This window comes from Medicago truncatula, chromosome 7 (assembly GCF_003473485.1).
Source record: "Medicago truncatula cultivar Jemalong A17 chromosome 7, MtrunA17r5.0-ANR, whole genome shotgun sequence".
NCBI classification, from domain to species: domain Eukaryota; kingdom Viridiplantae; phylum Streptophyta; class Magnoliopsida; order Fabales; family Fabaceae; genus Medicago; species Medicago truncatula.
In genome coordinates this window covers 14,748,201-14,820,289 of record NC_053048.1, presented here as the reverse complement: position 1 = coordinate 14,820,289, position 72,089 = coordinate 14,748,201, and the positions used below count along the sequence as shown (strand labels likewise).

General features: G+C 35.1%; 3 protein-coding genes across 4 annotated transcripts; 1 reads left to right on the top strand and 2 right to left on the bottom strand.

The window, feature by feature from the left end:
* Window positions 1-40,900: 40,900 nt before the first annotated feature.
* On the bottom strand, window positions 40,901-44,817 carry LOC25480352 (uncharacterized). 2 transcript variants are annotated; one of them, XM_013587196.3, is made up of 7 exons: window positions 44,577-44,817; window positions 43,439-43,870; window positions 42,766-43,002; window positions 42,597-42,655; window positions 41,852-41,927; window positions 41,474-41,584; window positions 40,901-41,354 (listed from the first exon to the last, which is right to left on the bottom strand). In XM_013587196.3, exons 1-7 carry the CDS (start codon window positions 44,661-44,663, stop codon window positions 41,217-41,219), a joined length of 1,140 nt encoding a protein of 379 aa, XP_013442650.1. In that variant the 5' UTR covers window positions 44,664-44,817; the 3' UTR covers window positions 40,901-41,216. The 2 variants fall into 2 exon arrangements, with proteins under 2 accessions (XP_013442650.1, XP_024630296.1); XM_024774528.2 differs by lacking the exon at window positions 44,577-44,817 and adding an exon at window positions 44,206-44,406.
* Window positions 44,818-45,276: 459 nt separating this feature from the next.
* On the bottom strand, window positions 45,277-45,974 carry LOC112418238 (uncharacterized). Its single transcript, XM_024774532.1, has 2 exons — window positions 45,963-45,974; window positions 45,277-45,711 (listed from the first exon to the last, which is right to left on the bottom strand). Exons 1-2 carry the CDS (start codon window positions 45,972-45,974, stop codon window positions 45,277-45,279), a joined length of 447 nt encoding a protein of 148 aa, XP_024630300.1.
* Window positions 45,975-53,130: 7,156 nt separating this feature from the next.
* Window positions 53,131-58,947, top strand: LOC25480351 (probable WRKY transcription factor 7). Its single transcript, XM_024774531.1, has 8 exons — window positions 53,131-53,217; window positions 56,002-56,130; window positions 56,230-56,321; window positions 56,962-57,133; window positions 57,224-57,348; window positions 57,447-57,576; window positions 58,200-58,371; window positions 58,465-58,947. The coding sequence occupies exons 1-7, from the start codon at window positions 53,131-53,133 to the stop codon at window positions 58,350-58,352; spliced, it is 888 nt and encodes a 295-aa protein (XP_024630299.1). The 3' UTR covers window positions 58,353-58,371; window positions 58,465-58,947.
* The last annotated feature ends 13,142 nt before the right edge of the window (window positions 58,948-72,089 follow it).

Here is a 72,089-nt window from a genome sequence, read left to right as displayed (position 1 = left end):
TCTTTCCATCGGCCTTTTCAATTCTTATCACAATTGAACGATGTGTTTGTATATATGGAGATGTTTCTTTGAACTTTTTACTTATGGCTCTATATATAGAGCTAAATTGCAAAACAAAATATATTTTTATATCAAATATCACAATATATAGAGAGTAAAATTGTAGTACAACATATATATTTACATCAAATCAAATATTATAAAAATAAGGAACGAATCCTAAATAATATAATTTTAAATATTATTAGTATAATTTCAAATATTATAGAACTTAGCGAAAAAATTCTAAATATAATTTCAAATAATTTTAAATATAAAATTATATTTTAAGGTATCTTATCTGGAATTTAAAATATATTTAAATAAATTTAAATTTATAATATTATGAAGATAATCAGACTTACTGTTCGATATATTACTCTATGAATAAATATATCTTGTTCACATAATTTAAATAGTTTTTTTTTATTTGGGTATTATTCTTTGTATTCTTTTTTTTGTTTCTCACTTTTCTTATTTTTCAATAGATGTGGTGGCGCAAATCGAGCAGCAAAATTTTGAGAAGGACAACCATCATCTATATCCTTATTTGTCATATCATCAAAATTCAGAGCATAGCTTGTTGAGTCATACATACATTGATTTCCTTCTTTTTTATTGGAGACAAATGATGTTTTAAAGCCATCCTTAATTTTGGCACATATCCTCTTTATCTTCTTCATTGGTTTCTTTCCTTCCATCGGCCTTTTCAATTCTTATCACAATTGAACGATGTGTTTGTATATATGGAGATGTTTCTTTGAAGTTTTTACTTATGACTCTATATATTGAGCTAAATAGCAATACAAAATATATTTTTATATCAAATATCATAATATAGAGAACAAAATTTCAATACAAAATATATTTTTATATCAAATATCACAATATATAGAGAGTAAAATTGCAGTACAACATATATATTTACATCAAATCAAATATTATAAAAATAAGGAACGAATCCTAAATAATATAATTTCAAATATTATTAGTATAATTTCAAATATTATAGAACTTAGCGAAAAATTCCAAAATATAATTTCAAATAATTTTAAATATAAAATTATATTTTAAGGATATCTTATCTGGAATTTAAAATATATTTAAATAAATTTAAATTTATAATATTATGAAGATAATCAGACTTACTGTTCGATATATTACTCTATGAATAAATATATCTTGTTCACATAATTTAAATTTTAAATTGGAAATTTAACTAGTTTTTTTTTTATTTGGTATTATTCTTTGTATTCTTTTTTTGTTTCTCAATTTTCTTATTTTTCAATGGATGTGGTGGCGCAAATCGAGCAGCAAAATTTTGAGAAGGACAACCATCATCTATATCCTTATTTGTCATATCATCAAAATTCAGAGCATAGCTTGTTGAGTCATACATACATTGATTTCCATCTTTTTTATTGGAGACAAATGATGTTTTAAAGCCATCCTTAATTTTGGCACATATCCTCTTTATCTTCTTTATTGGTTTCTTTCTTTCCATCGGCCTTTTCAATTCTTATCACAATTGAACGATGTGTTTGTATATATGGAGATGTTTCTTTGAAGTTTTTACTTATTGCTCTATATATAGAGCTAAATTGCAATACAAAATATATTTTTATATCAAATATCATAATATAGAGAACAAAATTTCAATACAAAATATATTTTATATCAAATATCACAATATATAGAGAGTAAAATTGCAGTACAACATATATATTTACATCAAATCAAATATTATAAAAATAAGGAACGAATCCTAAATAATATAATTTCAAATATTATTAGTATAATTTCAAATATTATAGAACTTAGCGAAAAATTCCAAAATATAATTTCAAATAATTTTAAATATAAAATTATATTTTAAGGATATCTTATCTGGAATTTAAAATATAATTAAATAAATTTAAATTTATAATATTCTGAAGATATTCAGACTTACTGTTCGATATAGTAAATATATCTTGTTCACATAATTTAAATTTTAAATTGGAAATTTAACTAGTTTTTTTTTATCTGGGTATTATTCTTTGTATTCTTTTTTTTGTTTGGAAATTTAACTAATTAAATTTTTAAAATGGCTTTCAAATCCTAATTGGTTGTTCCTTGGGAACTCAGAAACAGATGGGAAAATTGCTTGCAACTGACCTACAACATGAGGTTTTGCGCTTCACACATTTATAGAGAAGGAAATACTTGCGCTGACAGTCTTGCTAATTTTGGATTATTTCTCTCTTCTGTTGATATTTTTTGGTTTAATGTTATCCCTGATTTTGTCAGGGGAGAGTACATTAGGAATAGGTTGGGAATGCCCAACTTTAGATTTACCACCTTCTGAAAAGGTTTTGGTCTAATCCCCCTTTTCCATCTTGTACTTTATTTTTTTTCTTTTTCAATGAAATGAGCTGATGCTCTTTACCTTAAAAAAAAAAATTATTTAAAATGGCAAGGCTATGAAGGCATGCATAGCCTGATGGAAAAACATGTATTTCCTATTTTCTAGTAACTAAACATAAACGTGTTCTTCCTAACAAGTAACATAAAACTAAAAACAATTATAATAAAACTATGTTAGTAACTTTATAAAAAAAGATAAGTTTTTCCTAAACATATATACTTTTTTTTATAAGCAAGGAGAGTGGACAGGCATCAAGAGGCATCATCGACATCCCAACTAGGTTGGCACCCCGAGAGACCTCTATCGTATACCGCCACGCTCAAGAAAATTTTATTTAAAAAAAAGAGGAAAAATACAAAAGGAGGGGGGACTAGACCAAAACCCTCAAAAAACAGAAAAGAAATGAAACAGAAAAATAAACAGAAGAAACAACAAAAACCATCCAAAAAAACAAATCAGGGGAATCTGTAGTTTGGAAAACCACTTCTATCACGAAAGAAATCAAAGCTCAAAATGCTAGGAAGGGAATTTAGCCAAACCCCACCAACAATAGAATGACCCATAGAAGCCAATTTATCCGCGCAAGAGTTGCCTTCACGAAAAATAAGTGAAGAAATAACCTCTAACATTCCAATATAGGAAACTCATTTATTAGTGGATTGCTTGTCAACTCGTGCACGGGATTTAGAAGGTTGTTTTGCAAGGACGTGCTACACCTTAAGCTTCTGTTTTTGATTTCGTGTAAGAACAGGCATGAAGTCGTTAGTTGCTTCAGTTGCGGATCGTGCATCATATTCTCGGACTCTTACCCACAACTCTAATCCATGCTGAATATTTTTGCTAGGATGAACCCCTTGTCGTTGTAAGATAAACCCAGGCGATTGCAAAGTTGAACCAGCAAGTGTATCCTCATTACCATCCAGAGACCCATTAGAATTCTCAAGTGTAGCAAGGGCAGAATTCTCGTGGTGGTCCTGTGATTCAGCAAACACCTCATGCATGTCATCATGCGCAACAGGGGATGATCTTGAAACACTCTCACGAGCACCCTTGGGACTCTCCACTAGCTCCCGTGGGCTCACATGATCATGTTCCACATCATCCTAAAGCGGTGCATAAACATCATCGACCGTGGGGTTCTCCAACTCCTCCCGCGATGTCTGAGTTGTCTGCGCCACTCCGTCAGGTCGTATGTCCTCACGCCCAAGAGGGAATGAGTGTGCTACACGCTCAGTAGAATCCTTGGGACTATCCATCAGCTCACTCGGGCTCATCTGATTATGTTGCACATTATCCAGGGGCGAGTTAGTAACAACAGTCACCGTTGGGTTCTCCAACACCTCCCGCGATGTCTGCTGCGACCTCCCCACTCCTATGGGTTGCACATCATCGTGCTCTTCAAGGGAAACAACCTCCTCCAACACAGGTTGAGGCATAGCTAACTCACTAGTTGAGGTACGGTCAATTCGGTCAAAAACATTATGAAGCGGAAACTTGAATGAGTTTGATGAAAGGTCTGAAAACGGCACTACAGGTAAAAAAACCGGAATTGATTGAGTGAGTGTGTTGACATTAATCGGAATTGATGTAGCCTGTGTTGTCTCAGGAGCAGGTACCATAGTCCTAGTAGTGGTGGTGATTGTGGAATTGACAGAAATCGGAATCCACGACCCATTACCTCCAATGGCCGAAGTAGAGGCAACCCCATCCTTGTGTTTAGGGGGCACAATAGCATCTTCTTTAATTGGTTGTTTCCCACGATTCATATTCTCTTTGGCAGCTTCCGGATTTAACCATCTACAAGTAGTGATATTATGTCCAATGGAGTAACAATGATTGCAAAACAAAGGTCTCCGTTCGTATTGTATTTCCACTAGAACAAAGGTCTCACGTTCAACTAGAACCTCATCATATGCTTTCTTCGATAAATCCATGTCCACCAAAATTCTAGCATAATGACCAAATGCACGATTTCTAGTTGGTCCGTCGATATCTATAGGTGTTCCAATTGCACTTGCAATTTCCTTCAAGGTTCTCTCCCGCCAATATTCTTGCGGTAACTCCACCAAGCGAATCCAAAGCGAAACATGAGTTTGTTTTTGTGCCAAAAGCTTAAAGTCTTTTGTCCATTGAGAGAATTTCAACAAACCAGGCTTGAGATGTACCGTGCCTGCTGCGAAGGACATTGTTGGTGCTGAACCAGAAAGTACTGTTGTCGATGTTGGTGCTGAAACAAGTGGCAGCGTAGTTGCAGATTGCACCATAGCTGAAGAAGGTGCGGCTTCAGACATACACGGCCATTGGCACGTGTATGCCATGTACAGGCTGAATGTTAGCGTGCAGCAATGTTGTGTAACAATGGAGGAAAACAGCCGTACAAAGGGAAACAGGAAAAAGAGCAACCGACAACACTCTTTTTCTCCAAATAAATAATCAATTGGTGAATTCTATTGATGGAATGGAAGAAAAATAGCAATTGAATTATATATCAGAACGTGAAAGAGGATCCCACGTAACAGAGAGGACAACGTGAAACAACCAAAGAATGATATTATCTATCAACAATTTGATAATTTGAAGGATAGCTTACGTGATTGGAAAGAACACTATAGAGGTACAAGGATCAAATATTCCAAATAACATCAATTGAGCGATGAAGTACCATGATTTCAAGACGGCGGCTCTTCTCACTGTAGAGGTAAACATATATACTTTTACATTTAGTAAATTAATATATAAACAATAACATCATCTCTTTTTACTATCACGAATATGTTTACCGAAAAAGGCTAAACTCCACAACATGGCGAACAAAGGCTAGGAGTGGTATCCAAAAATAGTGTCATACAATACTCTAATACGATTACTTCCAATGGACGGAACCCATAAAAAAAGAATAATATTTAAAAATGGGAAAGGGAATTTATCATTAATAATAGGGATAATAATGCTTCAAAAAGAAAAGTGAATGGAAATTTATTATTAATAATAGGGATAATAAATTCTATTTTGCAATCTCTTTAGGGATTAAACTTTATAACTTGAAAAGAGTTTAAAATTTCAAACTCTTACTACTAAATAGACACCTAACTCACAAAAATACTTCAAACCATGAATCGTTCACAAAACTATTTAGCTTTCTTTGCTAACTTGTTTCTCACTTTTCTTATTACATGTCCATGCATCATAGTCGTGTGGAGATTTTATATGATGCTTTATTCATTATTGGGCTCCGGCCTAGCAGAGATCTTTTGAGATCTAGTTATTGTGCTCCGGCCTAGCAGAGATCTTTTGAGATCTAGTTTTTGGGTTTCGGCCTTGCAGATATCTTTTGAGATCGAGTTTGTGAACTTCGGTCTTGCAGAGACCCTTGGTGGTCTGGATATGGGTGACGACCTTGAGGTGATTTGGTACCACATGCATATATGTGTCAATAGGTGCATATCATGACATGAGTCTTATTGATAAATGTGGTTGGTGATTGTTCATGAAATGTGATTGTTGATTGTTCATGAAATGTGATTAATGATTGTTCATGGAATATGATTGATGATTGTTCATGATAAATGTGATTGATGATTGTTCATGAAATATGATTGATATTTGTTCACGATATATGTGATTGGTGATTGTGTATGAATAACTGTCAATTGATATTTGTTCATGACACATGTGATTGGTGATTATTAATGTGAGGTATTGGGATAATGATATAAGTATATATATGAGAATATTATTATTGATCAAGTACATGGTGTTTGAATTGAATTATTCATGTTAACTGTTATGTGGATTTTGATGATGTAATACTTACCCCCATTGGATCTGTGATGGACCGCCTACCTCTCTGTATGGATGGGTAGACGTTGTGCAGGATTAGATGTTTGGTGAGTTTTGTGCTTGGTGGATATCGGGAGCTACCTCCGGTATCGGTGTTTTTAGTGTCTAGGTTGGCTCTGATCTAGGCGTCGGTTATGTCTGTCTAGATTAGCTTTTGTTGGACTTTTGTTATGATTGGAGATTACCCGTATGTTGGGATTTTGAGATGCATCTATGTTGATGTAATTATTGATTCATGCCATGTATATTTGGATTACTCTGGTTTATATTCCGCTGCGACTGTTGAGATTATATATGCATGCATGTTTGAATCTTTGGTTTTGAATTTTGAATGATGGCGTAGCCTCTATTTCTTGAATAAATGTATTATTCGCATGTTTTATTACTTTAATAGAAATAGGAGTGTTACAGTAAGCATTACATTAATCATAATCAACATAAACAGTTAAACATGAATAAATCAATTCAAGTATCACATAATTAATCAGGAGTAATTAACTTCCATATACACATTCTTGCCATAATCCCAATTCTCATAAACATGTATTTGACAAACACACTTATCATCAACAATCATCAATCACATGCACAAATAAGACTCATGTCAATATGATATGTGTAATGCCCTATTTTAATATTTAATTATTTTATTGAGTTTAGAGTCTATTTTTATGACTTATGCGATTTATATGATTTTTGTGAGGTGTTGTTGATTTATTAAGAGGCTTATTTTATTATTTAATAGAATAAGATTAAGTTGTGGAGCTGTTTTGGAAACTAGAAGAGTTTAGTGGAATAAGTGAAAATATATGTAGAAATATATGTTATTTGTTGTTGAAATATATGTTATTTGGTGAAAAAATATTATGTTATTTGTTGTAGAAATATTATGCTATTTGTTGTAGAAATATTATGTTATTGTTGTAGAAATATGTGTTATTTGTTTTAGAAATATATGTTATTTTGTGTAGAAATATATGTTATCTGGTGTAGAAATATATTTCTTATTTGGTGTAGAAATATATATATGTTATAGAAATATATTTGTTATAGAGATATAATTGTTATTTGTTATAAAAATATTTTATATATTTATATATTAGAATAGAATATTGAGATTTTGGGGGGCAGATTTGAATATAAGAGAAAAATAAGTAGGTTAAGGATTTTTATAAAAGTGGAGAGCTAGAATGTTTTGCAACACAATCTGAAATATTTTGGTAGGCAATCTAATATATTTTAGTGCATGCTTTGAAATATATTTTGATACTCAATAATATATTTTTGTACTGAAGAATATATTTTTGTACTTAATATAATATATTTTGGTACTCAATTGAGATATTTAAGTACTAAATCTAATAGGTGCATTATTTGTTTCCAAAGTTTCTCGCTTATTAGTTGTAAACTATCTCTATAAATAGAGAACTCACACAGTGCATTCTACACACAGAAATTCACAATTTATGCTTCCTGTGATTTTCTTCTCTTCTCCCTCTTTTGACTTGTGTTGACGAGTCTTTCTTCTTTTTATACTCCCTTTTGTCCCTTCGGAATTAAGAGTGTTCTTAAGACCATAATCTCTCTTCTGTTTAATGTCCTTTTAGAGAAGAGAAAGCGGTAGAGTCCTTCGTCGATCAATCCAAGGTAAGGGTGGGACTAGCCTTCAATAATTCTAAGTGTTTTAATTCTGAAAAATGTATTTAACATGTTGTAAGTTTAGTTTTGAGGATTTGGGAATTAGGTTAAAAGTGATAAATTGTTGATTATATGATTCAAACCTTGGGTAATATTAACCATGGAGCTTGAAGTGAACTTTTGTTGTTCTTGAGAACTTTTATGAAAAATGTGATTTTTGTAAAATAATGTTTTGGGTCATCTTTTATGTGGTTTTGAGTGCCTTAACATGTATAGAAATGGTTAGACAAGTTTTTGGATCAAATTTGGGCATAGAGAAGTTAAAATTGGGATTTTGAGGTGAAAAATAGGTTTTTCCCGAGTTGCTCTCTGACAACATGTCCTTTTTCATGTTCTTGCGTCTTTTTCACACGTTTCTGTTTTGAATTGGCCTTTGGTGTAAACATGAAAGTTGTAGATAATTGAGTTAGCTCTCCAGTGGCTTTGGTTTGACGTAAAAATGATTTTTGGTTCTTGATATATGATGAAAATACTCCAAGTAGGTCTTAGTGAAATTTTATGAAAATTCAGCATAACCGTTTCTAAGTTAATCCAAAACTTATGGAATAATTCCAAACCTCAAAACTAGAAGTACTAAGAGTTTAATTAAGGGGTTTAAGAGTATTTAACATGTGTTGTGATGGATCTAATTTGGTTGGACGTGAATATCTTTGTTGAATAATTTGAGATACATATATTATGTGAATATTGTATGATATAGAAATAATGTTGTTCATGATTGATAATTTATTATATGAATGTATATGTTGATGAATATGATTTGAGGTTGATGGTAATGTAATATATTTGTATATGTAGTATGTGAATTATATAAGATGTTTAAGTTGTTGTTGATTATCATTTGATATTGTTATATCTTGAGATGTTTACGTGCTGCCTATGTTGTTGTTGTTGGTTATGTGAAATATTTATATGCCTTATGTGAAAATGTATGATGTTTAAGTTGTTGATGCTTCTCATTAATATTGTTATGTTGTGAATTGTTTGTGTTGTTTCTGTTGTTGTTGAATATTGATCAAGTTGCAGGTGTTGGTTTAAGTTGTAAAGTTGTAATTTGTCGTTCCAAAGTATTCCAAAGTATTGGAGTCTTAAGTTGTTGATGTTGTCTAAGTTGTCGTTCCAAAGTATTGGAGTCTTAAGTTGTTGATGTTGTCTAAGTTGTAATTTGTCGTTCCAAAGTATTGGAGTCTTAAGTTGTCGATGTTGTCCAAAGTTGTAAGTTGTTGAGTCCATGCATACTGATGAGATAAAACCGCAAGTGCACGGTCTTACCGAAGTAGTATGAAAAGAGTATCGTTCCGACAGGGAGTAGTTTAATTTAATTAACCTTTGGAAATGATTAGAGGAGAAAAGAATTGTAAGTTTGGCGTTTTCAAACGGTTGAAAATTAATATAATAAAAAGAGCCTTGGGATCGTTGGTTTCATCTAAATAACAAGTCCTTCTCAAACCAAAACTATAAGCTTATAATGTTATGTTAGACCTAATTTCTCAAGACAGTTTCTCTTATGTTCCTCTAGCAACCAAGCCTATTTCGCTGACTTGATTACTATTAGATTTTGGTTCCTCTAACAACCAAGCCTATTTCGCTGACTTGATTGTTATTAGTTCCCTTGAAGATCGAAACTATATGTCTCAAAGATTGCAAAGCCTATTTCGCTGACTTTGCAATCCTTGTCTAAATCCACTTGTTCGAATATCAAAACTCCACTTTCGTTTTATGAATTGATATTTGGAATAATGGATAAACAATTATCAAACCCTCCACTTTCGTTTCCACAGTTTGATAATGGTTGATCCATGTTAAAACGGTGAATTTAGATAAGAAATTAGGGTTACATAAGATTAAGGCTTAGAGCTTGGTTTGATTAGGATTATGTCATTTAGACTTATCCAACAATCCCAAGACAAGGAGAAGTCTACTCACTCATGTTCATCGTAGACATGGGGGAGAAGAGAGAAAGCATAAAGGTAAATGACAAGAAAATAAAGGAAAAGAAAAGAACTTTAATTAGAAAAGCAATTGTCACTTATTGAATTCCAAGTAAAGATGAATATTTGTGATGGATGGCTACTCTATTTATAGCATTCACTCGACTTAAAATCTAAGCTATTACATTCGGGCTAAAAATATAGTAGCTTAAAATCTAAGCAAAAGCAGCAAAAGACACTCTCGATGATGGCACGGCCGTGACAAGGCTAGCACGGGTCGTGCCAAGCTTCTGACTGTGGGGAGACATATTTTTGTCTCTCAATCTTCATATTTTTGCATCCAATCGGCTCCAAGTCCCTTTCTTTTGCTCCAAGACTCAATCCATCTAATATTCATTCCTGAAATAAAATAAAATGCAATTTGTAGTAAACTATCCTAAAAAGGAAATAATACTAATATAAAATAAAATAAAATCTAATTAAAACTAAACTAAAAAGCATATAAAAGTAAGCAATAATGACTCATCACATACTCATTTAAGTTGGGGACTTGATGCCCTGGAGCCTTTGCTCAACACGTTGGGGGCTTGATGCCCTGGAGCCTTTACTCAATAAGTTGAGGGCTTGATGCCCTGGGAGTGTATTTATGCTCAAATAAGTTGGGGGCTTGATGCCCTGGATTGGTACCACATGCATGATTAAGAAGTCGAAGTTGCATTGTCGAGTCAAAATCATTGTTGATGAGTTGTCATCCATGAGTTGTTAAGTTGTTGATGAGTTGTCATCCATGAGTTGTTAAGTTGTTGATGAGTTGTCATCCATGAGTCGTTAAGTTGTCTTCTACCCATGTGTTGTTAATGAAGTGCTTATGAAGATTATATGATGTTATGAAGCTATATGATGTTGATTATGATGTTGTATGTTGTTATGATGTTGTTTATGATAATGATTATAATGTTATGATGTTGTTTACGATGTTGATTATATGATGTTATTATGATGCTATATGATGTTGATTATGATGTTGTTATGTTGTTATGATGCTATATGATGTTGATTATGATGTTGTTATGATGTTGTTTATGATATTGATTATGATATTGATTATGATATTGTTAAGCGATGATTTTTATGAAGTGATGATCCTCGCCACGGCGAGTGATGAACTTCATCGCTCGCCTCGCGAGCAACCTTTCCCTGCCTCGCGAGTTGCACGTCGCAGCTCGCCACAGCGAGCTTGACCAGAGAGCATGCAAGATTTCGTGATTTTGACTTTTGAGTTGATCTTTAGATGCTTTTGAGTGTCTGAACATGTCTAATAATGATTAGGAAAGAATGTAGGATGAGATTGAACCTGGAATGATTGTAGAATCAAACTTGTGGGATTCTGACCTGAACTCGCCACGGCGAGCAGAGGCTCTCGCCTCGCGAGTGACCCAAAAACAGAGTGAGTTGTTAGGTTTTGCGACCTTTGTTGCACGAGTTGTTGAGAATTGAACTTTGGGGTAGTATTAAGACTTAATGAGGATGTTAATTATAATCTATGAAGCTGTTTAAGATGTGTTGATGTTGATTATGATGTGATATAATGTTATATGCAATACTTGAAGAATATTTGAATATTTAAGATGTTGATGAATTGCAATTGATATTATTATGTCATGCTGTTTTTGTATACTGCCTATGTTGCTTTAGTTATTTAACTAAGCTACATGAGTCGGTCTAAGTTGATGAAGATGATGATGTTCCAAATTATTGGATTATATAAGAGGTTGTTGAATTAAGATGTCTAAGAGGTCGAGTCCATGCATTAGCATTTCATTTTTGGGGGCTAGATGCCCTAGAGATTTGTACTCAACACGTTGGAGCTTTAGCTCAATTAGCGATGGGGGCTTGATGCCCTGGACGTATATTAATACTCAAATAGCGATGGGGGCTTGATGCCCTGTATTGGTACCACATGCATATAAGAGGTCTAAGTTGCATAGTTGCATTGTTGAGTCGAAAATGATAAGTTGTGAAGTTGTGATTATTATGAGTGAAGTGATGAGTGATATATTATTATCTATGATGAATAATAAGATGTTTTTATGTTGTTAAATATAATTGTTGAATTATATGCTTAATATTATTGTTTTGTGAAATCTCACCCCTTCTGCTTGGAAATGTTGCACTTTGTATGAGTAACTTGCAGGTGATCCAGAGTAGGTTGTTGTTTATGCTGTCGTGAGTGGCCTATTACTCACTGAGTCTTAGGTTGCTCTAATACGTAACGGGAGGGGATCTTTAGTGGCTATTTCTCTTTCCTTTGCGTATATGCTATGTTTTCATGTGGTTTAACTTAATTTATGAGATGACTTTTATGAGGCCTGCGTGCTAAGACTTTATTAATGATGATGAACTTATCCGCTGCGAGTTTTGAAATAACTATGTTGAAAGATAATTTGTTAATTATCTCATTTACGATTTTAAGAAGTGTGATATCCTGTTTCATGATGTTTTACTCTGATATTTGAAATGAAATTTTTATGTTGGGAAAATGGGGTGTTAGAACTACCACCTGAATTGAGCTACCAACAAAAGAAGAAGTTCTTCAATGATCTCAAGCACTACTATTGGGATGAACCTTACCGTTTCAAAAGAGGCTCGGATGGAATTTTTCGAAGATGCATTCCTGAAAACGAGGTAAGTAGTATTCTAAACCATTGCCATTCCTCTTTTTATGGTGCCCACGCAGTACTCAAAAGACTTCTTTCAAAATCCTTCAATCTGGTTTCTGGTGGCTATCACTTTCAAAGATGTGCATCTCTTTGTTTCTAAATGTGACAAATGTCAACTCACTAGTAATATTAATAAAAGAAATGAAATGTCGTTGAACAACATCCTTGAAGTAGAAATTTTTGATGTATGGGGTGTTGACTTTATGGGACCTTTCCCTTCTTCTTTTGGAAACCAATACATATTGGTGGCAGTTGACTATGTGTCCAAATGGGTTTAGGTCATTTCTTCCCCTACTAATGATGCTCAAGTCGTTATAAAGTTATTTAAAAAAATCATTTTTCCAAGGTTTGTGATGGGATAAAACCGCAAGTGCACGGTCTTACCGAAGTAGTAATAAAAGTATCGTTCCGACAGGGAGTTATGAATTCAATTATCTTTTAACAATGATTAGAATTAAAGTTTAAAAGATTTAAAGTTGTATTTTTGTATAATTAAAAGAAAGTAACAATAATAAAATAAAAGATGTGCCTTGGGATTATTGGTTCATCTAATTGACAAGTCCTTCACAAACCAAACTATTAAACTTATAACCTTATGTTAGACCTAACTTCTAAAGACAGTTTCTCTTTTGTTCCTCTAGCAACCAAGCCTATTTCGCTGACTTGATTACTATTAGATTTTGGTCCTAAGTTGCAACCAAGCTTATTTCGCTGACTTGATCACAATTTAGAATCCTTGAAATTCGAAACTATATGTCTCAAAGATTGTAAAGACTATTTCGCTGCCTTTACAATCTTTGTCTAAATTCACTTGTTCGAATATCAAAGCTCCACTTTCGTTTTATGAATTGATATTTGAGATGATGGATTAACAATTATCAAACCCTCCACTTTCGTTTCCACAGTTTGATAATGGTTAATTCATGTTAAAGCGGTGAATTTAGATTAGAGATTAGGGTTACATAAGATTAAGGTTTAAAGCTTGGTTTGATTAGGATTATATCATTTAGACTTATCCAACAATCCCAAGACAAGAAGAAGTTTACTCACTAACGTTCATTGTAGACATGGAGAGGAAGAGAGAAAGCATAAAAGTAAATGACAAGAAAGTAAAGGTGAACTTTTATTCAAAGAAACAATTGTCACTTATTATTTCCGAGAACAAAAGATGAATATTTGTGATGGCTAGCTACTCTATTTATAGTTTACATTCGACTTAAAATCTAAGCAATCACTAGAATGTTCCACAAGTAAACTAAAATAGAGTAGCTTAAAATCTAAGCAAAAGCAGCAAAAGTAGTTCTGAGGGTGGCACGGCCGTGCCAAGCCTAGCACGGGCCGTGCCAAGTTTCTGACTTGAGGGAGATATATTTTTATCTCCGAATCTTCATATTTTCGTACAGAATCAACTCCAAAACCCCTTTCTTTTGCTCCAAGACTCAATCCATCAAATATTCGTTCTTGAAATATAAGAATATGCAATTGTAGTAAAATAGCTCAAAAAGGAAATAATATTAAAATAAAATAAACTTAAATCTTAATAAAACGAAACTAAATAACATATAAAAATAGATGATAATTGACTCATCAGTTTGGAGTGCCAAGGGTTTTGATAAGCGATGGAGGGTCTCACTTCATTTCAAAACATTTTGAAAAACTTTTGCAAAAGCTTGGCGTGAGGCACAAAATTGCAACACCCTATCACCCACAAACTAGTGGGCAAGTTGAGGTCTCAAATAGACAAATCAAGGCTATTCTTCAAAAAACCGTTTCAACCTCTATGAAAGATTGGTCAAGTAAGCTCGACGATTGTAACGCCCGTTTCGAATTATTTAATTGAGTCTAGAAGTTATTTAGATGAGTTTATATTATATTTATATAATATATGTGTGATTTATATGATTTATATGATTGAGGTGATGTTATGTGATTTTATGAGGAGTTGTGACTTATTTTATTGTTTAATAAAATAAGATTTGAAAATAAAATAAATATTGAGTTTAGGGGTTGTTTTGAGATTTTAGAGAGTTTTGGGGGAGAAAGAGAAATAAGATAAGATAGATGGAGGATATATAAATAGGGAAACCTAGTTTAGAGAAAAACATAACGTACGATCAATTTTGGAGAAAAGGGAGAAAAAGCCAAGAGAAGAGCAAGAGAGACCTAGGGCTGCGATTTTTATCCTATAAGGTAAGGGTGAGACTAACTTTGCAATTCTATTAAGTCAGTGATTCAATGGTTAGGTTTAACATGATGTAGGATGAGTTTAAGAGGAATTGGAAAGTAGGTCCAAATTGTAGAATTGATGATTAAACGGGGAAAAGTTGTTAGATTGTTGTAGGAATTGTCCCTAGACCTTAGATAATGTGTAGGATGAATTCTGGAATCAAAGTTAGACTTAAAACCATGAGAATTGATGATTTTTATGAAAAACTGCACTTCTGCCCGTAGCGACATTCATCACTCGCCTCCCGAGCTATGATCCTCGCCACGACGATTGGTGAACTTCATCGCTCGCCTCGCGAGCAACCTTTCCCCGCCTCGCGAGTTGCACGTCGCAGCTCGCCATAGCGAGCAGATGAACTCGCCTAGCGAGCTTGACCAGAGAGCATGCAAGATTTCGTGATTTTGACTTTTGAGTTGATCCTTAGATGCTTTTGAGTGCCTGAACATGTCTAATAATGATTAGAAAAGAATGTAGAATGAGATTGAACCTAGAAAGAATTTAGAATGAAACTTTTGGAATCTGAACTGAACTCGCCGCGGCGAGTAGAGGCTCTCGCCTCGCGAGTGACCCAGAAACAGAGTGTCTTGTTAGGTTTTTGCAACCTTTGTTGCATGAGTTGTTGAGAGTTGAACCTTGGGGTAGTATTGAGACTTAATGAGGATGTTAATTATAATATATGAAGCTGTTTAAGATGTGTTGATGTTGATTATGATGTGATATAATGTTATGTGCATTACTTGAAGTATAATCGAATATTTAAGATGTTGTTGACTTCCAATTGATATTATTACGTCATGCTATTTTGTATACTGCCTATGTTATTGTTGTTATTTAACTAAGCTGCATGAGTCGGTCTAAGTCGATAAAGATGATGATGTTCCAAATTATTAGACTATATAAGAGGTGTCGAATTAAGATGTTTAAGAGGTCGAGTCCATGCATTAGCATTTCCTTGTTGGGGGCTTGATGCCCTGGAGCTTTGCACTCAACACGATGGAGCTTTAGCTCAAATAGCGATGGGGGCTTGATGCGCTGGAATTATATTAATACTCAAATAGTGATGGGGGCTTGATGCCCTATAGTGATGAGTCGAAGATGATAAGTTGTGAAGATGTGATTACTTATATGAATTGTTAATGAAGTGATTTATGATATATTATTATCTATGATGAATAATAAGATGTTTTTATGTTGTTAAATATAATTGTTGAATTATATGCTTAATATTATTGTTTTGTGAAATCTCACCCCTTCTGCTTGGAAATGTTGCTCTTCGTATGAGTAACTTACAGGTGATCCAGAGTAGTTGTTCTGTTTGCTGTCGTGAGTGGTCTTTCCTCGCTGAGTCTTAAGTTGCTCTGATATGTAACGGGATGGGGTGTTTGATTGCATGCTTCTATTCCTTTATGTAACGCCCACTTTCGTTTAATCGTTATTTAATCGAGTTTAGGCCATTATATTATAATTATATAGTATATGCATGATTTTGATATGTTTTGATGATTTGTGGTGAATTTAGTGATTTGATTGATGACGTGATAAGTTATGAGTTTTGGAGGATTTGATTATGATATGAGAATTATTTTATTGATGAATAGAATAAAGATTTGAAAATAATGTAAAATATTTAGTTGAGGGCTGTTTTGATATTTTAGATAGTTTTGGGGGAGAAAGTGAGATAAGATAAGTATTTTAAGGGGAGATATAAAAGAATAGACCTAGGTTTAGAAAAAACACTTTGTACGTGAAAACTTTTGGAAAAGGGAGAAAAAGCTTAGAGAGGAGCAAGAGACCTAAGAGGGCTGCGATTTCTTCATAACCAGGTAAGGGTGGGACTAATAACTCAGTAACATTAATCTCTGTAATTCTGATGATTAGTTGACAAAGTTAGGATTGATTTAGAGAAGTTTTGGAATTAGGTCAAAACCCTAAAATTTGAGAATAAACGGTAAAACTTGTTTAGATTGATGAAAGAACCGTCCTTTAACCTTAGAATATGTTTAGGATGAATTCTGGAATCAAAACCAAGCTTAGAACCATGTGAATCGACGGATTTTTGTGTTTTTAGGAAGCCTGGCCGTAGCAACGTTCATCGCTCGTCACGGCGAGCTATGATCCTCGCCTCGCGAGCGATGAAGTTCATCGCTCGCCACGCGAGCCTTTTCCCTTCGCCTCGCGAGTTGTTTGGTGCAACTCGCCATGGCGAGCAACCCTTCCTCGCCTCGCGAGCTTAGGCAGAGTGCATGTCATATTTTGTAGTTTCGACTTTTTAGTTGGACCTTGAGTGCCTTTAAGTGCCTAAACATACCTAGAGATGATTAGGAATGATTTTAGGACAGGATTGAACCCAAAACAACATTAGTTGGGAATTTGAGTGGTACTCGCCATGGCGAGTGAGAACTCTCACCTCGCGAGCAAGTCCAGAATGTAGCTGTTTGAGTGGTTGTGCGATCTGTGTCGCACCTTTTGATTAGGAGTGAACCCCTAATTGGTAAAGAAACCTTATGATAACGTTTAATGCAGTCTGTAAAGCTATTAAGATATGTTGATATTAATTGAGCATGATTAATGTATTATGCAATATGTGAGATATAATGAAACGATTATGATTCTATTGAATTGCTGTTGATATATTGATATCTCCCTGCTGATATGTGACTTGACTATGCTGCTGCTGTTATTTAACTGAGTATGCAATGTTTATTTATGAATATAATGAAAATGATGACGTTTCGCTTCAAGTTATTGAATGCACATGATTACGATGTTTTGTTGTTAAGAGTCCATGCATAGCATATCATTGAGCTTAGTCCTCACCACGTTTTATTAGGAGCTTTGTCCTCCGCACGATTATTAGGAGCTTTGTCCTCCGCACGATTAAAGTATATTTATACTTATGATGACGATTGGTACCACATGCATATACGGAGTCTAGGAGCATTGTCACATTGTCATGTCTATTATGCTATGTTGATGATGTTTGATTATGTGATTACGTGATAACGTTATAATGTTGAAGATGATTAATTATGTGATTACGTGATAAATGCTTATTAAAGACACAATGATGATTATGTTTTAAATTGATTATGATCAAGACGGATTAGGATGCTATCTTATGATTCTTAATTGCATTGATTAATGTTATTCTGTTATGAAATCTCACCCCTTCTGTTTGAATGTTACCTCGACCGTGGGTAACGTGCAGGTGATCGTGCTTAGTGTGCAGTTGCTTCTGTGAGTGGCCTTGCCTCACTGTGTCGTCTAGGTCGCTCTGATACGTAATGGGATGGGGCTTTATGATTATGCATGCTTCATTCTATTACGTGACTTTTATGCTGTTTATGATTATGAACTAATTTCTTTTAAGATTTAAGATGAGGCCTGCGTGCCAAAACGTTTTATGACTATGATATAATTTCCGCTGCGATGTTTAAGATATTTGGTTAAATCATTATTTAACTGTTTTGGATTACGTTTATGTGATATCCCGTTGTTTACGATGCTTACTCTGATAAATGTTTAAAGAAAATTTCATATTGGGAAAACGGGGTGTTACAATTGGTATCAGAGCAGGTCGGTCCGTCCGGTCAATTAGAGAGTCGTGTCGAGTCTTAGTAATATTTATATTACTATCTTATGTTGTTGTTCCTACTTTTGTAGAATCTCGGAAATGGCAGGAAGAAACGATGCTGCGTTAGCTGTTGCTCTACAAGCTGTGGGACAACAACCTAACGCGAATGCCGGTGCGAATGCTGAAGCTAGGATGTTGGAGACGTTCATGAAGAAGAACCCTCCGACTTTCAAAGGACGTTATGACCCTGATGGAGCCCAGACGTGGCTTAAGGAGATTGAGAGGATTTTCCGGGTTATGCAGTGCACGGAGGATCAGAAAGTGCGGTTTGGTACTCATCAGCTGGCCGAGGAAGCTGATGACTGGTGGGTTGCTCTTCTGCCTACCCTTGGGCAGGAGGGAGCTGTTGTGACTTGGGCTGTTTTCAGGAGAGAGTTCCTGAGAAGATACTTTCCGGAAGATGTTCGCGGGAAGAAAGAGATCGAATTCCTTGAGCTGAAGCAAGGAAATATGTCTGTGACAGAGTATGCTGCCAAGTTCGTGGAGCTGTCTAAGTTCTATCCGCACTATACTGCAGAGAATGCTGAGTTCTCGAGATGCATCAAGTTCGAGAACGGTTTGAGGCCCGACATCAAGAGGGCGATTGGTTATCAACAGCTGAGAGTTTTTCAGGATTTGGTTAATAGCTGCAGAATCTACGAAGAGGATACGAAGGCTTACTACAAGGTAGTGAATGAAAGGAAGGGCAAGGGACAGCAGAGTCGTCCTAAGCCGTACAGTGCCCCCGCTGACAAAGGTAAACAGAAGATGGTCGATGTTAGGCGGCCTAAGAAGAAGGATGCTGCAGAGATTGTGTGCTTCAATTGTGGTGAGAAAGGCCACAAGAGCAACGCCTGCCCTGAGGAAATCAAGAAGTGTGTCCGGTGTGGTAAGAAAGGTCATGTTGTAGCTGATTGCAATCGTACAGACATTGTGTGCTTTAATTGCAATGGAGAGGGTCACATTAGTTCACAGTGTACTCAGCCTAAGAGGGCGCCGACTACTGGTAGGGTATTTGCTTTGACTGGGACTCAGACAGAGAATGAGGATCGTTTGATCAGAGGTACTTGCTATATTAATAATACTCCTTTAGTTGCTATTATTGATACTGGTGCTACGCATTGTTTTATTGCTTTCGATTGTGTTTCTGCTTTGGGTCTTGATTTGTCTGATATGAATGGAGAGATGGTTGTCGAAACTCCAGCTAAGGGTTCGGTGACTACTTCTCTCGTATGTTTGAAATGTCCTTTGTCTATGTTTGGTCGTGATTTCGAAATGGATTTAGTTTGTCTACCTTTGAGCGGTATGGATGTGATTCTGGGTATGAACTGGTTAGAGTACAACCACGTTCTTATTAATTGTTTTAGCAAGTCAGTACATTTCTCTTCCGTCGAAGAGGAAAGTGGTGCAGAGTTTTTATCTACTAAGCAGCTGAAGCAACTGGAACGCGACGGTATCTTGATGTTTTCGTTAATGGCTACCTTATCTATTGAGAATCAAGCAGTGATTGACAGGTTACCGGTGGTGTGTGAATTTCCTGAAGTTTTTCCAGATGAGATTCCTAATGTGCCTCCAGAGAGAGAAGTTGAGTTTTCTATTGATCTTGTTCCTGGAACAAAGCCGGTCTCGATGGCACCTTATCGTATGTCTGCTTCTGAGTTATCTGAGTTGAAGAAACAATTGGAAGACTTGCTTGAGAAGAAGTTTGATAGACCGAGTGTTTCACCTTGGGGAGCGCCGGTTTTGTTAGTAAAGAAGAAAGATGGTAGTATGAGGCTATGTATTGATTATCGACAGTTGAACAAGGTAACTATCAAGAATAGGTATCCACTTCCGAGAATTGATGATTTGATGGATCAGCTAGTGGGTGCACGTGTTTTTAGCAAGATTGATTTGAGGTCAGGATATCATCAGATTAAAGTAAAGGATGAAGATATGCAGAAGACAGCTTTCAGAACGCGTTATGGTCACTATGAATATAAAGTTATGCCTTTTGGTGTTACCAATGCACCTGGAGTGTTTATGGAGTATATGAATCGCATCTTCCATGCATTTTTGGATCGGTTCGTAGTTGTGTTCATCGACGATATCTTGATTTACTCCAAGACTGAAGAAGAACATGCCGAGCATCTGAAGATTGTCTTACAAGTGTTGAAAGAGAAGAAACTTTATGCTAAATTGTCTAAGTGTGAATTCTGGTTGAATGAAGTGAGTTTCCTTGGCCATGTTATTTCCGGAGATGGTATTGCTGTGGATCCGTCTAAAGTCGAAGCTGTATCGCAATGGGATACTCCTAAGTCCGTTACTGAAATTAGAAGCTTTTTGGGTTTAGCTGGTTACTATAGAAGGTTTATTGATAGATTTTCTAAGTTAGCTCTTCCGCTAACGCAATTGACTTGTAAAGGTAAAACTTTTGTGTGGGACGTCCATTGTGAGAAAAGTTTCGGTGAATTGAAGAAGCGTTTGACGACTGCTCCAGTGTTAATTTTGCCGAAGTTAGATGAACCTTTTGTGGTTTATTGTGATGCGTCCAAGTTGGGTTTAGGAGGTGTACTTATGCAAGGAGGTAAAGTGGTAGCTTATGCTTCAAGACAGTTGAGAATTCATGAGAAGAATTATCCTACGCATGATCTTGAGTTGGCGGCTGTAGTCTTTGTATTGAAGATATGGAGACATTACTTGTATGGTTCGAGATTTGAGGTGTTTAGTGATCACAAGAGTTTGAAGTATTTGTTCGATCAGAAGGAATTGAATATGAGACAGCGAAGATGGCTCGAATTGTTGAAAGATTATGACTTTGGTTTGAATTATCATCCAGGTAAAGCTAATGTTGTTGCAGATGCCTTGAGTAGGAAGACATTGCATATGTCCGCCATGATGGTCAGAGAGTTCGAATTGCTTGAACAGTTTAGAGATTTGAGTTTGGTTTGTGAATGGTCACCTCAGAGTGTGAAACTGGGTATGCTGAAGATTGATAGTGAATTTCTGAAAAATATCAAGGAAGCACAGAAAGTTGATGTAAAGTTTGTGGACTTGTTGGTTGCTAGAGATCAGACTGAAGACAGTGATTTTAAAATCGACAATCAAGGTGTGTTGAGATTCCGAGGAAGAATTTGTATCCCAGACAATGAAGAGATTAAGAAGATGATTCTTGAAGAGAGTCATAGAAGTAGCTTGAGTATTCATCCGGGAGCTACGAAGATGTATCATGATTTAAAGAAGATTTTCTGGTGGTCTGGTTTGAAACGAGATGTGGCACAGTTTGTGTATTCCTGTCTAGTTTGTCAGAAGTCGAAAGTTGAGCATCAGAAACCTGCTGGGATGATGGTACCTTTAGACGTGCCAGAATGGAAATGGGATAGTATATCGATGGATTTTGTGACGAGTTTGCCGAATACTCCGAGAGGGAACGACGCAATTTGGGTTATTGTTGATAGGTTGACGAAGTCAACTCATTTTCTACCTATTAATATTAGTTTTCCCGTTGCCCAGTTGGCAGAGATTTATATCAAGGAGATTGTGAAGTTGCATGGTGTTCCTTCGAGCATCGTGTCAGATAGAGATCCAAGATTTACTTCTAGATTTTGGAAAAGTTTGCAAGAGGCCTTGGGTTCGAAGTTGAGATTGAGTTCGGCGTATCATCCACAGACAGATGGTCAGTCGGAGAGGACAATTCAGTCGCTAGAGGATTTGTTGAGAATTTGTGTTCTTGAGCAAGGAGGAACTTGGGATAGTCATCTTCCGTTGATCGAGTTCACTTATAATAATAGTTATCATTCTAGTATTGGAATGGCACCGTTCGAGGCTTTGTATGGTCGGAGATGCAAAACTCCGTTGTGTTGGTTTGAATCAGGAGAAAGAGTGGTCTTAGGACCAGAGATTGTTCAGCAAACTACTGAGAAAGTTGAGATGATCCAAGAGAAAATGAAAGCGTCGCAGAGTCGACAAAAGAGTTATCATGATAAGCGTAGGAAAGATCTTGAGTTCCAAGAAGGAGACCACGTGTTTTTGAGAGTCACTCCTATGACTGGTGTAGGACGTGCTTTGAAGTCAAAGAAGTTGACCCCGAAGTTCATTGGTCCGTATCAGATATTGGAAAGAGTTGGAACGGTGGCTTACCGAGTGGGTTTACCGCCGCATCTTTCGAATTTGCACAACGTTTTCCATGTGTCGCAACTTCGAAAGTATGTTCCGGATCCATCTCATGTAATCCAAAGTGACGATGTGCAAGTTAGAGACAACCTTACGGTAGAGACTTTACCGGTGAGGATTGATGATCGTAAAGTGAAGACGTTGAGAGGCCAGGAGATACCTCTCGTGAGAGTCGTTTGGTCGGGAGCGACTGGTGAAAGCTTGACGTGGGAGCTTGAGAGTAAGATGCTGGAGTCGTATCCAGAGTTGTTTGCTTGAGGTAAATTTTCGAGGACGAAAATCTTTTAAGTGGGGGAGAGTTGTAACGCCCACTTTCGTTTAATCGTTATTTAATCGAGTTTAGGCCATTATATTATAATTATATAGTATATGCATGATTTTGATATGTTTTGATGATTTGTGGTGAATTTAGTGATTTGATTGATGACGTGATAAGTTATGAGTTTTGGAGGATTTGATTATGATATGAGAATTATTTTATTGATGAATAGAATAAAGATTTGAAAATAATGTAAAATATTTAGTTGAGGGCTGTTTTGATATTTTAGATAGTTTTGGGGGAGAAAGTGAGATAAGATAAGTATTTTAAGGGGAGATATAAAAGAATAGACCTAGGTTTAGAAAAAACACTTTGTACGTGAAAACTTTTGGAAAAGGGAGAAAAAGCTTAGAGAGGAGCAAGAGACCTAAGAGGGCTGCGATTTCTTCATAACCAGGTAAGGGTGGGACTAATAACTCAGTAACATTAATCTCTGTAATTCTGATGATTAGTTGACAAAGTTAGGATTGATTTAGAGAAGTTTTGGAATTAGGTCAAAACCCTAAAATTTGAGAATAAACGGTAAAACTTGTTTAGATTGATGAAAGAACCGTCCTTTAACCTTAGAATATGTTTAGGATGAATTCTGGAATCAAAACCAAGCTTAGAACCATGTGAATCGACGGATTTTTGTGTTTTTAGGAAGCCTGGCCGTAGCAACGTTCATCGCTCGCCACGGCGAGCTATGATCCTCGCCTCGCGAGTGATGAAGTTCATCGCTCACCACGCGAGCCTTTTCCCTCCGCCTCGCGAGTTGTTTGGTGCAACTCGCCATGGCGAGCAACCCTTCCTCGCCTCGCGAGCTTAGGCAGAGTGCATGTCATATTTTGTAGTTTCGACTTTTTAGTTGGACCTTGAGTGCCTTTAAGTGCCTAAACATACCTAGAGATGATTAGGAATGATTTTAGGACAGGATTGAACCCAAAACAACATTAGTTGGGAATTTGAGTGGTACTCGCCATGGCGAGTGAGAACTCTCGCCTCGCGAGCAAGTCCAGAATGTAGCTGTTTGAGTGGTTGTGCGATCTGTGTCGCACCTTTTGATCAGGAGTGAACCCCTAATTGGTAAAGAAACCTTATGATAACGTTTAATGCAGTCTGTAAAGCTATTAAGATATGTTGATATTAATTGAGCATGATTAATGTATTATGCAATATGTGAGATATAATGAAACGATTATGATTCTATTGAATTGCTGTTGATATATTGATATCTCCCTGCTGATATGTGACTTGACTATGCTGCTGCTGTTATTTAACTGAGTATGCAATGTTTATTTATGAATATAATGAAAATGATGACGTTTCGCTTCAAGTTATTGAATGCACATGATTACGATGTTTTGTTGTTAAGAGTCCATGCATAGCATATCATTGAGCTTAGTCCTCACCACGTTTTATTAGGAGCTTTGTCCTCCGCACGATTATTAGGAGCTTTGTCCTCCGCACGATTAAAGTATATTTATACTTATGATGACGATTGGTACCACATGCATATACGGAGTCTAGGAGCATTGTCACATTGTCATGTCTATTATGCTATGTTGATGATGTTTGATTATGTGATTACGTGATAACGTTATAATGTTGAAGATGATTAATTATGTGATTACGTGATAAATGCTTATTAAAGACACAATGATGATTATGTTTTAAATTGATTATGATCAAGACGGATTAGGATGCTATCTTATGATTCTTCATTGCATTGATTAATGTTATTCTGTTATGAAATCTCACCCCTTCTGTTTGAATGTTACCTCGACCGTGGGTAACGTGCAGGTGATCGTGCTTAGTGTGCAGTTGCTTCTGTGAGTGGCCTTGCCTCACTGTGTCGTCTAGGTCGCTCTGATACGTAACGGGATGGGGCTTTATGATCATGCATGCTTCATTCTATTACGTGACTTTTATGCTGTTTATGATTATGAACTAATTTCCTTTAAGATTTAAGATGAGGCCTGCGTGCCAAAACGTTTTATGACTATGATATAATTTCCGCTGCGATGTTTAAGATATTTGGTTAAATCATTATTTAACTGTTTTGGATTACGTTTATGTGATATCCCGTTGTTTACGATGCTTACTCTAATAAATGTTTAAAGAAAATTTCATATTGGGAAAACGGGGTGTTACACTTTACATATTGATTTATTGATTTATGACTAAGTTGTTTGAACTGAATTTATGAGGTGTTTGATGAGGCCTGCGTGCCAAGACAATTTATGTTGAAGATTTTAATCCGCTGCTATTACGTTGATGATTTATATTGAAGGATAAATTATTATTCATCTATTTAAGATTTTTCAGAAGTGTGATATCCCGTTTATGTGATGCTTTAGTCTGATTATTGTTTGAAATTTTTAAGTTGGGAAAACGGGGCGTTACAACGATGCTCTTTGGGCCTATCGGACGGCTTACAAAACTCCCATTGGAATGACCCCTTTTAAACTAATTTATGGGAAATCTTGTCACCTTCCGGTTGAGCTTGAGTACAAGGCCTATTGGGCAATTAGAAACCTCAACTTAGACCTCAATTTAGCTGGTGAGAAAAGAAAACTTCAATTAAGTGAGCTAGAGGAACTTAGGATAGATGCCTATGAGAATTCCCGCATTTACAAGGAAAGAACTAAGAGATGGCATGACAAGAAAATCCTCAAAAGGCACTTCAAAATCGGTGACCTTGTGCTGCTCTTTAACTCTAGGCGCTCTTTCCAGGTAAATAAAGGTCACGATGGTCCGGTCCATTTCAAGTCCGCACGGTCTACCCTTATGGGGCAATTGAGATTTTTTCTGAGGATACCGGATCATTTACGGTTAATGGGAAAAGGCTAAAAATCTATAACAATGGAGATGTAAATGAAGAGATGGCTGATTTTACTCTAAGTGACCCTCCTTGAGGACCTACATCTTCGTTTTTGTCAAGCTAGTGACAATAAAAAAGCGCTTCGTGGGAGGCAACCTAAGAATTTAATTGCTTTCTTTGTTTCCTGTTATTTCCCTTTGTTTTGTAGGTAAATGTCCAAGTATGATGAGAAAATGCAAGAAAAATTGAAGATACAAAAGCCAGAAAGGTGGCACGGCCCGTGCTTAAGTTGGCATGGCCGTTCTTGCTTCCAGCACACAAATTCAAGGAAAACGGCAGAGACTTGGCACGACCCGTGCCTATATTGGCACGGTCGTGCCAACCTGACAGGCCTCCAGGGTCAAATTTTTTACTTCTTTTGGCAAATTGTGAGCTTTCTGCATCCTTTCTCATTTTTCTTCTTGTTTATTCTTCTTCCTCTTTCATTTTTTCCTTTGAATCATTGAGGACAATGCTTCTCCTAAGTGTGGGGGGAGCCTAATAAAGTGTCTTTAGTCGTAGTGTTTCCAAACTCCCATGAACTTTATTCTTTTGTTTTGTTTTATTGCGAAGGACATGAATAAGCAGCTTGTTTTTATTGTTTTATTATGACATAAATTTTTTGTTGTCTCTTCAATGGTCGTTTCTTGTACATAAAAGTGATTTCTTGTGTTGTAAGTGTTCTTTCTATACCCACATCAAGTTTTATTGTGAAATTTCTCCAATAAGAAAAAGCACTTAGTTGCAATCCTTTAGTAAGTGTATGAGTAGGTATTTTAAGGAACACGTTCTAACTTTAATGGTAACTTAGACCCTTAAAAATCTTGAGAGTAAAAGTAGTATAAGTTTGTATGGGAATATTTTTATGTGCTATAGTATGTTAAACCAAAATGGGGCGAAAGGAATATCACCAACACGTGGAGGAAAGGACACCCCCTCACGGACTTCCTTAATGTGGTGATGACTTCTCAAATGAATTGGACATAATTTCCATCAATCCCTCTAAAAAGAGTAAATAATACATCATCAACACATGGAGGAAAGGATACCCCCTCGCTTAGTTCCTACGTGAAGATGATTAAGTTGTAGCACTACTTAGGGTGATCATGGAAACTTGGAGGAAAGGATAACCCCTCGCGGACTTCCTATGAGAAATGATATTCCCTAGGCATCTACAAGCCCCCAAGTATCTAAATTGTCAATTTTAATTTAACTAATTCCCATCTCTATTATATGAAATGAAGAAAGGATTTTTCTCAGTCACTTTAGTGTCAATTTTAATTTAACTAATTCCCATCTCTCTTGTTGTTGGGTTGAATAGGTTCACGAGGATTACTTGAAGTTGTGATTAGTGTAAATTGAAATGAAACCTTAGAGGAGACATAAGCTTTTATTTGAATTGTCATGCGTTAATCTTTTTGTTGCTGCTATGTCTATGTCTTTTGCTTGAGAACAAGCAAAGATTCAGGTGTGGGGGAGTTTGATGAGTCAATAATTATCTGTTTTAACATAATATTTAGTTTCGTTTTAATTAGATTTAAGTTTATTTTATTTTAATATTATTTTCTTTTTCAGCTATTTTACTTCAATTGCATATTATTATATTTCAGGAATGAATATTTGATGGATTGAGCCTTGGAGCAAAAGAAAGGAGATTGATAATTGTTAATCCATCATCTCAAATATCAATTCATAAAATGAAAGTGGAGCTTTCATATTTGAACAAGTGAATTTAGACAAAGATTGTAAAGGCAGCGAAATAGTCTTTACAATCTTTAGGACATATAGTTTTGAACTTCAAGGATTGTTATTGTGATCAAGTCAGTGAAATAAGCTTGGTTGCAACTTAGATCCAAAATCTAATAGTAATCAAGTCAGCGAAATAGACTTGGTTGCGAGAGGAACAAAGAGAAACTGTCTTTAGAAGTTAGGTCTAACATAAGGTTATAAGTTTAATAGTTTGGTTTGTGAAGGACTTGTCAGTTAGATGAACCCATGATCCCAAGGCTCCTTTTAATATATTATCTTTTCAACCGTTTGAAAACCCCAACTTTACATCTTGATTCTCATCTAATCACCAACAAAAGCTAATTGAATTAAACAACTCCCTGTCGGAACGATACTCTTATGTTACTACCTCGATAGAAACGTACACTTGCGGTTTTATCCCATCAACCCTCTAAAAAAGAGGCAGGTATGTACGAAGTCTCTAACTATGATCAACTTGCTGCTAAGGTTGATGCACTAACCCAAAAATTTGAAAAACTAAATGTTAGTGCTGTCACACCTACTCCTACATCTCCTCCCTGTGAAATCTGTGGTATATTTAGTCATATTGGTGCTGATTATCAGTTAGGTAGTGCTGTTAATAGTATTTAGTGTAACGCCCTCTCTAATTATTTGATTATTTTAATGAGTTTAGAATATACTTATATGATTTGTGTGATTTATAATATTTATTTTGATGAGTGATATTTTGATATGTTATATGTTGGTATTTATTAGTATAATATATATATACTATTTGATTTAGAAACATATAAATATATATATATATATATATATATGTTATTTGATTTATAAAGATAAATGTTATTTGTTGTAGAAATATATATGATTTGTTATAGAAATATATGTCATTTGTTATAGAAATATATATGATTTGTTGTAGAAATATATGTCATTTGTGATAGAAATATATATGATTTGTTGTAAATGATTTTTGCTGTTGTGAGTGGATTAGCTCTTATGTGTGTCTTTAGGTGCTCTGATACGTAACGGGATGAGAATTTTAATGTTCTCTTTCTATTCCTTACGTATTGTTTTAAGAAGATTTATGATTATGTTTTTAGATTGGATTATATGAGATAATTATGAAGAGGCCTTCGTGCCAAAGACTATTTTAGATGTTGAAATAAATTCCGTAGCGAAGTATTAAAGATTTAGTTATTGAATTTTAAAGGATAAATAGTTATTTATTCAGTTTATGACCTTAAGAAAAGAATGTGACATTCCGTTTACGTGGAAAACTGATTAGTTTTATGAAATTTTTATGTTGGGAAAACGGGGTGTTACAATTGGTATCAGAGCAGGTCGGTCCGTCCGGCCAAGTAGTTGAGTCAAGTTGTGTCGAGTAATAGTTGTATTACTGTTTTTATGTTGTTTGATTGGTTGTTGTTGTGTTTCTGATTAATAGTAATGTTTATTATGTGATCATGTTTGATTGACTAACTTTGATATGGTTTGCATGTTTTGTTGAAGTTCCTATTTAACTATATATGGTTTAGTATGGTTATGCAATAATTGAATTTATTTCTTGTGTGCTTTGAATTTCGAGGACGAAATTCTTTTAAGGGGGGAGAGTTGTAACGCGCTCTCTAATTATTTGATTATTTTAATGAGTTTAGAATATACTTATATGATTTGTGTGATTTATATGATTTATTTTGATGAGTGATATTTTAATATGTTATATGTTGGTATTTATTAGTATAATATATATATATATACTATTTGATTTAGAAATATATATATATATATATATATATATATATATATATATATGTTATTTGATTTAGAAATATAAATGTTATTTGTTGTAGAAATATATATGATTTGTTATAGAAATATATGTCATTTGTTATAGAAATATATATGATTTGTTGTAAAAATATATGTCATTTGTTATAGAAATATATATGATTTGTTGTAAAAATATATGTCATTGCTATAGAAGAATAAATGATTTGTTATGCAAATATATATATATATATATATATATATATATATATATATATATATATATATATATATATATTGGGATAGAATATTAAGATTGAGATTTAAGAGAAAAATAAGTAGGTTAAGATTTTTATAAAAAGGAGAGAAAACCTAGTTTTAGAAAAACAATTGCACGAACGACTGTTTTTGGAAAAAGGAGGAAAAAGTCAAGAGAAGAGGGAGAAGACCTAGAGGCTGTGATTTTCATTCTTTAAGGTAAGGGTGGGACTAACATTCAATCTTCTTAAGCCTATGATTCTGAATTTGTGATTTAACATGTTGTTGTTCTTAGGTTGGATAATTGGGATTAGGTTTTGATTATTGATTTTTGAATTGAAAAGTGTAGAAACCATTGAAATAGTGTTAAGAATTGAAGTTCAGGCTGTAGAATAAACCTAGGTTGAGTTTCCTATCAAATTTGGAATTTTGTTTGATGAAATTGGGGCTTTTGGAGTGAAAACTGGTCTGTTCCCGTTGATTTGTCCGTCGCAACTCGCCTCGCGAGCTGCACTTTGACAGCATTCCCTGTTTCGCGTTCTTGCGTCTTTTTCATACGTTTCTGTTTTGAATTGGCCTTTGGTGTAAATATGAAAGTTGTAGATAATTGTGTTATCTATCCAGTGGCTTTGGTTTGACATGAAAATAATTTTTGGTGTTTGAGATATTGTAACACCCCGTTTTCCCAACATAAAAATTTCGCATAATTAATCAGAGTAAAGGACCTTAAACGGAATGCTACACTTCTTTCAAACGTAAATATAGTAAAATTACTATTCATTTTCAATCGTTTCATAATACCAAATTAAATCTCAATGCAGCGGAAAATATCTTAATAAAACATCATGTTGGCACAACGGCCTCAATTTAAACAACTTAATAAAAATCCAGTCTAAACAGTCTTCAACATAAAAGTCATAATAAATTACGTAACTTATGGAAAACAATAAAGATCCCCATCCCGTTACGTATCAGAGCGACCCTAGACAACACGTGAGGAGTCACTCACTTCAACAACTATTCTTGATTACCTGCAAGTTACCCATACGAAGGGCAACATTTCCAAGCAGAAGGGGTGAGATTCACAAACAATAATATTAAGCATATAATTCATCAATTACATTTAACAACTTAAACTTCATCAATTTATAATAATAATCCTTTGTATAGTACTTCATTAAATCATCAATCAACTTCTAGTCAATCTTAATATCATATTCATCACATCATGTACATTCATGATATAACAATATAATCATCACATCATAAACATCTTCTCATAATAATATAGACAACACAACATAATCATCATCTTATAATAATGTAAACAGCAACAAATCATCATAATAATGTTCCTACTTCTTTAACTTTAGTAACACTTACTAATTCAACCAACAACGACGACCACAACAAGATTCTACAACAACGACAACAACTCACTCAACAACAACGACAACTCACTCAACGACAACAACAACAACAACAACTCATTCAACAACAACAACAACTTAATCAACAACAACGACAACTCTCTTAACAACGACGACAACAACTTAATCAACAACGACAACTACAATATGCATGTGGCACCAACCAGGGCATCAAGCCCCCAACGTATTGAGCGTAAATAGGCTCACAGGGCATCAAACCCTCAACTTACAGGGCATGCAGCCCTGAACATAATATGTATAAATATACATTATAGGGCATCAAGCCCTCAACTTAAATGAGTATGCAATGGACTCACATTTGTGTATATAAAACTACAACTCAGCAACCTCAACGACAACGTAGACAACGACAACAACAACTGTGCATAAATAATTATGACTTACTCCACAACTTGGTCAACTTAATGATATTAATAATCAACAACAGCAGAGACAGCAACATAAGCAACTTGCAACATACCAATATTAATAATAACAACTTGAATGATATAAACAACGATACTTTCTATATCATACATTTTCCACATAAAATATATAGCTTAAATTAACCAACAACATCAATTATATTAGTTTAGATTGACTGAGAGGCTATACCTTTATAAACAACTTCCATTCCTACCCCAAGGACCAACTCATGAACTCATTGGACCCTTTATACAACGTTATTTCCTTCCTAAAAACATCTCTAGATGGTTAGGATAAAGTCCCTACACTTAGGAAGAAGTTTGGAAGCAATTGGAGTGAAGAAAATTGCATTTTTAAGGTTTCTTGGATGACAGAATCGTGGCACGTTGGTCTCCCATCGTGGCACGATTTTTCCAGATTCGACAGACGACTTCAGATTTTCAACCTTCACGTTTTCGCACATAAAAATCAAACCGTTAACCCGTTTTCGATGCCGTTTTCGCCTAAACGCTCCTGACACTTAGCTCTATCATAATCTACAAAAAGATTCAAGTTTCAACCACCCAAAAATCGATTTCCAAAACCTCACATAATCACTTATTTGCATAAACGTTTAGACACTGACTACTCAAGCGAAAATCCCAATTTTCATCAACCCAAACCCAAAAACTTGTTCTAATCATTGTACTATGAACAATCTAAGGTCTGAACATTGTTTCTTCATTAATTCAACGGGTTTCCAACATCTAATCGACCAATTACAACCTCTAACCCTAATTTCACAAATTCGCAAAACTACATGTTAAATCCAATTTCAAAATCATAGGCTTAAGAAGATTGAATGTTAGTCCCACCCTTACCTTAATTTCGACGAACAGCTCTACAGAAATCGGACTCCTTCTTGGCTCTTCTCTTAGCTTTCTCTTGGTTTTTCTCCCAAAACTCTGTTTGTACGTGAAACAGTTTCTGACTTCTCTCTTTTTTTTCCACTTTTCTTTTCTAAACCTAATTCAACTTCTTCTATTTCCACTTAATCCCACACAACTCCTTATTTCTAAATCAGCCCCTTGAACTCCAAATATTCTAAATTCCCACTTATTCTATTAAATAGTAAAATAACTCATTTAATAAAATATAACACACCACATAATCAACATAATTATATAAAATCATATATAAAAAGACTTTAAATCAACCAATAATAATTAAATAAAATTGGGGCGTTACAGATATGATGAAAATACTCCAAGGAGGTCTTAGTGAACTTTTATGAATTTCAGCACAACTTTGTCCGAATTTGAAATGAAAACTGATATTGATTGGTACAGAATTGGTCTTAGGTGTAAACACAAAAGTTGTAGTTATGGATGTTAGCTTTCTAATGCCATTGGTCTAACGTCAAAACGATTTATAGAACTTGAGTTATGGTCAAATTATTACACGTAGGTCACAGTGAAATCTTAAGAAAATTCAGGATAACCATTTCTAAGTTAATCCAAAACTTATGGGATAATACCAACCCTCAAAACTAGAATTTCTATGAGTTCAATTAAGGTGTTTAAGAGTATAATAATATGATTTAGTGTTGGGGTAGGAATGTGGGTTGAATATAATATTACTGATGATCTGTGAAACTATTATAATATGATTTAGTGTTGATAGTAATGTAATATATTTGTATATGCATTATGTGAATTATATATGATGTTTAAGTTGTTGTTGATTATCATTTGATATTGTTATATCTTGAGATGTTTACGTGTCGCCTATGTTGCTGTTGTTGGTTATGTGAAATATTTATATGCCTTATGTGGAAGATGTATGATGTTTAAGTTGTTGATGCTTCACATTAATATTGTTATGTTGTGAATTGCTTGTATTGTTTCTGTTGCTGTTATGAACTGCTAAGTTGTTTGTAATGTGATTTAATGATTAAATGCATTACTTGAAATATTATTGAATGATCAAGATGTTGTTGAAATGAATTGTTATTAAGCTTGATGTGATTTGATTATGCTGCAATTGTTATTTAACTAAGTTGCATGAGTATGAATAAGTTGATGATGAACTCCAAATTATTGGATGTATAAGTGATAAGTGGATTAAGGTGTCTTGTTGATAGAGTCCATGCATTAGCATTCATTGAGCTTTGTCCTCACCATGATTAGGAGTTTTGTCCTCCACACGATTAGGAGCTTTGTCCTCCACACGATTAAAGTATATTAATACTTATGATGACGATTGGTACCACATGCATATAAGTGTCTAAGTTGCATTGTCGCATCTGTCGAGTCAAAGTCGTTGTTGATGAATTATCATCATGAGTTGCTAAGTTGTCGATGAATTATCATCTATGAGTTGTCAAGTTGTCTTCTACCCATGTGTTGTTAAAGAAGTATCTATGAAGATTATACGATGTTTATGATGTGAATTATATGATGTTGACTAAGATGTTGCTATGTTGTTTAAGATATTGATTATGATATTGTTATGTGGTTATGATGTTGTATATGATACTGATTATAATGTTATGATGTTGTTTACGATGATTATGTTGTGATTGATTATTATCATAAAGTGATGATTAGGTTGTGTGGTCTAAGTTATTATGTGATGATGATTATATTGTGTTGTTTAAGTTATTAAGTGAATATTATGTTATGTTGTTGTTATATTTTTATAAGATGATGAATATGTTATTGTTATATTTTTATAAGATGATGAATATGTTATTGTTATATTTTAAAAGATGATGAATACGTTGTTGTTATATTATTATATTATGACCAGATGATGTATATGTTGTTATTATATTATTATAAGATGATGATTTATGTTGTATTGTATATGATTATTATTATTAAGCGATGATTATGTTGTGTCGTATATGATTATTAATATAGTGAGATGTTGATTACATTGTGTTGTTTTAAAGTTATTAGTGATGATGATTACATGATGATATCTATGAGTTGTTAAGTGTACTTGATGATGTTTATGTTAAGTTGATAGCTGTCTTTTATTCATGAATTGATAATGAGATGTTTGATGAATAAGTATTATTATGAATTGATGATGTTACGTATAGTTTCTAAGTTGTCTTCTATTATGAGTTGCTAATGAGATGCTTGGTGGAGAAATGTTATTACGAATTAATGATGTTGTTATGTTGTATATGAATTAGAATTAATGATGTTGTTATGTTGTATATGAATTATGATTAACATGTTGTTATGTTGTATATGAACTGTGATGTGATGATCTATGTTAGTTATAATTTGGTTATTATGTTTTATATGACGATGTTTATAATATGATGAATATGAAGTAAATGATAATTAAAAGTTGGTTGAGTTATTAAGAATTATTACATGAAGAATTATTATTACTAATAGATGAAGTTATTTATGTTGTTAAATATAATTATTGAATTATATGCTTGATATTATTGTTTTGTGAAATCTTACCCCTTCTGCTTGGAAATGTTGCTCTTCGTATGAGTAACTTGCAGGTGATCGAGTTTAAGTTGCTGTTAGATTGCTGTTGTGAGTGGATTAGCTCTCATGTGTGTCTTTAGGTGCTCTGATACGTAACGGGATGAGAATTTTAATGTTCTCTTTCTATTCCTTACGTATTGTTTTAAGAAGATTTATGACTATGTTTTTAGATTGGATTATATGAGATAATTATGAAGAGGCCTTCGTGCCAAAGACTATTTTAGATGTTGAAATAAATTCCGCTGCGAAGTATTAAAGATTTAGTTATTGAATTTTAAAGGATAAAGAGTTATTTATTCAGTTTATGACCTTAAGAAAAGAATGTGACATTCCGTTTACGTGGAAAACTCTGATTAGTTTTATGAAATTTTTATGTTGGGAAAATGGGGTGTTACATTTAGCAAATGAACTATACTCAATACAACCAAGGAATGAGGCCAAACCAAAATTTTACAAAAATCCCCAAGGTTCCAATGGACAAGTAGCACCACCTGGCTATATAAACAACTAGAGGGTTGCTCAGAAATCAAGTTTGGAAATTTTATTGGAAAACTGCATGATGAGCCAAAATAAACAACTTCAAGAGCTCAAAAACCAAACGGGACTTCTGAACGATTCTCTCTCCAAACTCAATACTAAGGTAGATTCTATCGCGACACACACTAAAATTCTTGAGACCCAAATCTCCCAAGTGGCCACCTCTTCTCAAACACCGAGAGTCTTTCCTGGTCAAACCGAAGCCAACCCCAAAGCTCATGTCAATGCTATTTCTTTTGGGGGTAGTAAGTTAGAAGAGACCGTTGCTAAAGTTAAAAATACCAAGGGAGAGAGTGTTAAGCTTTTAGGTGAGAAAGATGTGATAGAAAGTGAGAAACTGCATGATAAGAACAAAGCTCCTTCCCTATTAAGGTTTGTTAAGCTTAACTTGGAGGCTCAATTCAATAAATTTGTGAACATACTTAAGAAGATTTGCATTAAAATTCCCTTTGCTGAAGTTTTGTCTCGAATGCCTCAATATAATAACTTTTTAAAAGAAATTTTTTCAAAGAAAAAGGCTATGGAGCACAATGAGACAATAGCTTTGACAAGGGAAAGTAGTGCTATCATCAAGAAGCCACCTCCAAAGCTTAGAGACCTAGGTAGTTTTTTCATTCCTTGTGTGATTGGGAGTGAGACCTTAGACAAAGCCTTGTGTGACCTAGGTTCTAGTGTTAGTTTGTTAGCTTTATCCCTCTTTAAGAAGACGGGAATAGGAGAGTTGAAACCTACCGAAACAACGTTGAAGTTAGTTGATCGTACTACTATCCAACTTGTCGGATATGTTGAGGACATCCCCGTTTAGATAGAAGGGATAGACATCCCGACTGATTTTTTGGTGCTTGACATAGAAGAAGACAATGAGTGCCCTATAATTTTAGGACGCCCTTTTCTCGCTACTGCGGGTGCTATAGTTGATGTTAAGAATGCTAGGATTGTTTTTCAAGTGAGTGATGAGATGGTAGGATTTGAGTTGGAGAATGTTATGAAAGGTCCCGCTCTTTATTCTTGTTGCATGATTAAAGATCATGATGTGAAAGAACGCTTCTTAGCATCATCTACACAATATGATCTCTTTGATCCTTTCTAAGGATACTTTCTAACCGTTAAGCTAATGACTATAAAGGAGCGCTTCGTGGGAGGCAACCCACGCATTTAACTGTTTTTTGTTTTGCTTGTTTTTTATGTTGTTTTAAGTTGTTTTGTAGGTAATTGTCCAAGCATGATTCAAGAAAATGAAAATTTTTGAACCCCGGACTCCAGAACCTTGGCACGGCCCGTGCTACCACTGGCACGGCCGTGCCAGACCTTGCCAAGCCAAAACCCTCCAAACTCCAGAAACATGGCACGGCCCGTGCCAACAGCTGGCACAGCCGTGCCCGACCCAGGTGAGCATAACCACATTTTTTGTCATTCTTCTTCCCTCATTCTCTAACACAAACATATCTCCTCCTTCAAACTTCTCTCTACAAATTCCTTAACCACAAAACTTCAAACCTTCATATCTCCATCAAAACTTCACCAATTCACAAAATTTCTTCAGCCAATCAATCACAAACACCATTCCAATCATCACCCTCCAATCAAAAACAACTTTCATCCACCCAAACCAAAAATCAACAAAATTCGTAGCCTTCATTAACCTAATCCAAAAACCACAAATTAATCACCAATTTCCACATCCCAACTCATAAAACTTACCCAACCTTAACCCCATAACTAAACCAACCTTTTTCCACCAAAAACATTCCCAAAACCCAACCTTCACCAAAACCACACCAAGTCAAACCAAGGTCAAGACAATGGCTTCCAAAAGAGGTGGAAAAAAAGGAGCAAGCTCTTCCAGAGGACCTCCCCAAAATAAGAAAGCACCAGCAAAAAATCATGGGGTAATCTTCAAGGATAAAGAGCAAAAGGATAGGTATAAAATTCTTATCTCTAAACCTTTACACCCTTGTAGATACCCCGATTCTTATAGTTTGGATGTGCTAGGAATCAGAGAGAATGTGTTTAACTTGCTAGGAAACCTAGGATGGGTTGAAATGCTTAGACCTATGAAGGGGTTTGAAAACTTCACTTATGAATTCTTGAGTTCTATTGAATACAAGAAAGATATGATGAATTTTAATAACCCCGATCATAGAGTCTTCTTCCAGCTTTTGAATGTTGATTACGAGATGACTCTTGAAAATTTTTGTTTAGAGATGGGCTTCGCAAATGTGGGGTTCACCCATGACTCTTGGAATCAAAATCTCAAGCCGGAATATAACGCCCTAGTTGTTATTTAATTATTTTTTGTTGATTTAAAGTCTTTTATATGTTTTTAAATGATTTATGTTGATTTTATTGTGTGGTGTATTTTATTGAGAAGTCAGAAACAGTTTCACGTACAAACAAGTTTTCGGAGAAAAACCAAAAGAAAGCTAGGAAAAGAGCGAAGTGAGGAGAATCAGATTTTTGGTAGAGTTTGATTCATTAATCTAAGGTAAGGGTGAGGCTAACTCTCAATGATTATAGATGTATGATTCTGATTTTGGGAATTGGGGTTAGGTTTTGATCATAGATTTTGAATGGAAGAGTGAAGGAAATCATGGCATTAGTGTTAGATTGCGTACAGATCATAGGTATAATCATATAGCATTGTTGTAATCAGTTTTGGGGAATGAATTGGGGAAAATTGGGACTTTTGGTGAAAAACTTCAGAATTCACGTAGTCTGGTCTGTCGCGAATCGCCATGGCGAAGAGATATTTCGCCTGGCGGATCATCCTAGTGGTTGCTCGCCACTTGCTCGCCATTTGCTCGCCAGGGCGAGCTGTTCAGTAGAATTTTCCCGAAAGCACCCATATTTTTCTCGCCATGGCGAATTGCCTTTTTCTTGAGTTCGCCAAGGCGAGCATTGTATTCGCCTGGCGAAAGTGCACATAAGCTGAAGCCACTTTTGAGTTTTGTGTACCCAGTCGTATGTACAGTCTAGTTGATCCTTTTGGTTGCAATATTGATTAATTATGTTATTTCTACTAGAGTTGTTGATTTGAATATGATTGATTATTGATTGTTGTCCTATGTATAATTATATTTAAATAAATTATACAAGTTGTTGAATACCATTGTACAAAATTTGTTGTGTCACAAGTTGACAATGTTGAAGTGTAAGTCATATTTAAATATGAATTGTTGTGTAGTAGATGTTGATGTCCATGTTGTCGTTGTTGTAGTTGAGTTGTATGTTGATATACACAAAGTTGAGTCCATTGCATACTCATAAATTGTTTAGGGCTTATGCACTGTGAATGCTTAGTCATTCAAACTGTTGAGGGCTCATGCCATGTGAATACTTAATTATTCAACTGTTGAGGGCTCATGCCCTGTGAATGCTAGCTCATTCAAATTGTTGAGGGCTCATGCCCTGTGAATGCTCGTTCATTCAAACGCGTTAAAATTGTACCACATGCATGTGCATTGTCGCATTTGTTGTTGACTCGTTGCATTGTCGTTGTGTCATTGTATAGTCGTTGTTGTTGGTTGAAGATGTAGATGTTGTTAATGTTGATGATATATGAAATATGACTATTGAAATACAATCCTCTTAATTTCCAATAAGGCTAGTAACATTCACAACCCCGTGCTTAGGTACCTTCAAAGAGTCATGGCTTGTACCATTTGGGGTGGGAAAGAGGTAGGAACAACTAGGACGGATGAACTCTTTATGCTTTGGGCAATGCTTAGTAACAACCCTGTGAATACTTGTTTCTACTTGCTTGATTGCCTTGCCTCTATAGGTGCTAGGCCTGACAATAGAGCTAAGATATTGATAGGTGGTATCATTACCTTCATTGCTAGGAAGTTTGGAGTGGGTGAGGACGAATGGATAAATCCAATTGAGGGCAACAATAGGCTTAACATTGAAACCCTCATTTCTATGAACTTCATTAAGCATCGTCCACCCATGACTTATGCACTCAAACTCAATATGCCTCTTTTGTTTCTACTTCCTAACCCATCTCGCACTAACACCGAGGTGGAAGCAAATTTGTTGTATGTTGGTGATGGTTCACAGCTACATGAAGGTGCAAACTTGCACCATGAAGAGGGGCACCATGACCATGATGCTGAAAATGAAAGATGGGCATGGATGCAAACTGAGGTACAAAGGATAAGCACCGAGCAACAAGGCAAGGTGTTGAACTATCCGGGCTAAGAAATGATGTCCTACGGGGCAACCGCATATCCGAAGAGAATAATTAAATTCTTCGGAACATGATGCAACATCTCAACCTCCAAGGTCCTCCCTATGGACCTCAATGAAAAATGTGAGCTTTCCTCTTCCTCTCTTCCCTTATCTCTTCTCTCTCTACTCCTCCTACTTCTTCTTCTTCTTCTTCTTCTCCTTTATTTTTCTTATTTTGAATCATTGAGGACAATGCTTCTCCCAAGTGTGTGTGTGTGTGTGTGTGTGTGTGTGGGGGGGGGGCTAATAAAGTGTCTTTAGTCGTAATATTCCAAACACCCTTGAACTTTATTCTTTTTTTTTTGTTTAATTGCGAAAGGCATGATTAAGTAGCTTGTTTTTATTGAAAATTATGACATAAATTTTTGCTGTCTCCTCTAAATTGGTTGTTTCTTGTACACGAAAGTGAACTCTTGTGTTTTAAGTTTTCTTGATATACCCACATCTTGTTTTATTGTGAATAATTCTCCAATGAGAAAAGCACAAGTTGCATCCCTTGAGCATGTGTATGAATAGGTATTTTAAGAAAGCACGTTCTAATTTTAGTGGTACGTTAACCTTTAAAAGTCTTTAAAGTAAAAGTAATATAAGTTTGTGTGGAGAATAAATAGATAAATCAAAGTGGGGCGGAAGCAAATTTAATTGTAAAAGAGACATCACTGGATCATGGAGGAAAAGATACCCCCTCGCTAACTTCCTACGAGAATGTGATGTTTCTCTAATAACTCAAAGTAGCTTCCACAAATCCTTCTAAAAGTTATGCAACATCGGTGCATAGAAATTAATCTCTTTATTTAAAAAAGTTATCTTCTCTCTTTCATTTATACAATTTTGTAAACTTATGAGAATTGATCAACTGAATTATTATTCTCTTTGAGCCAAATGAAATATATTGTGTCATACTGTCATTATCAAGTGCGTACTAAACAAATAACAAGATAAACTACTATTCATAGTTATCTTGTGCTCGTGAAACACATGATAAGAACCAAACACACACTTATGTTGTAACAAACTAAAAGGATAAAGAAAACAGAAGGTTATAATATACAAAAGACAAAAGTCTGGGTTTAAATTTCAGTCTGCACCCACAATTGCAATAAAAAGATTTTAAGGTCTCTGCAATAGAATTGCAGCTACAATTTCGATTATATCAACCTCATCTTCTGGTAAAATAAAGATTCGCAACAAACAACCACATCCGCAACCTCAATGTAAAAACATGGACAAAAGTATCACGAGCGAAAACTGCATGTACCATATTGCACAGGGTCATATACCATATTGGAATGTAGCCATATACATGCATGTACCAAAATGCTTCACAAGTCATTTTCATGAAGCTATGATATATCTATACTTAAGGATTTAAATTCAACTATAAAACTTTGTAGTTCTGATTGCAGTGTAATCAAACTGTAACCTAACTACAACTACAATTTAAAACCTTGTTCGGAGTTTACATATAATCTATGACAACAAGAAGAGGTCACATTATCCAATGATACTGTATTCTCATTTAAAACAAAACTTAGTAATTTCTTTCATGTTGGATTCCATGCTGAATATTTGGAGATGTATTTTCATATGTAGTAAGTATCTCAGCAGATAAAGAGGCTTTGCTTTGTACTACACTAGAAGTGACTCTTGTTCCTGGTGTCAGTGATTTCTGCAAGAAAACAGCAATTGAATTATTATCAACTCTTTGAAGCCTATGGACAATTAATTATAACTTGTTCTCAGATACATGGTTTTGATCTTTGTTTATAAAAAATTGTGGTAATGTACCTCTTTTGTCCCTCTATTAGAACCTTCTCCTTCCTTGTTAAATTCGGGTAGTTGCCTCGGTTTGAAACAAAAGCATAGTCTTGGTTTTATAGTCTTTGTCTGTGCTCTCTCCTGCATGTAAGAGAATTGAACAATACAAATTAAGTTAAACGAACCTACGATGTCATCGGTAATGGTAATAATTTGATAAAATAAAAGCAATTAAGTGTGATGAAATGTATCAGTGTCGTGTCGTGTCAAACACCAAACACACTTTCAATCTGAAGTGTCAGTACTACAAAAAAGTGTCAGTACTTTTCCAAAGTTTCTGAATTGGTGAAGATCAATAGGCAAATGATTAATAGAATCAGAAAGGAAAAGTAGGGAATAGAGTTTTGCCTTCTTTCTACATGCATCCCTATCTTCGATCCTTAAGCTTAACAGGGATGATATAATTGGTGATTCCATATTTTTTCTGCATACATTTAAAACATTGGAAATGTCAGTCTTGAAACAATATCAACAAAATGAATGAAACCTTCAAGCTATAGATGTTACTGCTGGTAAAGATAGTTGTAGCACGGACACTTCAAATTGAAGTTGTGTCCATGGTACAACTTCACGATACCTACACGTAATTAATCGATTTCTTTCTAAGTATTACAGGTGTATGTATCAATAACGTGTCCGGTATCCGTGTCTGGGTTAGTGTTTCATAGGTACTTGCAACATTAGTGACTAATGAAGAACACACATATACACATGGACACCAATCACAACATTAACATGTTCACACCAGTAATAGTGGCAAAATTGAAATAATTCAATTCAATGTAATCAAAAGCAGCGGTAGTCATTAATACTATAATTTTTTTTGAAGTTACAAACTTACAAAGGGCAAGCTCAATGTAGGTCTATGTGTAAAATAAATAGATAATTTATACTGCAAAATTTACATGTAAAATAGCATAATGTGATGATCTAGAAAATAGTTGCAACAAAACATTCTGTCACAGACATGGATAACAGACGTGGAAATGATACCTCGGCATCAATCATAATTTGGAACAAAAATTAACTAAGCCGATGTTGTGTCGGTGATACATATGTCATATGATTTACATCTCTTTAACGTAAAATGTACCTTTTCTGTTCAGTTAGTGGAGAAAATGAAGGGTGCTTTTGCAGCTCATTCTTGGAGGTCTGAAATTGAATAATGGATCACTTTAGCAATTAAAACAACTTTGAAGATCATAGCAAAATGGAAGTTGAAGGTCTTGTAATAAGATGATATAAAATTGAAGTTTGAATACCTTTGTTGGTGTTGTTATAGGAGTCCATCTATCCTTTGAAGCTGTGGAAGAACCAGAACCAACTCTTGTAGTTTCAAATTTCCTCATTACAGATGAAGTCAATCTATTAATTTCTCTAATGACTGCAAACTTTACTGACATGTGAAGTGACTTCGATTTTGATCTCTTCTTTCTTAATGAAGCCTTGTTATTCATTGGGGTAGCAATATTTGAAACAATAGGATCTGTGGAACCTTTCTGCAATAACAGCTATTATGTAAGTGCCATGTTCGTAAATGATTGAAAGAGTAAAAAGACTACTGACAACAACAGTACCGCACTTTAACACAAGTGGTCGGTGTGCAGTGTGTGTGAGGATACCGAGTTCAATGCCTACCACTAAAAAGTAGATTCCTTGCTATAAAAAGATTCCTGGAACAAAATCAACGAAAACGGATTTTGTGCGGTAAAGAATCCCATGCATTGACACAAATAGAAGCTTAGCACCGCCGAATCTTCATCATATGGCTCAGATTTCAAAAGAGCATTTAAATATTTACCGAGGTCAAAATCTAAACGGTGCCGAACTACTGACTGCATGAACGCAGGAGATCTTTGCCTATAAGAAATCTTGATCCTAAATCAACTAAATTAAATTCATCTTTGGTGTGTCAAATTAAGTTTTTCCACTAACCTTTACATTTAAGTCCTTATCACCAAGCTGGTTTTGCATTGAATTCCCTACAAGGGTTTGCTGCTCCTTCTCAAGTTGAGTTACATCTACCTTGTTTCCACTTTCAGGTAAACTTGTCTCAACAAGTTTAGGTTTTAGACTTGTTAACTGTGAATTGTTGGTGTTATCAACTTCTGCCTCATCATGTTCTTCCATTTCGAGTGAATCACTTTTTTCTTGTTCAAGTAATGCAGCTGCTTTTTGAGCTGCAAGTTTCTTGTAATGAGCTTCAAAGAAAGCTTTCTTCTCTGCAACCGAACCCGGTTTTGAATACCTCTCTGCCTCTTCGACATAACGGTTGGTTGAGAATGTTGACCATTTCTCCCATGCTAGTGACTCTGTCGTGAACCTCCCAAACGACACTGATTCCCCAAGTACTTTAATTGGGTTGTCCTAAAACAAACAATTTTCTCATGTTTTTCAATTCAAACATTCATAAAACATAGTTGATTATATAGCACTATGTTATGAAAACTGAACTCATAAAAAATGATTAACAACGAGGCTGCAATAGTGAAGAAACAATGATCATAATAGTTGGTGTCTCAGTTATCAGGATGCAACTACAATTGAGGTCAGATCAGCTTTATTTGGCTGTAATTCTCGATAATATCAGTAAATGCCATCGATGTAGCGCCGTAGCGGTACAATCATTGATATGGAAATGTAGTTTTTAGTTAAAGCTATTAACTTATATTTGATCAAGGCACTATGTTATGAAAACTAACCTCGTAAAAAACAACTAACAACTAGGTTTTAAAAAACAGTCTGCAACTGTAATTTTGTCCAAAACACTACGATTTTTGATATCTCAGAGTTATCACAACAAAACCAAAATGGACATTAGATGATTTTATTTGACAGCAATTCTCAGTAATATCAGCGAATTTACCACGAATAATTTGGAAATTTATTTATTAAAAATTAAACAAATTTTCCAAATCCATATATACAATAACTAAAAAAGTGTTAAACTATTAGGCCTAAATTGAGAACAGAAACAAACAATTGAAAGGATCAGAAGATAGATTATAGAAATGAATAATCCAATAGTACAAAATCTAGTTGAATGAAGTGACATAAAAAAAAATAAACTGACCTTGTTGGATTCATTGGAAAAGCCAGAGGAATAACAGAATGGTTGCGTGAGACAAGTTGATGACTCTCCCATGTTTCTTTGCAACATTCCAAACCTCGAAAAGATCCTTAACTTCACTACAAAAAAACAGTACTTAAATATTCTACAATGAATACTACTACTAGATTTTATTTATTTATTCTCTTTGTTTGTATTATTTTATTTAATGTGGCTGTTCTCATTGATTTGTGCAAGTGCAACCGTTCGAATTTTGAATTTTCAAATGAAAAAAAGCTGTGTAAAGTTTAAGTAACCCATGTGATGCATAAAGTAGGAATTTTAAAAGTCTTCGAAGATACATTCAAAAGGAGCGTTTAGGCGTTAGATATTGCAATCTAATATAGTTTGGTAGTGGGGTCCACTAATCATGTGTCGAGGTGACTCTCTATCTTTGTCATGTTGGTATGGGCCCACTTTAGGTTCCTAAAATTCGGTCCGCTAATCATGTTTGTGTATGGTGTTTTTAGATTATGAAAATGATAAAAAATTATTAAAAAAATTGATAAAAAAATGTTTGAATAGTTTAGAATGATTTCTTTAGGTGTGGTATCAAAATACTATTATTTTGTCTTGTTTTTTTTTTTTTTTTACAAGGGAAAAGAAACGAAAAGCAAAAAAACAGAAAATAGAAAAGAAAAAAAAAAAAAAAGAACTAGGCTAACTAGCCCCTAGAGAAGAGAGTTTCCCAAGCACCAACTTTAATCAGTTGAATCATCCCATCAGGAGGTGAGACATGAATCGTCAACACAGAGTCCGAAGCCGCTCCCAACATTTCAAGAAAATCTGCGCAGTAATTTCCCTCACAAAGAGTGTGAAAAACAGAAGCCTTGCTGGTAATGACGAGGTCCTTTATGTCTTGAATGAGAGTGGCATAGACATGAAACTTCATGGAAGGTCCATTGATGAGACTAACATAGTGGAGAGAGTCGAAGTAGCACACAAAATCAGATATTCCCATATCTGAAATCATTCGCAGACCTTGAAAGATGGCATGGAGTTCGGCCAAAAGAATGTCAGACGTGTTGGTAATGTTCCCGGGGAAACCAGAGTTAAATAATCCCGCAATGTTCCTAATGAGGCCGTTGAATCCGGTAGGCTAAGGGTTGCCAAGACAACTCCCGTCAACATTGAGAATATAACAAGAGTGGTTGTCGCAATTCCATTTTACCACGGTGTCGGTCGCTTGAGAAAGGGAGTTATACAGGAAGGTTGTGCGGTTAACATCAATAGAGTTTTGAATATTGAATGCAAGTCGATTAAGAGACCACTCCTCATTGTTGAGACACATTAAATTGCGGTGACGCCAAGCCCACCAAACCCATGCTGCGAAGGTAAAAGATTGAGTACCTGTGAGGCCATATTTTAACCAAACATAGGTGCTTGTATCCGCAAAGAAAGCATTCGAATTGAAACCGAAATGGAGCCAAATCTTTGAGGAGTGAGGACAGTCACGAATATTGTAACGCCCTATTTATTCATTTAAATATTTTGGTTGATTTTTGTTGATTTAAAGTCTTTTATATGACTTATATGAATTATGTTGATTTTGTGGTGTGTTGTATTTTATTAAATGTTATATTTTTATTATTTACTAGAATATGTGAGAATTAGAAATAAGGAGAGTTGTGTGGGGTTAATTAAAATAAATGGGAGTTAAGTTAAGGAGTTAAGAAATTGAGAAGTCAGAAAACATTTCACGTGAAAACAAGCATTTGGGAGAAAAAGGAAGAAAAACCAAGGTAGCCAATTGAAGAACCGGAGAGATTGTAGAGCTTTGTTCATCTAAATTAAGGTAAGGGTAAGGCTAACTCTCAAGTAGGTAATCTGATGGATTAGGGTGATAAAGGATGTTTAGATTGCAGATTAATCATAGACTAAGTTCCAATCAGTTTTGGGGTTTGGGTCGATGGAAATTGGAATTTACGCTTGAAAAGTCGGAGTCTAAACGTTTTTGCAAATAAGAGATTATGTGAGGTTTGGGAAATCGATTTTTGGGTGGTTGAAACTTGAATTTTTCTATAGAATATGATAGAGCTAAGTGTCAGGAGCGTGTAGGCGAAAACGGTATCGAAAACGGGTTAATGGTTTGGATTTTACGCACGAAAAAGTGAAAATTGGAAAATCTGTTATTGTCTGTCAGACAGAAATCGGACTACGAAAATGAATCAATGAATCGTAGAGGATATACTAAAGCTAACGAAAAATGGACAAAGATTTCAGATGAATTTAAACCCCATTATGAAGAAAGAAAATCTAAAAAATTACTAAACCTTGATTGCGTAAGAAATCCAGAAGAAATATTAGAAAGATGGTCTAATAATATGATTATGCTTCTAGCAACCGATGAGAGATTCAGTAAACTAAATCTAATGGATGTTAAGAATTTAATAGCTTATAGAACAACACGGAATGTGCTAAAAAATTTAACAAGTATTGAGGATGAAACTTGGCAACAATATGCTAGAATGACTGAAAATAATCAACAATTTGCCAAATTAATAGTAGAATTAATATATAAGGAATTTATAGGGTTTAATATCCTTGAACATAAAGCAAAAGTAAATAAACGCTTAAGAGAAAGAGCAGAAGCTCATTTAAATAATATGCAAATATGCAATATGTGTGAAATAGATAGCTTTATTTGTAAATTTAAAAAATATTATTATGAATTAGATAGGAAAACTCAATTAATATATACAAATATATTATTTATATCTAAATTACCTTATCCACTTAGTACAAGTATAAGAGAAAAATGGAAATCTCGATCAGAAGAATTAGGTGATACCTTAGCAGGAGTAATAAAAATTTTATATGAAGAAATAAGAAATCAGTGTATAGAAAGGGAAAAAATTAAAAACTTAAATCTAGAAAGTACTTCATTTTGTTGTAATAAATTAGAATTAGACCTACCAGGAAATTATGGTTGTAGTAAAAGAAGTAGGAAAAATCCTAGGAGAAAACCAAGGTTAAGAAAAACTTATCCAAAGAAAAGAGCCTATAAAAATACTAAGAAAAAGTATTTTAGGAAAAAGAGACAAACACCTAAAAAATATTGCCCAAAAGGAAAAAAGAAATGTGTATGCAGGATATGTAATGTAGAGGGACATTATGCTAATGAATGTCCAAAGAAGAAAGAAAAGGATACTAAAGAGACTAAAGAAAAATCAAAACTAATAAAGAAAGTATATCAAATATATAATTTAGAACCCTTAGAAGATGAACTAAGTGATAGTGATTGTAGTGTATATGAATATTTAGGAGATAACTTATCTTCAGAGGAAATAAAATATGAATTATCTTCAGAAGAAACAGAATTTGAATAGTACTTATATTAAAATAAAAATTGAAAAAGAAGATAAAGAAGCTTAAGCTTATATAGATACAGGGGCAAGTATTTGTATAGCAACAAAAGCATTATTTAGTAAATGGGAAAAATTAGAAAAACCATTAAAGATTCAAATAGCTGATGGATATATACATCCATTAAATTGGGTAGCTACTAGAATTACCTTAAATATTCAAAATAAATTATTTATGGTACCTACGGTATATCAACAAGAAACAGGGTTAGATATGATAATAGGAAATAATTTTTTAAGATTATATGCACCTTTTTACCAATACTTAGAGTATATTTCAATTAAGGCTACATATATTAGAGGAAAACAATTAAAAGAAATGATTGACATCCCTATAATTCATTCTATAGAAACAACTTACTCAAAAAAGCAATCAGAGTTACACAAGATAAAACGTGGTGAAATTATAGGATTAATTTTTAGAAAAATGCGCCATGTATTAGTAAATTTAGAACCAGGAAGAAGAATACCCGCACATATAGAGGAATTACTAGAGAAAGTTTGTAGTGAAGACCCACTAGATCCAAAAATTAATAAAAATATGGAATTAGTTGAACTAAGATTAAAAGATCCCTCAAAAGAAATTAAGTGTAAACCAATGATATACACAAAACAAGATAGAGATGAATTTGCTGAAAAATATTAAGCAAATGTGTGAGAAGGGACTAATAAAACCATCAAAAAGTAAACATTTCGCGCCTGCATTTTATGTTGAAAACCATAATGAAATAAAAAGAGGAAAAAGGAGGATGGTAATTAACTATAAACAAATAAATGATGCAATGGAAGGAGATGCATATTTTCTTTCAAGAAATGATTTAATTATTGAAAGAGTTAGGAATATGAATTGGTTTAGCACCTTTGATTGTAAATCTGGATTTTATCAGATAAGACTAACTGAAGAATCTAAAGCTCTAACAACCTTTAGTTGTCCCCAAGGTCAATATGAATGGAATGCACTTCCAATGGGAATGAAACAATCACGAGGTATTTTTCAACGAAGAATGGATACAATACTAAAAGAATTTAAGGATTTTTGTCTAATTTATATTGATGATATATTAGTTTTTTCAAATAAAGATTTAGATGATCATTTTAAAAAGGTAGAATTAGTACTAAATAAGTGTTTTGAGCATGGAGTAGTATTAAGCAAGAAAAAAGCTGTTGTAGCTCAGAATAAAATTAATTATTTAGGACTAGAAATAGAAAGAGGAAAAATTTTAATGCAAAAGCATGTGTTTGAAAAACTTCAAAATTTTCCAACTAAACTAAAAGATAAAAAGGAATTACAAAGGTTTTTAGGATTACTAACATACATTTCAAATGAAGGTTTTATAAAAAATCTTGCAGCCGAAAGAAAGTTACTACAACAAAAACTTAAGAAGGATTCAATTTGGTCATGGACCGAAGATGATGAAGTACTTATTACTAAATTAAAGAATTTATGTCAGGAACTTCCTGAATTAAAGAATTGCTGTTGTTTTATGTTGTTAAATTCCTTTACATGAATTATTGCTTATTATTAATGAATGTGAAATCTCACCCCTTCTGTTTGAATGTTGCCTCTACGTGGGTATCGTGCAGATAACCAGGAGTAACCGCTGATGTGAGTTGATTCCTCGTGTCGTCATAGGAGTCATGCTCTGATACGTAACGGGATGGGGATGTATTTGTGTTTTGTTTTCCTTTGTTACATATCCTTCTATAACTTGATGTTGGACCACTTTTAGGTGGATTTTATTTATGTTGTTGATGTTGAGGCCTTAGTGCCAAGTATTGCTTAAACATTTAATATTTTCCGCTACGACATTATTTTGAATTATTGAAAGCAGTTGTTTAAATAAATATAGTGAATTTAACTCATTTGTGTTAAATGATATTTTGAAGAACGAAATGTGACATCCTGGTTGCGATGAACTCTGATTTATTTTATATTATTTATATGTTGGGAATTTGAGGTGTTACACCTAGACATCCGACAGATGTTGTTGAGCTACGACCAGATCAGATTGTGCAGGCATTCCCTGACTTCCGTACTCACACGATTAAGGAGTCCGATTACGGTCAGCCGGCTGGAGAGGAGACATGACAGATGGATGATGGCTATATACTATGGTACACTAGGGTGTCTCAACCTCTGATTTTGCCACTTCTTCTAGGAGATCTTTCTGAGGCTAGCAAATGAGGAGCATATCATTGCACAGCAGTGGGAGCACTACGAGGCGAGAGACTCGCCTGATACCTATGACATGGTGTAACGCCCTAATTGTTATTTAATTATTTTTAGTTGATTTAAAGTCTTTTATATGATTTTAAATGATTTATGTTGATTTTGTGGTGTGGTGTATTTTATTAAATGGCTATTTTCATTATTTAATAGAATAAGTAAGAATTAGGATTTAATTGGAGTTTTTGGGTTAAATGAGAATTAAATGAATTACGTGGGAGTTAATTAAATATTGGGAGGTTATATTTATTGAGAAAATTAGAAAAATAAAAGTCAGAAGTAGTTTCACGTACAAACAGTTTTTGGGAGAAAAACCAAGAGAAAGCTAGGAGAAGAGCCAAGTGAGGAGAATAAGATTTTCTGTAGAGTTTTGTTCTTCAATCAAAGGTAAGGGTGAGACTAACTCTCAATAATTATAGATTATATAACTTCTGATTTTGATTTAACATAAGGGTGTTGGTTAAATTGGGATTTTGGGTTTAGGTTTTGATTATAGATTGTTGAATTGAAAGTGTAGAAACCATGAAAATGATGAGAGATTGCGTACATATCAATAGTATAATCATATAGCAATGCTGTAATCAGTTTTGGGGATTGAATTTGGGAAAATTGGGACTTTTGGTGAAAAACTGCAGAATTCACGTAGTCTGGTCTGTCGCGATTCACCATGGCGGAGAGATATTTCTCCTGGCGGATATTTTCGCCATTTCCTCGCCAGTAGTTCGCCTGGCGAAACATCACAGTAGCCACTCGCCTTGAGCTCACCATTAGTTCGCCTGGCAAAATGTTCAGTGGCAAACTGCCCTATTTCGTGTTCTTGCGTCTTTTACACACGTTTCTGTTTTGAATTGGCCTTTGGTGTAAACATGAAAGTTGTAGATAATTTTGTTAGCTTTCCAATGGCTTTGGTTTGACTTGAAAATGATATTTGGTTTTTGAGATATGATGAAAATACTCCAAGGAGGTCTTAGTGAAATTTTATGAAAATTCAGCATAACCGTTTCTAAGTTAATCCAAAACTTATGGGATAATTCCAACCCTCAAAACTAAAAGTACTATGAGTTCAATTAAGATGTTTAAGAGTATTTAACCCATGTTGTTAGATTGATTCTTTGGGTTGTACTAATGATTATATATAATTATATTACCTTACCAAGAGCATGATTGATTATGATTGTTGATTTATGTATAATTTCACTCAAACAAATTATACAAGTTGTTGGAATTCATTGTCGAAGGTTGTTGTGTCATAGTTGACCATGGTGATGATAAGTCATATTCATATATGCATTACTTCGTAGTAGTTGTTGTTGTCGTTGAGTTGTATGTTGATATACACAAATGTTGAGTCCAATGCATAAACATAAAGCGGTGAGGACTCATGCCCTGGAACGCCTTGTCGTTCAAAGCGGTGAGGGCTCATGCCCTGGAACGCTTTGTCGTTCAATTGGTGAGGGCTTATGCCTTGTGAATGCTTTAACCATTCAAATCCGGGGGGTTCATGCCTTGGAATGCTTTGTCATTCAACTGTTGAGGGCTTATGCCCTGAAATGTTTATCATTCAAATTGTTGGGGGCTTATGCCCCGGAATGCTTAGTCATTCAACACGTTGAAAATGGCGCCACATGCATATTGTAGTTGTCGTTGTTCTTGAGAGAGTTGTTGTCGTTGTTGTTGATTAAGTTGTTGTTGTTGTTTTGGATTGAGTTGTTGTTGTTGATTAAGTTGTTGTTGTTGTTGTTGATTGAGTTGTTGTTGTTGTTGATTAAGTTGTTGTCGTCGTTGTTGAGTGAGTTGTTGTTGTTGTTGTTGAGTGAGTTATTGTTTATGTTGTTGAATCTTGTTGTTGTCGTCGTTGTTGGTTGAATTAGTAAGTGTTACTAAAGTTAAAGAAGTAAGAACATTATTGTTGAATATATGTTGTTGTTTTTATTATTATGATGTGATGATTATGTTGTGTTGTCTATGTTATTATGAGGTGATGATTATGTTGTGTCGTTTATATTATTATGAGAAGATGTTTATGATATGATGAATTATAATGTTATGACGACTGTTTATGGTGTTGAATATGAGGTTGTTATGATGTTACATGATGATGATTATGAATGTTGTGATGATGATTACATGATGTTATCTATGAGTTGTTAAATGTACTTGATGATGGTTATGTTAAGTTGATAAGTTGTCTTTTATTCATGAATTGCTAATGAAATGTTTGATGAATAATTATTATTATGAATTGATGATGTTACGTATAGTTGCTAAGTTGTCTTCTATTCATGAGTTGTTAATGAGATACTTGGTGGAGAATGTTAATACGAATTAATGATGTTGTTATGTTGTATACGAATTATGAGTATGATGTTATATGATTATGATTAAGATGTTGATTATGATGTTAAATGATGTTGTTATGATGTTGTTTATGATATCGAGTTATGACTGTCGATATGATGAATACATGATATGGTTTATGAGTCGTTAAAAGAATTATTATTACTAATTGATGGAGTTTAAGTTGTTAGATGCATTTGATGAATTAAATGTTTATTATTATTGTTAGTGAAATCTCACCCCTTCTGCTTGAAAATGTTGCCCTTCGTATGGGTAACTTGCAGGTAATAAAGATTAGTAGGAGTGGTGGCTCAAGTGTCTTAGGGCTCTGATACGTAATGGGATGGAAAATTATTGCTAAGTTTATCATTCATTTATGTATCAATTTTGGAACATGTTGTTGAAACTTTTATTGTCGTTGAACTAATTCCGCTGCAAAGTTTTAATTATTATGTTGTTGAAATTTGAAGGATAATTATTCAATTATTCCATTTGTGATTTTTAAGAAAAGAAGTGTAACATTCCATTTAAGGTGTTTTACTCTGATTAATTTATGAAATTTTTATGTTGGGAAAACGGGGTGTTACACATGGTAACTGGCGTTGTTGCCTATGCGGATGAGAATTTGGGCCAGGAGATGATGAGCCATGAGCAATGGTCTGCGGCCATGTTCCATGTTAGGGAGCAGATCACACCAATATTGGCCAGGAGGCGAGCCCGGAGGCCGAGGAGGCAGCAACATGAGTAGCTGTTGTTTCAGACTTGTTTTTTACTTTTTGTATTTTGATGACATTGGTTCGTATGTTTCTATTTTGATGCATGTTCTAGTACATTGGATTTAACTATGTTAGTACATTTATAACGTATTGTGGTAATTGTTTAATGTTCATGTGAAATATGGTCTTGTATTTTGACTTGTTGGTATCGAATGTTGATGATTCTACTAAAAAACAATGTTGAAACAGGTTTACGATTTAGGATGAATTATGTGTCAAAATACATCCGAGCAGGTTTGTGTTATTTGTTTTAAACACATAACAGGTTCAGATTGACAAGCTTGTGCCAACGCAGAGGCATCAGTACGCATCGCCAGTTAACTGCCGAGGAAAAAGGGAACCAGCGGCAGTTAACTGCCGAGTAAATTGAATCCATCGACAATTAACTACCGAGGGGCATTATGGTCTTTTATATGTGTGTTTCGGCTTAAACACATGTGTGAACAACAATTTTCTTTGTAAATCTATTGTGAGCACATTGTCTTAAATCTCTTTGTTGTTGCTATCTTTTGTTCAAGCACAATTCCAATAAGTCATATCATTTGAAACCCGATTTCCCTAAAATCTTGATAAATTTTTTAAATTGCTATTCACCTCCCTCTAGCGCACTCTACCTTTGCCATATAGACCAACAATGACATGTATGATTGATTTCATGCGGTACAAAGATATAGAAGTTAGGGATATTGCATATTATATACAGGGGCCGGGGTTCGAACCCCGGACACCCCACTTCTCCACAATTAAATTGTGTGAGCTCTAGCCATTAGGCTACTTGACCAAAAAAAAAAAGATATAGAAGTTATCCTAAATTTTAAATGACATTCATCATTATTTTTCGGTGGTGGCCGGAATTCGAACCCTGGATCTTGCATATATTATACATTGTCCTTACCAACTGAGCTAAGCTCACGGAGACACATTCATCGTTGTTTAGTTATATCACTAGTTTTTTTACTCACATATTAGTTCTTAAAAGATGAAAATTACTTCAAAAGTTGTTGAATGTACTCTCTATTTTAGCGAGCGTAAATTATTGTTAAACTATATATATTTCTTTGAATAATTGTTAAACTATATGTAATTTTTTTTTTTTTGAAAGACATATATAAATTGTACTAAAACCTATAATAAAAATAGAATAAAATAAAATACACTAAGTCATATATATTGGCTCACAATTCACCAAAAAAAAATATATATTGGCACACTGAATCGGCTGCGGTTATGGTGCATAAGGAAATCCTTAACACCCTGCATAAATTCAAAAATGATTTTGAGGTACAACTTACAGCAACCATTTCTGGATTTATGCAGGTGCATAATGATTTTCTTATGCACCATAACCGCACCCCACTGGATCCACCAAAGTAAAATACGGTGATGGTAAAAGTATAAGCCCACACAGCCACCGATCCTTACTCACCAAGTCACTCTCACTTTATATATTCATTTCATTTGATGCATCTATTGATTTAGGATTCAAAGGATGCGGCAAAACATTGATAGCGCTGAACAAAAAATAGGGTTGAAACTACAATCCTTTACCGGTACGGTGATCCTCCCAATCTTCTTCGTAATCCACTTCTCTATTTATTTTCTTTTGTTAGTATGTGTTCGTTTAATTTCAGCTGCTAACAGTTTTCACCTCTTGGAATAGTTATGCGATATCCTTTATCTCATCCTTCTTCGATGATTATTTTTTCGAGTGTAATTTCCTTGATTAAGGTATGGCCACACAAATTACGGTCACCTTTCCGTTTATACTTTGCTAGTTCAAGTGTAACTGTGTATCGAATGCTTTTAGTTACATATGGAACTGTGCATCATAACTTATAATTTGACATTTTTTTTGTTTTTTAGATTTGTTTTTTAAATTATTGTGTTGAATATTGAATTATTTGTATATACTATCTCCGTCCTTAATTATAGGCATTTTTTGACAATAACACATAAATTATGAAAGTAGATTATTTTATTGATAATTGTTATTGTTTTACATTTTTATCTTTTTTTTTTAACAAAAGTAAAAACATGTTTTTTTAAGGAAAAAATTTATTGCTTTTCATTAGCTAAAAATAAAAACATGTTTGTCATTTTTGAAAGATAATTAGTGTATGTTTTCATAGAGTATTTATTTTATATTGCAGAAAATAAATATACAACATAAATAGAGATATAGTGGTAAATAAATAAGGGGCACTATTTATAGATTCCTTAGTCCGTGCTCTAGGGGTGCTGGTTAACAATACCCCTGGGCTATTGGTTAAGCACCAAAAGAAATAAGTTTTTATTAAAAAATTATATAATTATTACTTGATAAAAAGTGACAGTTTATATTTTCAAGACAGAAACTCTATTTATAGATCAATTGCCCGGGGTATTGGTTAACATTCTCTATTTTTTATTTTTATTTTTATTACTCTGCCATGAGATCAATTAAAGAAGATTATCATGCATTGTTTATGTTTAGTACGATGGTAAACTTAATAAACCACTTATATTTGCTTTCCAACTGTAAACATGGTAATGTATGTGAATATATATCTTGATGTATACTTTGATTTTCAAGCTGCCATAATGTAAATCATGTTATGACTATCTTAAGTAACTTTCTCTATGTGCATTCTGCTTATAGTTATAGCTAATAAGTTCTGTTTTGTGTTGATTTTTCTTTCTAACAGCAAATTCCAAACAATCCTATGCTACCACAATATTGCATTACAAACATGCAGCCACCAGATTATTTCTGCCATGAACCAATTTGTGACAGTCCTTTCTTGTACCATGATCATCACATGTGGCAAAATCAGGTAGTAATATACATATTACTTCATTGTCGTTGCTTTCTTAGGTTGCCACAAAAGGATAAGTCATCTGCATCATTTTCACATTCTTTTTGTTTGGCGTAGGAAAACAATGCACTACAATATAATGATGTACATGAACCCACAAAAATTTCCAATCAATCTCTGGTAGCTGAGGTGATCCTAAAACCTTTTCTGTAAATATATTAATTGTATTACATTAATTTAGGGTTTCTATCATAATTTTTGGAATTATAGTTTATAGTTAGTATATATTTAGTGGAATTTTTGCGCACTTGTTTAGGTGCGATGTTAGGGTTAACAATTACTAGTGGATGGATTCAACGAAGTTTCTTAATCTTAGAGTAACTTCCATGAATATAAATTAAATCCTTCATTTACCGCTTTTCAATTATATGTATACTACATTCCCTCAAAAAAAAGTATATGTACTACATGCATGCCTCATATTTTTTTGACTTTTATACGTGTTTAGTACATGAATAGGGGTCATTTAAAATTGGCTTTTATATGTTTAGTCCCTGCAAATAGGGGTCATTTAGAAAATTGTTCCTGTATTCTTTAATCCAGGCATTTTTCCCTGCCAAAATTTAATCATTTTAAAATTTCGTCCCTCTTGTCCTAATCTCGCTGAGGTGACAGTGATTAGCTGAAGTGTCATGTGTTAATTGGGATAAGTGGCTGCTGACTCATAATTTTGACTTGAATGGACAAAAATGCCCTTAATAAAATAAGAACACGATGAAAGGACTATTTTGCCCTTGTCTTCTACATCATTCCACCTCTCCTTTTTTTTAATTTGATTTGTTTGCCTAGATTCTTAGCAATTGTTCCAAATAAATCGAAGAACACAACAGAGTCTAAGATTCGATTCATTGGTCACGACACGCATGAGTTTCGTGTTTGTCAACAAACGAATATTTCAACAAGGAGAAATCGCGTTTGTCACAAACAGAACCTTGACCCCGCATATTTTATTTGTCCTTTAGTCAGTATTCTTTGCTTTTGGCTGTTGTCTGACTGGTGCATGTTAGCAACAATTGCACATTATAATGTTTTGATTTTATGTTATTTTCAGGAAAATCGGTTTAGGACAGTGGAGAGAGTACCGTGCATAAGTTCAAGAATAGCTGATATACCAGCAGATGAGTATTCATGGAGGAAGTATGGTTCCAAACCAATTAAGGGAACACCACATCCAAGGTGAGTGATGATTGATTTATAGCCTTATAGCCGTTGATTTATTTGACTATTGTCAATGGAATGTTTAATAAGGTTAGATTTTGTTTTGTTTATTTCAGGGGTTATTATAGGTGCACGATGTCTAAAAATTGTCCAGCTAGGAAAAGGGTGGAGAAAGCAAAGGATGATCCAAATATACTGGTTGTAACGTATGAGTTTGAGCATCACCACCAGTCCTTCGCCGATACGGTGCTCCTTCAAATCTTCTTCTTAATCCACTTCTCTATTTATTCATGTTGCATCTATTGATTTATTTTCTTTTGTTGTATGTGTTTCTTTAATTTTAGCGGTTAACAGTTTTCACCTCTTGGAACAGTTATACGATATTCTTTGTCTCATCCTTCATTGATGATTATTTTTTCGAGTGTGATTTCCTTGATTAATGAGGTAAGGCCACACAAATTATGTTCACCTTCCCGTTTATACTTTGCTAGTTCAAGTGGACCTATGTAACGAATGCTTATTGGAACTCTGTATTATATGCTCTTTGTTGCTATCATCCAAATCATCACTATCATCCTTTAAAAGCACTTGTTTGAAACGATTCAAAAACTAAAAGGACTTGTTTGGGACTTTTGAAACTTAAAGGACAATTTTGAGAAAAACGAAAAACTTAAAGGACCTTTAGATGCATTTGACCTATAACAAATGTAAACGAAAACTTGTTGCTGCTATTTTGTATTTCAACTTACATTCATCTTTCTATACGATGTTGCTGTTATGTGTGCTCGTCTAAACTTCTTTTCATCAAACAGTACTCATGAAGCACATGTTCCTGCATTGATGAATGGTGATGGACGTATATAATGCAGGTTGCTAGCTGGGGAGCATATATTCAATCACGTAACATAATAACATTATCAATTGCAACAAGGGACACACATGAAGCACATGTTCCTGCATTGATTGGTGTCTTAGCCTCCAAGAGGTTACCATTCCATTCAAGAGCTTTTGACAAACATTGATTGGAACATATCATGATTGGTTAGCACAATTACTATTCCATTTGTGCCTTGTTTAATTTGATGAAGTTCTTTCTCTGTTTTTTTCTCTAATCAATGGTTTAATATGTACCAGGTAAATATGTTATGTTACGCGCGCTTGTTCACCAGGTAAATATGATCCATAACGATGTTGGTGCAGCCTTTGGATTCAATATGTACCAACTCAGGTTATATTGCGGCAAGTAACATTACGCACCTCCAGTGCAGAACTGATAACACTTGATCAAGTATAATATATTTGTATGTGATCTTCCTCGCAGACCCATATGCTCCTTTCCATATCTTGATTCCAGTCCATTTGAAGTAAAAGCGAGGTGCAATCTATTACGAGGCTACCTCGGTTATATTGACGAGAGCTTGAGCCATGGAATCGTCTCCAGTTTCCAGTTTCCACGCAAACCCACTTGTTCACAACAGTTTGCAACCTTAGATCTAAATAGACTTCTTTTCCAACGCAACATTGGTTTTGATTGAACCATTTATCACATATTAATCAATATTCAATGTTATATTTCCGTTGTAATTTCCTTGATTAATTAGTTAAGACCTTATCTTATTTATTGTTCACAATATGCTTTGATTAATTTTGTGTTCACAATTGTTCCTCTTAGTTTATTTCTGTTTTACTATTTTTTGAAGAAATTTTCTTGATTAATTAAGGCCTTTATCTTATTTTTATTAACCAGTCATCAATCCTCTTCAAAACAATAATAGACACTCACTAACTTGATTATAGAAACACTTCAGCCTGAGGGATAACTTGTTGGTAGACTAGAAATAATGATGACAATCACTAATTTGATTAGCCAATTAATCAATTATATGTACTTCTCTAGTTTTATGATGAAAAACCATAAGGTTATTACATGAACTAGACACACTACAATCTCAATTGACATCAATTTACAAGATTAGATTTTCTAAAAGAGAGAGAGAGAGAAAGAAAAACTTATAAGGTTTCAGACAAAGCAATGGCTAGTTCTGTTCTACATCAATTGACATCAATAATGGTCAAACAATTGAACTAGACACCATTATATTACTTGATTCTAATAAGTAGATCTGTTTATTAGTAAAGTTTTTGAAAATTAATCTTCCATTAACTTATAACTCACTTGATCAAGATTAATATTAACAAACAATTGTGCATATGATCTTTTACTATTATTGAATAGAAAAATTGAAATTCCTCTTGTTAAAATATTTAACCAGAAAACAAATCTTCCCTCCTTTTTTTTATACATAACATATTTCTAAATCATATATTTAAATAAAATATAGATCTTCCCCTCAAATGAAAATAAATAAAGAGCAAATCCTAAAATTATTCTAAATAGAAAATATAAATTAAAAATACTAATGATATTTTTCTAATATCTTATTAAGATATGATTTTTTTTTCCAAAAGGGTGCAGCATGAAAACTACATAAACGAAACAAAATAAAAACTTGGCATAAAATAAAATATACTCCATTAAAACATTCAATTAACAAAAAAATTGTCCGTTTTGAGTTTATAATTTTATGTGAATTTTGAAAACCCTTGAGTCTGCTAGGGTTTCTTTTTGCGTCGTTCCTCGTAAGCTTTTAATGTTTAATCCTATGAAGTGTGTTAATGTTTCAAATATAGATTTCAAAATACAATCAACTCTGAATACCTCACACATGACCAGAGCTAGGAATAATAAACTACAAAAGGAACAAACAAGATATTGCATTTAAAAATTTGTATATAAAATAGATGAAGAGATTTATCCTCTAATAAAATATTGCATTAATACCTCTTTTCGTCCCTGTAATATTAGCGAATTCCGGTTTTAGTCCCTATAAAAAAAAAGATTTAGATTTTGTCCCTGTAATTTCAGATTCTTCCACTTTTGGTCCATCCTTTCATCACGTCAGCAGAATCTGCATACTACATTGCACGCTTTCTGGTCGCTCACCAGTTCGCTTAAGCGACCACCTATTCGCTTAAGAGAACGAGTTCAAGTAGCTATCAGAAAGTTCGCTTACCTGCTCGCTCACCGGTCGCTTAAGCGACCTTACCCAGAAAATCAGTATGAATGCTCACTTACCGGTCGCTTAAGCGACCCCTTAAGCAAACGTTCACAGTTTTGCAGAAAATGTTACGGGTTTGAACCCCTTTTCACCCAAAATCCCCAATTTTGATCACTCTTTGCCCAAATGTGTTTCCAAATGATGTTTATAGGTCAATATGACTAAAAGACTCTCAAAGACTCAACCAAACATGTAAACACTTGACAATTGGACCAACTCACAATTTTTCATCAAAACACCAACAACATCTCATTTCTCCACACAAATCATGAATTATGCAAACCCAAGTCATGAATTATCATCAACAACATGACATATCAACAACAACATAAATTGATCATGAAACTGATCACAATTCAACAACAACAAAGCATAATTCACCAATTAAGCATATTTTCAACACATACCCATTTTTCATACTTTGAACATGTAATTCAATCAACAACAATTCAATTATCCATAACTTCATACATCTAAACATGTCATCATAATTAGAGCACGAATTTCATCATTTATGAACAATTAATCAATTCAACAATTAAACACTTTTCATACAAATAATTAAAAATTGCAATAAGTGATTATGATGAATTCTAACCCCCATACCTTAGTTAGGTTAATCTCTCTAGCTTAGGCTTCAATTTTGCTCCTAGCTCTCCCTCCACCCTTGATTCTTCAAGTACTCTTCTCTCTACCCATTTCTCCTCTTGCTCCCACTTTCTCTCTCTATTCTCTCAAAAATATATTTATGAAAATGAAAGTGTGAGGAAATTTCTCATAAGAGTAAGTTTTTATACTAAGTCTCCCTAATGGGCCTAACTCTCAAACTTAATGGACTTAACCCATTTATATTCAATTCGAAATGTTTCTACACCCACAACGGTATTTCACTAATAATGGTCAATAACGGTAAAATATCACCAACGGTCACTAAACGGTAAATCCTAATTATTTACTCTAGTAACTTAGTAAAACCACGGTGATCACTAATCACTAAAACTAATTCCCACCAAAACTTATAATTTACCCGTTCTCACAAAATGACCAAAATACCCCTAAGTTCAAAATGACGAAAATACCCTTCTAACACAGAAACCCATGAAAATGCACCCAATGATGAATAATCACACACAAGCACATATAAACACACAATAAAAGTAATTAAAATAAATCTAGCTAAAAATTGGGCCGTTACAACTCTCCCCCCTAAAAAGAATTTTCGCCCTCGAAAATTATCTGAAGGAAACAACTCCGGATATGAAACCTTCATACTACTCTCCGATTCCCAAGTGGAACTCTCAACAATTGGTCCAACCCAAATCACTTTGACCAAAACAATCTCCTTGCCACGCAAACGTTTCAGTTCACGATCCTCAATCCTAACCGGCCAAGTCTCAACGGTCAAATTATCTCTCACTTCCGATTCATCCACTTGGATCACATGAGCCGCATGATGCACATACTTCCTCAACTGAGACACATGAAACACATCATGAATATTCGACAAAGATGGTGGTAACGCAATTCGATACGCTACAACCCCAACTTTCTCAATAACATCAAATGGCCCAACAAAACGAGGAGTCAACTTCCTACACTTCAAAGCATGACCAACACCGGTCACAGGATTCACTCTCAAAAACCCATGACCAGTGTAACACCCCATTCCCAAATATAATTTATTTAATAAAATAAATGCACATCAGAGTAATAATTCCAATGGGCATGTCACACTTCGTTTTCAAATTTTCTTAAATAGAAATATAAAACTATTTAAAATAACCTTCATCAATAATATCATTAATCTGCAGCAGAATAATTGTATTTAAGCAACAACATTAACTATCTAAACTTCCATAAATCATCTTGGCATAAAAAGCCTCAACCAAAATAATCCGACAAACATAGGGCTACAACAGCATTATCCAAAATTTGATACATAGGAATGAAAGTAAACAATAAAATCTCATCCCACGTATCAGAGCCCTAGACACTTTGAGCCACCACCTACTACTCATGATCACCTGCAAGTTACCCATAGGAAGGGCAACGTTTCCAAGCAGAAGGGGTGAGATTCTCAATCAATAAAAATAACATATAATAACATTAATTGAAAATCTAACACCTTACAATATCAATGATTATTCAATAAGCATAGGTATTTCATAAATCAACAGCAATCATCCATAATAGCAATTCAATCAACGAATGCAACTCATCTTATGACACGACATCCCCCCCTAATACTCCTCAATAAATGCAATTATGCATGTGGTACCATAATTCAGGGCCGTGACCCACACCGCTGTCGAATGGTTAAAGCATTCTCAAAAGGACCTAAGTCCTCACCGCTCCACACCGCTTTGAACAACTAGTGTTCCACCGCTTTGAACGACAAGGCGTTCCAGAGCCGAAGCTCTCCCACTTGATATTTATGCAACTACCCAACCTGTGTATATCTACATACAACTCAACTACTACATATATTTCATATGACTTAATACTCCACAACTCGACAATCCAGAACATACACAATTATTTATAATCATGCACATACATCAATCACATTCATCATGTTATACATATATACGTATTCACTTATTTTCATACACAATCAACACCAACATTTACTAATGCCAATCAATCCAGTCACCGGCTTGTTCTAATAGGCTTCTGCTACCTACACCAAGGTTATACTAGTTAAAGAGGAAGTTACAGAATGCTCAAGAAGTCCCCTCATGCACTAAGTAAAAGTTTAGAAAAGGCTGACTAAGACTCACTTCGCTTAAGCGACGGCTAGCTCGCTTAAGCGACCAACTTACAGTAGGTCTGGGTTCAGTTCGCTTACGGGTCGCTCACGGTTCGCTTGAGCGAACTTTGGACAGAATCAAAATGGTTTTTCGCTCACGGGGTCGCTTACCATTCGGTTAAGCGAATTCTTGGCAGAATCAAACTGAAATTCTTGCTTACCAGTTCGCTCACGGTTTGCTTAAGCGAACGGGTAAAATCGCATTCTGGGCAATTTCCTTGAATGCTCGCTTAAGCGAATGGGTGCTTCGCTTAAGCAACCAATCATCTGGGCAGTGCAAAACCTACGGTTTCAGACCTCTTCTCACTCCAAAAACTCAATTTTAATCCCCCAATCACCCAAAATGTTTTCCAGCAGATGTTTACAGGTCCTATATACAACTAGGCATTTTAAAGAAACACAATTCAGCCATCAACAACAACATTTACAGATTATTCCACCATCGTACACAAATTCATCAATTCATACAATCACTCATCAATTTCAATCAAGTTATGATCACAGCAACAACAAGGATTAAGTTTTCATTCTGAACATTAAATTACAAGAGAATTAACATAATCATTACCCATTCCATCAGAATCATCATCAAACCCTAACCCTCAAATTATTTTCCAAAACTATACAATTAGGTCAATTTTTCAGAAATTATAGATTATGATTATTGAGATATAGTCTCACCCTTACCTTAGTTTTGCAGAAATTAGACAGCAAGGATCGGTTCTAGGCTCTCTCTCTTGTTCTTGCTCTTCTTCTCCCTTTTCTCCCAAAAGCTAGTTTCTTACGTTAAAACGTTCTGACTGTTTTTCTTTCTCTCTTAACCTCTTTCTTAACTCCCTTCAATTCTATTAATTCCCCTTAATTTTAATAAATTCTAATTAAATCCCTAATTTCTAAAATAATATTAATTCCCACTTATTTTAATTATTATTATAATAAACTATATAATAAAATGCGCACACCACACAAATCACCAAAAATCATATAAAATCACATATGAGACTCTAAATAAATCAAAATAAAATAAAATAATAACTAGGGCGTTACAACTCTCCCCAACTTAGAGAATTTCGTCCTCGAAATCTTACCTCAAACAAACAACTCAAGGTACGACTCTTGCATCTTACTCTCCAACTCCCAAGTTAGACTTTCACCAGCTGCACCAACCCAAACAACTCTTACAAGAGGTATCTCCTTACCTCTCAAAGACTTCACCTTTCGATCATCAATCCTCAAAGGTAAGATCTCCACCGCCAGGTTATCTCTAACTTGCACATCATCTCTTGGAATAACATGCGAAGGATCCGGTACATACTTCCGCAACTACGACACATGGAACACGTCGTGCAAATTCGAAAGATGAGGGGGTAAACCCACCCTATAAGCCACTGTTCCAACTCTCTCAGATATCTGATATGGGCCAATAAACTTTGGAGTCAACTTCTTAGATTTTAACGCACAGCCTACATCTGTCATAGGAGTGACCCTCAAGAACACATGATCTCCCTCTTGGAACTCCAGGTCCTTCCTACGCTTGTCATGATAGCTCTTCTGTCGACTCTGCGACGCTTTCATCTGTTCTCTTATCAACTTAACCTTTTCTGTAGTTTGATGAACTATGTCTGGTCCCAACATCACACTTTCTCCCGACTCAAACCAACACAAAGGAGTTCTGCATCTTCGACCATACAATGCTTCAAACGGTGCCATACCAATACTCGAATGGTAACTGTTGTTGTAAGTAAATTCTATCAATGGTAGGTGACTATCCCAAGCTCCACCTTGCTCAAGTACACACACCCTTAGAAGATCTTCTAAGGATTGTATCGTCCTCTCCGACTGACCATCTGTCTGAGGATGATAAGCCGAACTCAGCCTCAATTTCGAGCCCAAAGCATCTGGCAAACTCTTCCAGAATCTAGATGTGAACCTCGGATCTCTATCTGATACAATACTCGACGGAACACCATGCAGCTTCACAATGTCTCGGATATAAATCTCCGCCAATTGCGCCACCGGAAAACTGATATTTATCGGAATAAAGTGCGCCGACTTCGTCAATCTATCGACTACAACCCATATGGAATCATGTCCTCTCGGAGTGTTTGGTAGACTCGTCACGAAATCCATAGAAATGCTATCCCATTTCCACTCCGGCACATCCAATGGCGTCAACAACCCTGCAGGCTTCTGATGTTCAACTTTAGACTTCTAACAAGTTAAACATGCATACACAAACTGAGCAACATCACGCTTCAAACCAGACCACCAAAACAGCTTTTTCAAGTCATGATACATATTCGTAGCTCCCGGATGGATACTCAAGTTACTCTTGTGACTTTCTTCTAAAATCAGCCTTTTCATCTCATCATTGTCAGGAACACAAATTCTGCCTCTGAACCTCAACACACCGTGTTCATCAACCTTGAAATCACTATCTTCAGTTTGATTACTATTAACCCTTAAATCCACAAGCTTGACATCAACCTGTTGCGCTTCTCTGATACTATTCAAGAATTCATTATTGATTTTCAACATACCCAACTGCACACTCTGGGCGACAACTCACAAACAAGACTCAAATCTCTAAACTGTTCAAGCAACTCAAATTCCTTCACCATCATGGCCGACATGTGTAACGTCTTCCTACTCAAAGCATCCGCAACTACATTGGCTTTACCCGGATGATAGTTCAACCCAAAATCATAATCCTTCAATAGCTCCAACCATCTCCTCTGTCTCATGTTCAACTCCTTCTGATCAAATAAATATTTCAAGCTCTTGTGGTCACTGAACACTTCAAATCTAGAACCATACAAGTAGTGCCTCCAAATCTTTAAAACAAAAACCACCGCAGCCAACTCTAAATCGTGAGTAGGATAATTCTTTTCATGCACTCTTAGCTGCCTAGAAGCATACGCTACCATCTTGCATCAAAACACCTCCTAGACCCAGCTTAGACGCATCACAATAAACAACAAACGGTTCATCCGGCTTAGGCAAAATTAAAACAGGAGCAGTTGTCAACTTTCTCTTCAACTCATTAAAGCTACTCTCACATTGAGCATCCCATACAAAAGACTTACCCTTACAGGTTAACCGAGTCAACGGCAAAGCTAACTTTGAGAACCCTTCAATAAACCTGCGGTAGTAACCAGCCAAACCCAAAAAACTTCTGATCTCTGTCACCGACTTTGGAGTCTCCCATTGTGATACAACATCAACCTTTGAAGGATCCACTGCTATACCACTACCAGAAATAATATGGCCAAGAAAACTCACTTCACTTAACCAGAACTCGCACTTCGACAACTTGGCATACAACTTCTTCTCTTTCAATACTTGCAATACGATTCTCAGATGTTTTGCATGCTCTTTCTCAGTTCTTGAATAGATCAAAATGTCATCAATGAATACAACCACAAATTTATCCAGATAAGCATGAAAAATTCTATTCATATACTCCATGAACACACCAGGCGCATTAGTAACACCGAAAGGCATCACCTTATATTCGTAATGACCATATCGTGTCCTAAAGGCAGTCTTCTGCATGTCTTCATCTTTCACCTTGATCTGATGGTAACCTGACCTCAAGTCAATTTTACTAAAAATCCTTGCACCAACCAACTGATCCATCAGGTCGTGAATTCTCGGAAGCGGATATCTGTTCTTTATCGTAACTTTATTCAACTGACGGTAGTCAATGCACAACCTCATACTACCATCCTTCTTCTTTACCAACAACACAGGCGCTCCCCACGGTGAAACACTTGGTCTTACAAACTTCTTGTCGAGTAGATCCTCTAACTGTTTCTTCAACTCAGCAAGTTCGGATGCCGACATACGATAAGGTGTCATCGACACCGGCTTCGTTCCTGGTACTAGATCGATGGAGAACTCAACCTCCCTCTCTGGTGGTACGTCTGGAATTTCATCTGGAAAAACTTCAGGGAACTCATTCACCACTGGTAACCTGTCGATCACAGCTTGGTTTTCTAACGACAAACATGCCATTAGAGAATACATCAGAATCCCGTCTCGTTCTAGCTGCTTCATCTCTTTCGTAGATAAAATCTCGACTCCACTCTCTTCTTCAGCAGAAGAAAAATGCACGGTCTTGCTAAAGCAGTTGATATGAACTCAGTTATACTCTAACCAATTCATCCCAAATATCACATCCATCCCTGTCAGTGGTAAGCAAACTAAGTCTACTTCAAAATCCCTACCAAACATAGATATAGGACATCTCAAACAAACAAGAGAAGTAGTCACTGAACCCTTAGCTGGAGTTTCAACGACCATTTCTCCTTTCATATCAGATACAATCAAACCCAGTTTATATGCACACTCTAAAGCAATGAAACAATGTGAAGCACCAGTGTCTATAATAGCAATTAAAGGGATACTATTAAAGAAGCAAGTACCTCTGATAAGTCTATCTTCACTTGTGGTTTGCGTACCAGCCAAGGCAAACACTTTCCCACCGGTCCTAACCTTCTTCGGTTGAGTGCACTGAGAACTGATATGACCCTCCCCATTGCAGTTATAGCACACTATATCACCACGCTTGCAATCAGCTAACACGTGACCCTTCTGTCCACACCTGAAGCACTTCTTCTCATCCTTGGTACAAACATTACTCTTGTGGCCCTTCTCGCCACACTTAAAGCAAACTATCTCAGCAGGAGTGTCTCTTCCCTTGGGTCTTCTCTCATCATTCAGTCGTTGCTTTCCCTTACCAGCAGGAGCACTGTACGGCTTAGGACGACTCTGTTGTCCCTTGCCCCTCCGTCACTCATCACCTTGTAATGAGCCTTTGAATCCTCCTCATAGATTCTGCAGCCACTTATCAACTCAGAAAGAGTTCTGATCTTCTGATAGCCAATGGCCCTCTTGATATCAGCCCTCAACCCATTCTCGAACTTAATACATTTGGAGAATTCGGTTGTCTCCGCAGTATAGTGAGGATAAAACTTGGCTAGCTCCGTGAACTTTGCAGCATATTCTGTGACAGACATGTCACCTTGTTTCAACTCTAGAAACTCGATTTCCTTGTTGCCACAGACCTCTTCCGGAAAATACCTATTCAGGAATTCCCTCCTGAACACAGCTCAGGTCACCACCGCACTGTCCTGCTCAAGCACAGGTAACAGACTTACCCACCAATCATCAGCCTCTTCTGCTAGCATGTGCGTCCCAAACCGCACCTTTTGAATTTCAGAGCACTGCATGACCCTGAAGATCCTCTCCACCTCCTTCAGCAGAGTCTGAGCACCATCTGGATCAGACCTCCCCTTGAATGCCGGTGGATGATTCCTCAATAAGGTCTCCAGCATTCTCACCTCTCCGTTACCAGAAGCTGGTTGCTGTCCTACAGCTTGAGCAACAGCCTCAAGTGCAGCAGCGATAGCAGTATCATTACGACCAGCCATTTCAAAATTCTACATAAGAAATAACAATTCAGAACACGACAAAACAACATTAGAGTTTGACACTCTATCCTAGGTGGCTCAACACGACTCTACTACACGGTCGGACGGACCAACCTGCTCTGATACCAATTGTAACACCCCATTCCCAAATATAATTTATTTAATAAAATAAACGCACATCAGAGTAATAATTCCAATGGGCATGTCACACTTCGTTTTCAAATTTTCTTAAATAGAAATATAAAACTATTTAAAATAACCTTCATCAATAATATCATTAATCTGCAGCGGAATAATTGTATTTAAGCAACAACATTAACTGTCTAAACTTCCATAAAACATCTTGGCATAAAAAGCCTCAACCAAAATAATCCGACAAACATAGGGCTACAACAGCATTATCCAAAATTTGATACATAGGAATGAAAGTAAACAATAAAATCCCATCCCACGTATCAGAGCCCTAGACACTTTGAGCCACCAACTACTACTCATGATCACCTGCAAGTTACCCATAGGAAGGGCAATGTTTCCAAGCAGAAGGGGTGAGATTCTCAATCAATAAAAATAACATATAATAACATTAATTGAAAATCTAACACCTTACAATATCAATGATTATTCAATAAGCATAGGTATTTCATAAATCAACAGCAATCATCCATAATAGCAATTCAATCAACGAATGCAACTCATCTTATGACACAACATCCCCCCCCTAATACTCCTCAATAAATGCAATTATGCATGTGGTACCATAATTCAGGCCCGTGACCCACACTGCTGTCGAATGGTTAAAGCATTCTCAACAGGACCTAAGTCCTCACCGCTCCACACCTCTTTGAACAACTAGTGTTCCACCGCTTTGAACGACAAGGCGTTCTAGAGCCGAAGCTCTCCCACTTGATATTTATGCAACTACCCAACCTGTGTATATCTACATACAACTCAACTACTACATATATTTCATATGACTTAATACTCCACAACTCGACAATCCAGAACATACACAATTATTTATAATCATGCAGATACATCAATCACATTCCTCATGTTATACATATATACGTATTCACTTATTTTCATACACAATCAACACCAACATTTACTAATGCCAATCAATCCAGTCACCGGCTTGTTCTAATAGGCTTCTGCTACCTACACCAAGGTTATACTAGTTAAAGAGGAAGTTACAGAATGCTCAAGAAGTACCCTCATGCACTAAGTAAAAGTTTAGAAAAGGCTGACTAAGACTCACTTCGCTTAAGCGACGGCTAGCTCGCTTAAGCGACCAACTTACAGTAGGTCTGGGTTCAGTTCGCTTATGGGTCGCTCACGGTTCGCTTGAGCGAACTTTGGACAGAATCAAAATGGTTTTTCGCTCACGGGGTCGCTTACCATTCGCTTAAGCGAATTCTTGGCAGAATCAAACTCAAATTCTCGCTTACCAGTTCGCTCACGGTTCGCTTAAGCGAACGGGTAAAATCGCATTCTGGGCAATTTCCTTGAATGCTCGCTTAAGCGAACGGGTGCTTCGCTTAAGCGACCAATCATCTGGGCAGTGCAAAACCTACGGTTTCAGACCTCTTCTCACTCCAAAAACCCAATTTTAATCCCCCAATCACCCAAAATGTTTTCCAGCAGATGTTTACAGGTCCTATATACAACTAGGCATTTTAAAGAAACACAATTCAGCCATCAACAACAACATTTACAGATTATTCCACCATCGTACACAAATTCATCAATTCATACAATCACTTATCAATTTCAATCAAGTTATGATCACAGCAACAACAAGGATTAAGTTTTCATTATGAACATTAAATTACAAGAGAATTAACATAATCATTACCCATTCCATCAAAATCATCATCAAACCCTAACCCTCAAATTATTTTCCAAAACTATACAATTAGGTCAATTTTTCAGAAATTATAGATTATGATTATTGAGATATAGTCTCACCCTTACCTTAGTTTTGCAGAAATTAGACAGCAAGGATCGGTTCTAGGCTCTCTTTCTTGTTCTTGCTCTTCTTCTCCCTTTTCTCCCAAAAGCTAGTTTCTTACGTTAAAACGTTCTGACTATTTTTCTTTCTCTCTTAACCTCTTTCTTAACTCCCTTCAATTCTATTAATTCCCCTTAATTTTAATAAATTCTAATTAACTCCCTAATTTCTAAAATAATATTAATTCCCACTTATTTTAATTATTATTATAATAAACTATATAATAAAATGCGCACACCACACAAATCACCAAAAATCATATAAAATCACATATGAGACTCTAAATAAATCAAAATAAAATAAAATAATAACTAGGGCGTTACAACCAGAAACTTGAAACTCAATATCCTTTCTCTTCTTATCATGATAACTCTTCTATCTACTCTGAGACGCTTTCATCTTCTCTTGGATCATCTTAACCTTTTCCGTAGTCTCTTGCACAACTTCCGGTCCTAACAAGGCACTTTCACCTGACTCAAACTAACACAACGGTGTCCTACACCTCAGTCCATACAAAGCCTCAAACGGTGTCATTCCGATACTAGAATGAAAACTGTTGTTGTAAGTGAACTTAATCAATGGTTAACATTCGTCCCAACTGACACCTTGCTCCAACACACAAGCTCTCAACAAATCCTCCAAACTCTGAATCGTCCTCTCTGTCTGCTCATCGGTCTGAGGATGGTAAGCAGAACTCAATCTCAACTTAGTCCCCAAAGCAGCTTTCAAACTCTCCCAAAACTTAGAAGTAAACCTCGGATTCCGATTTGACACAATACTAGAAGAAATACCATGCAATCTAACAATCTGCTCAATGTAGATCTCAGCCAACTTCGCCACAGACATACCCGTCTTGATAGGAACAAAATGTGTCGACTTCGTCAACCGATCGACAATCACCCAAATCGAATCAAAACTCTTACTAGTCTTAGGCAACGCCCCAACAAAATCCATAGAAATGCTATCCCACTTCCACTCTGGTACAAACAACAATTGCATCAAACCCGACGGTTTCTGATGTTCATTCTTCGACTTCTGACAAACCAAACAAGCATAAACAAAGTCATCAATTTCCTTCTTCATTCTAGGCCACCAAAACAACCTCTTCAAATCCTGATACATCTTAGTTGCTCCTGGATGAATACTCAAACTATTTCTATGACCTTCGTCCAAAATCCGCCTCTTAAGCTCAAGAACATCCGGCACACAAACCTGATCACGAAACATCAAAACATCATTCTCATTCAATCTGAAGTCTCCACCTTTACCTTGATTAACTAACGTCACTCGATCCACGAGCTCCAAATCTTCCTTCTGACCCTTCCTAATCTCTTCCGAAATATTGCTTGTAAGCTTCAACATCCCTAACCTCACACCATTCGGTG

Bases quoted from the DNA above. Each gene is read 5' to 3' on its own strand.
- LOC25480352 (XM_013587196.3), bottom strand. From the start codon at position 44,663: ATGTTGCAAAGAAACATGGGAGAGTCATCAACTTGTCTCACGCAACCA. The intron at 42,656-42,765 runs GTATTCAAACTT...ATTCAATTTCAG, and splicing joins CTATAACAACACCAACAAAG to ACCTCCAAGAATGAGCTGCA. The intron at 41,585-41,851 runs GCAAAACTCTAT...TCTTACATGCAG, and splicing joins GGGATGCATGTAGAAAGAAG to GAGAGAGCACAGACAAAGAC.
- LOC25480351 (XM_024774531.1), top strand. From the start codon at position 53,131: ATGGTAACTGGCGTTGTTGCCTATGCGGATGAGAATTTGGGCCAGGAG. The intron at 56,322-56,961 runs GTAAATATATTA...TTGTTTGCCTAG, and splicing joins GTGATCCTAAAACCTTTTCT to ATTCTTAGCAATTGTTCCAA. The intron at 57,349-57,446 runs GTGAGTGATGAT...TGTTTATTTCAG, and splicing joins AAGGGAACACCACATCCAAG to GGGTTATTATAGGTGCACGA.